The sequence below is a fragment of the Mustela erminea genome, chromosome 15 (assembly GCF_009829155.1).
Source record: "Mustela erminea isolate mMusErm1 chromosome 15, mMusErm1.Pri, whole genome shotgun sequence".
Classification (NCBI taxonomy): Eukaryota; Metazoa; Chordata; class Mammalia; order Carnivora; family Mustelidae; genus Mustela; species Mustela erminea.
In genome coordinates, this window is record NC_045628.1 from 65,918,926 (window position 1) to 65,991,014 (window position 72,089).

The 72,089-nt window shown below is 41.5% G+C and overlaps 1 long non-coding RNA gene across 2 annotated transcripts; it reads left to right on the forward strand.

Moving 5' to 3' along the window:
- The first annotated feature begins 14,850 nt into the window (after positions 1-14,850).
- Positions 14,851-56,734, forward strand: LOC116574264. Of its 2 annotated transcripts, none has more exons than XR_004279177.1 (3): positions 14,851-14,937; positions 18,050-18,180; positions 56,600-56,734. It is a non-coding gene; the product is annotated as an uncharacterized LOC116574264 (long non-coding RNA). The 2 variants fall into 2 exon arrangements; XR_004279178.1 differs by lacking the exon at positions 56,600-56,734 and adding an exon at positions 20,391-20,447.
- The last annotated feature ends 15,355 nt before the right edge of the window (positions 56,735-72,089 follow it).

Genomic DNA, 72,089 nt, shown 5'->3' on the forward strand with positions numbered 1-72,089 from the left:
CTTGAGGGAGGAGGACATATCTATCTTTATCTCTGTCTCTATCTCTATTTCTCTACCTACCTATTAATCTATCCATCTAACTATCTACAGAGAGAAAGCTTATATGATCATCCTCTTCGGTGTTGGAGAAGGAAACCTCTGAGAAAGACCACGTGAGCTGGCTGGAGAAGCACGATCTAGAAGCTGTCCCAGGAGGTTTCCTCCGACCAGTGTAGGCTGCCCTTGATGTGGATTCCAGTCATTCAAAAATGCAGAGCACCTACCATGTGCTGACATGGAGATGACATCAGAAAACAAAGCAGGTGTGGCATGTATCCCAGGGAGCTTTCAATCTAGTCAAAGAAAATCCACCCTGTTCACAATGAACAAAGCCCCCCCCCAGCCCCCCACCCCCATGCCAGGAGGCTTGCAACAAAGAGGTCGATCCTCCCAAGCAGTACAGATGGGAGGGAAGCATTTCCTAATAGCATTAGAGTCAAGAGGGGTGTGGCTGTGACCCCACACCCCAGGGGGTCTCAGGGTCCCTGGACCACACCCTTGAGAATGTGAAGGTTTGTGAGTTGCGGTCAGGATTCCTCTTTCAACTGAATCAGAAAAAGGTCTCCCCTGGAAGGCTATTTTGCAAGTCATCTGGGGAGCAAAGCACAAAGCTTTCTTTGCTGCAGCAAGGTTTGTGTGGGCTGAAGGAAATACCTGTTTTACTAGCGCGGTGCTAGTCTTGGCACACAGGAGACCCGATAGGCACCGCCATTTCCCCTCAATTGTATCCATACTTATTAAAAATTTTTTATTACTATTTACAGTCATTTAGGCAGGATGTAGGTGACAACACATAAACACATAACAGTACAAGACTCCTCTGAGGCTGCTAAAACGAGGAAGTAGTGAGAAAATCCAACAATGCCCTCATTGATATTTCGGAGAAGGAAAGTTTAGAGGGACAATGGGCACCCCTCCATTTAGAACATTGTTGAAGATCTTTTCACAAGCGACCGTGACTTTGGAAGGAATACAAGAAAAACAACAGATCTGAGAAACCCTAATCTGAGGAGAGGAATTCTAGCTTCTGTGGGCAAAACCATCTTAATGACGATGCTGGAAAATGCAGATGGCCTGATTCTGGGTTCTGGGCCAAGGAGCAGATCCCAGGACCTCAGACTTTAAGATAACACACTCTGCGATGAGACCTGGAGAGGATAAGATCTAACGTTGACTGCCCCTTACCCTAGGCTTTTTTGCCAACGCGGATGATGAGTGTGATCACAAAATCCCTGCAGAAGGAGTCCAGGTAGAGCCCTGTCAGACCCAGGGTGCAAGGCCGGTCGCCTGCCCTATCAAGTAGCTCCCGAGAAGTTCTGTCAGCAACCTCTAGCCCTCAGTAGAGATGCCTTCTATGTGTTACTCAGACAATGTGAGGAAAAACATAAGATGAATGTCTGGAGTTTTTTGTTTGTTTTTTTTTTTCTTTTTCTTTTTGGTTGTTGTTTGTTTGTTTTTAATAAAACTAGAAAGTAATCATATCTCAGACTGTGTAGTCACCAGACTATCGGCATCTGTCAACGCAGTACAGCCTCTGCGGGTCGTCTCTGGGAGTCTTGGGATTCTGGGTTTGGGCTGTGTATCTCCATTTTTGGCAGAATTCTTTCCTCTTCTCTAGCATCAGGGTTTCCTTTTTTCCTGCAGAGAACATCTCCCTGTTTTGAGAGCCTTTTCATGCCTAAGCTCTGGACTGGGAGGAGACTGGGTTGGTAGCATCCCCCCGACACACCCCCACTCCCCCTCCCCCGCCCCATCCTCTAGAGCATCCCTCTTCCCTTCACTTCTCTGGCGCCTGGTGGCAGTGGGATGGCTTTCCAGGGCTCTGGCTGCAGAAGGTGAGGCCATCCGGGACTTTTCTCCTGTCTCCTGTGCTTCACGTTTGACCTGCACACATGGATGGTTAGCAAAATTATGCTCTGTGCAGGAAAAGCTGAAGATGATTACACCCCCCCATCCCCCTCCACCCCGGCTTTTGTGTCTTTTCCTTCTTGCCTTCAGAGACTGAAGCTGTGGGAGACTTTAGAGCTGCCTTACCATTGCCTGCTGGCTGCTGAGGAGGGATGTGCCCCTCTGTCTGGGCCTTGCCTCTCCCACAGAGGGTGGCTACTGTGTTCTAGCTACCTAGTGGGCTGTTCTTGTACTTTAGGTAACGGCTGCCCAATCTTCCTCTCTTGTTCCCAAGACAACCTGTGACTGCAGGCGGCCCTGAGAGTTTTAAATACAGACATCACTAAGGTTACCTCCTAGTAGAAAAGACAGATTTTCCTGGATGGGAAAGCTGCCTTGGACTTGGGCTCCTACGGTGAGTTCAGAAGGAACCATTGACTGATGATTGCTTCCAACAGAACATTCCCTGGTCTCTAAGGCTATGTGTCTTCATATTCTGAGTTCTGCTCTGCGTGGCCCTCAGTCTTGGCTTTCCCTGGTTTTGTCTTCCAACCTGCCATCCCGAGGAATCCTCCTGTGTCTGTTCTATCCCAAGCCCCACCCCCACACCACCCGCCTCCCTACCCATCCCCCACCATGATCAGTCCACTCCCTGATGTTATCGTCAGCAGGAAATCAAAACACCATGTGTGTGAACATAAAATTCTGTCATTTATTTATGCTACAGACTTCAGGAAGGAAAAAAAAAAAATTACAGCTCTCTTTTTATTAAAAAAAAAAAAATTGGCACAACGTTTAAGCATTGGTGGCCTTAAATCAGCCTGTTATTAACAGCCAGGAAATGCCTGACCCAAAGGTCCTCACTGCTATTATAAACTGTGAAAATTATAAAAATGGAAATAAAAAATAAGGTAATTACCTCTTCATGTGTTAAAAAGTTAAGTTGAATGGCCCGTTGCCATGGAGATGACTTCCTGTTTACTGTGCTGGTCTTCCCTAGCAGTTAAAGACCATTCACCAGCCAATGGGAAAACAGCATTTAGCCTCCCATATTCCATTAACATTTGTCATAGTAACTCAATGTAGTCTATAATTACCAGTGAGTAAAATTCGGTAAATTGTATTTTCAGATGTATTAGTGGTTTTTAGTGTTTATTCATCGTATGAAATTACTACCATGGCCAAGAGCACTACTGTATATTTTGAGGCAGCGGGATGACCCTGTATTTCAAATATCCTAGTTCTTCCTTCTAAAAACATGATACTGTCTTTCTGCTGCTCCAGAAGGACCTGCAGAGTGAAAAAACCTCATCTCTTCATTGCTTTTCAGGGCACCTCTATTGCTACAGGTAGTAATATACTGATAATAAATATTCACCTTAACAATAGCAAGAACCAAAGCAACCATTCCTGTTAACTGTGTATCAGTTCTCTGGGTTTTTATTTGAAAGATCCCAGGATTCTAGAATAAACGACTTGGCGCGTGATAACAAATAAAATTATTTGAAAACCAAGGAATTCTTGGCCTAAATGTAAAACTAAAATCTAACACAAAGCTATTGAATGTCTCTCAGGAGATAGAACGCATTTGAGAGCCTTTTGAAGAGAGGAGATGTGTTGAGTTGTTAAAAGTTTCAGGCACCATAAGACTCTAAACTGTGCTGATAAACAGGATAGGGAATCCTATGCTTTCTCTTGCTCACTGGGCTGATAGGAGAGCAGTGTGAAGCAGTTCAACCAAAAGCTGCATGGTGTTCCTGTTACATTGTTGGCCTCATACCACAGCTCTGGGAGCACCACCCTTCACACTGGAGCTTTCTGTCTCCTTCTTCCTGGCCCTGCCTCTGCCTCTGACAAAGCCCGAGGCTTCCGTCTTACCCACTCTGGTTTCCCACCATTCCCCTCCCTGCCTCAGACTCCCGCTGGCTCCCACTCCAGCCCTCTCGACCTCTCCTTCCTGCCCCTCCCCTGCCACCCACCTGGGCTTCACAGCTGGCGCTCTACAACACCTGTAGCTTCCAGGCGTGCCCCGCCCTGCAGGCACAAAATATTGGCGACAAAACGAAACAGAGACAGCTCATGGCAGGACATGCAGTGCGCATGTCCCAACTTTATCGCAAATGATTACAGCATTTCTCGCCTTTAAAAAGAGTTTTAATTAGCAATTGATATGGGTTCGACATTAATTATGCAGTGGGATTCTAAAGTTCTGTAGATTTGTGTCCACCCTGGGCACCTGCACCTTGGGTCGTTCCCATAGTTCGTTGTGTAATTGTTTAGTTCCTTTTTTTGCACTACCTGCATCTTGAGGCAGCGATTCTTCTTCATGGACCCTTGTATCTCTCGTAGTTTCTCATAGTTTCTACTTTAGGGTCGTGGACAGAATAGAAGCTAGAACTGATTGATGAAAGAAATACTCGGGATCTAAACAAGATCAAGAAGCATATCTTACACACTAGGCTTCTTACCCTCTTTGTATTAACCCCCCTTAACCCTTTGTGTTTGTCAACAAGCTTGCACTATTCGTTTTTGGGGAGTTGAACTGGGTTTGAAATGTGGGTACAAAAGTAAGTGAGCTATCACTTCAGTAGTTCTGAAAAAATGTCTGAAAAACCTCCAACAGAAGACAAAATGAGCTTTGCTTTTGTTTTGAAAGGGATGAGATCAAGTTCAGGCAAAAAGGAATGCAATGCTAGTGACCATAGTTAATGGCCCTCTGTCAGAGGTCCTGGAACTTGTCTGATCAACGAGGGATGCCCCCTTTAGAGTTGTAGCATTGGGGGACTGAGTACGTTTGAGGTATGGAGAGTTTTAAAATCATCCCTCGAAAATGCTGCTGAAAGATGCACACGGTTCTGTTGTGTCTGTTCTAACACAAAACCCATTAAATGCCAACCCTACCCTTTCTTAATGTGACACACCTTTTTATTACCATTGCTAACCATAGAATAAAAGGATTTCCCAGTTTTGATTGGCCGATGGAAAAAGCTTGGTTTCTTTACTTTGGGAAGGTTAGAGGGGAGAGGTAGAGGGAAGAAGTGCCCTTTGGGATGGCCTTGGCATTACCTTTAGGGTCGGTTGCGGACGCTCCGTCATGGAGGCTGGGAGCAGGAAGACCAGAGATGTATTCTAGAAGCAAAACCTTGGGTATTGACACTAGCAGCTCCTGCCCCCTTGAGAATCTAAGGGACCCCCACACTGATGCCACAGGAATTAGAATTAAAAGTCACCATGTTATTCATGACTTCACATCGTTGCTTCCATTTTTCTTTGCTCTGATTCTTCACCCTGGCCTTGGCCAAACCTTTTAGGAAACCTCTGTTTTAACAGCTTCTATTATTCATCTGTCTTCAGCAAGTTACATAAAAAGTATTGAAAATAATGAACTTCTGCCTTCTGCAAGCTGGAAGATTTCCATCGTGTTGTTCAGAAAAAGGAGGTGACGCATGACATACTTATCTGTCTGACACATGCCAGGCAGTGATAGGTGATGTTAACAGAAAGGTCAGATGTGTCTGCCTCTGAAGACACAGATCACCCAAGCAGCAATATTTCAGGAAAGTTCGTCTTCCCAGTCTCGAAATGCTAAATGGTCAACCACTTCTATCCTGGCGGGCTGGGGAGTGGTGGAGAATGATAAATGCATGTGTAAGATTCTTTTTTTTTTCCTGTAATGTCTGTTTGACATTAGTCACCTATTCTGATTCACACAGAAACTCTGGGGCAACCGGGGAATGAATGCCTTTCCTATACTGGGTGTTGAGTTTAGCCTGACACACAGAATTTTTTAATGGTGCAATTTTGGACAGGTTCATCAGGCCCGAGACTGTGCGGATGAGGAAAGTGATCTGCAGCGATGTGAAATCAGAAACTATGGTGGTGACACGAGCATCCAGGGGATTTGGCGGCTTTTCATCAGTGCCCACAGGAATGGAGGTGGCTCCTGAGAGAGGCTGGATCTGTCATTAAGGGACAGTCATTGTGGATGTCTTCAAACTCATGCGAAGCTCCTGCCATCGCATCCTCCCACTCCCAGCCAGGAACAGGTGGGAAGGGTCTCGGGAATAGGCTTAAGCTCCGCCCCCTCCCCTCACTGTCTCTGGCCTCCCCCTGCAGTCTTCCACCCCATCAAGTTACTCTTTCTCTTTAGCAAAGGCCTTAGCACAACTCTATCCAACAGAAACATAATGTGAGCCACAAACACATGCAGTTTTAAATGTCTTTGAAATAAATGGTACTGAATAAGTGACACTAATTTTAATAATATATTTTATTTAACCCAATAGATTCTCAAAATATAGTTTCGACATATAATCGGCATAAAACTCTGGAGACATCTGATACTCTTTTCTTTGCTGCTAAGCCTTCGAGCTCCAGTGTGTATCTAGCAGCGCGGGCACCTCTGCATTTGGACGAGTCACATTTCAAGAGCTCAAGGACCACACCTGGCTCGTGGCCTCAGAGTGGCCACTGCAGTCGAGGCTGCTCCGGCTGTCATTCTCCTAGGTGACTAATAGGTGGCCTCTAGGCGCTCCACCAGCTTTTTGGTCCCTGTGGCTGCTCCTCCCCCGTGTGCCCGCTTGCTCTCCCATCACCCCCCCTGCTCCCCCCACCCCCAGCCCCGCCCCGCCCCGCCCCGGGACTCTGAGCTCCAGCACTGCGTAGCACCCCCTTTCTCGGCTCCACCTCTAGAGGGCAGCTCTGAAAGGCGTCCGCGGGAGCCCTCTAGTGTCTGCTGTCAGAATGCACCGGGCTAGGCGAAAACCACTGGAGGAACCCAAATCCCACGAAGGGGCCCTGACAGGAGCAGGGCAAGGGTGGCGTCTCTACACAGTTCTTTGCTGCCATGGCCTGAAACAGGATCCAGCCCCGGAAGCTGCTCCTCGGGGCAAGGCAGCTGTGCTCGGAGGACGTCCCTTCAAAAGTACCGCCATGCGGAGCTCATCCTTCCTTGAGGCCGCCCGCGAAACTCCGCTGTCTGGGAAGCTGCTAAGCTGTGCTCTCTTCCTCATTTTCACCCCCCACCTCCACCCCACCGTGCCCCTTAGGGCATAAGCTGCCCCAAATCCATGTTGCCCCTTTCTTCTGTTAAGGGAAGCCCAGCTTCCGGCCGGTATCCACCTCTCTTCTCAGAGCTCACGCGCCTCAGGACCAGGAGCGGACCCGGTTGGTCTTGGCCTTGCATCCATCCCCATTCCGCTGGGGTGGCTGAGACTACAGGACTAAGCAATCCATACACGGAGTTCCCTGGGGCCAAGGGACGTTGGCCCAACTGGATGCTAAAGGAAGTGTGATAAGATCTCCCCAAAAAGGTTGCTCTCTTAAGACTGAGCCACTAGAAGAGATCCTTGTTTGCGCCCCCTCTGGACACGGCAGCAGGTGGGTGTGAAGTCGGAAACTACTGCAGCGACTTCTGCGACCATCCCCAGCTGTGGGGGTGAAGCCAGCCCACACAGAACACAGAGGCTGGGGAATGGCGGGCTGATGGAGCCACTGGGTGAAATGGACTCCGAAGTCCCCCTTTGTGTATTTCCAGTTACATGGTCCTACATTTCCTATTGTTTAGACAGTCTGTGCAGCTGGGTCATCAGTGGCTTGTGGTGGGAGTGCCCCTTAAGGAAACAGCAGAAACTGGAGTGTAGAAACTTTCTTGCATAATTCATAGCTCCTGGAAGCAGGTGAACAAATGATACTTTTTGGAGTTATTTATGTGTGTGTGTGTGTGTGTGTGTGTGTGTGTGTACATAGAGACAGAGATGAGGAGAGTCAGGCTAGTGTCCTATGCCCCTAAAGTCAGGACTGGTGTGCTATATATTCACCAAACCTAAGGTGAGTGGAGTGGAATATCTGCTTACTTTCCTAGGGTGGGGACACAGATTCAATTCCAGACTTAATTAGTACCATTCAGAAAAAAATAGAGCGATCCCAGTCACTCTACAGACTGAGATTTCTATTGGAAATTTGAAGAAATAGCAACATTGAAGTAATAAGTCTCTGGGAACTTTCCTGCTGGAAGGACTTTCTCTGGTGTAGGCAACATGGAAGGACTTTCCCTGGGTGTAGGCAACATGCTCGGCCTTGTCCAGCAGGTGACCAGCAGGTGACCGCCTTGGTTGAGCCCAGCAGGAAGAGGATGAGACAAACCCACACGTCCCACCTCCCAGCAGGCCAGCCACCCCTCCCTGCTCCAGAGTCACAAGCTCTCCCCTTCCCATCCCCGGCATCTGCTTCAAAACCTCTTGTCTGTGGAGAGGGGATGTGGTAGTGGGTGGCTCAGCATAGACACATCCGAGACTGGAAAAGCAACCCTCAGCCCTGACCTTGTGAGAATGATTGTCTCCCCACCAACTCTGTTGGCAGAGGCAAAGCTGAGTCCATTGCAGTTCCTCTAGTTTCCCGGTGGTTCTTTTTTGGCCTGTCTTGTGAGAATTGTTTCATTTTCCTTCCATGATTTGTGAGATCCCTGTTCCAACCTCCCCATCTCCCTCTGATCAGAACCTTGTCCTCCTACAGCCCTTCAGAACATCTAAAGTGCCTCATGCACGTCTACACAACCTCGGACCTATCACTCTTAATCCAGAAGAAGGCTTGTCTTGTCAATATTGCCTCTTTCTCTTCCTGCAAGTTCAAATTTAACCAAATTCCTAGCCTTTGGAAGAAGCTTGTCTAAGAAAGACTTTATCACAGAGATTATAAGTCTGAGGCTCCAGAGCACACTCCCTGCTTTTTCCTCTTCCCTCTGCCACTTACTAGCTGGGTAGCCTTGAGGAAGTTAACCTAGTTAGTTTCATTTTCTAGCCCATAAGGATGATGTTTCTGGCACATGAGAATCAAAGCAGTTTATGAATGTGATAACATTAACAGATTTAGTGCCTTGAAGGTTAACACATAATCTGTCACATAATGAGCACACAATCAATGTGGTTGTGATAAAGTCGGCATCACACAGAACCTCAATGCTGCTTCTTGTAGCATCGTATTTCAATAACCAATAGCTGTTATTTTATCCCCAGTCTCGTAGTTGTGCCATTCCTCCTGACCACTTTTAACCAAAGGATTGATAAGAGGCTTGGAAAGGGAACAGAATGGATCTGTGATCACCCAGTTGTGGTTTCCAGTATTATCTCCGTCACTTACAAGTGTGTGACCTCCGTCAAGTCATTTACAGACTGTGCTTCTCAGTTTTCTCATTCAGAGAATTGCGTTAAGGGTGTCTAACTAGAAGAGTCTGGGCGATGATCGATAACTAAATTTGGGCACTTGATCGGCGCTCCAAGTTATCACCATCATTATGACCTTCCCGGTGAGCACTTCCGATGAAATGACTCGGTGCTGTGGGGTGTCATATTATTGACTGATGCATAATGTGGATTATCAACTGATATAATTTATGTGCAGCTGTGCTGACTCTATCAACATATTAGCAGAGAGAACTGCATAAATACCAATGTTGTAGAATTTCCAATACCAAGGTACACCTTTTTATATGTAGCTTGCATCTGCAACTGTAGAACCCAAACACCCTTGTCTTTGTAAAAAGAAAAAAGGAGATGTAAATACTTCTAACCATCAGCTGAGGACACCCCGTGCCAAATCAAAAAGGTTACAATGGGCTGAAAACACGGTGTGTCGACAACAAATTGACTCAATTTACTACTTAGTCACATTTTCCCTACTCAGAACTCTTGTTTGGTGATTTGGGTATTATGGTCTGCCTCCCAGCCCCACCCCCCTCCGCCCCCACCAAACACACACTCACATGCACTACACATGACACACAGAAGAGAATCATCTCTCTGCTTGGCAGGCAAGTCATAAACACCCACTGTCCTCACTGGCTACACAAACACCAGACCCTCTTAAACACGTCACCTTAAGAAGACAGGGTGACCCACTGCACTTGACCTCTTGGAAGGAGAGAGCTCAGGAGGAGGTGCAGGGACATTGGGTGAGCCGGGCTCCTGGACTTAAAAGAGATGCAAACGTTTTTATATTGCATTTCAAAGTGCTTTTATTTTCAGAACTTGTTGAGTCTTTGAAAAGCTGTGCATATTTTTACCCAATTTGTGATTACTGTTGAGAGTTTTTCCACAAGGAGCTGCAAATACTCCCCAATAATACCAAGTAAGCAAATGCAAAGACCCAGGGGTGGGAACCAGAAATGGGACCTGAACGTTAGAAGAGAGATACCAGAGCTGCCTTGGACAGAGCGCAGGATCCCCTGTTAGCTGAAAAACCAATTGGGAAGCTTGATAAGTTTTTCTCAAAGATTTTTTTTTTCCCCCAAGAGGTCCTCTTATTTCCAGAGCCTTTTATCACAGAAGACAAGAATAGATGAGCCATGTTCTGCTTTCCTGGAACAGGTTGTAAATTGACAGTGAGGGATAAGCTGACCCAGCGGTATTTGGGGGCCAGACAAATGTTCCAATTGTTATTTTCCAATGTTTGGGTTTTGAGAAACCAAAAACACGTTTTGCCCTAAGCTCTTTCCCCTGGATTTTAACAAGTCATGTGTATTTGAAGGGAAATTCAACCCAGATGTGTCCAATCTATTTACACTTATATCATTCAAGCGTTGTTTTGTAAGATCATTTAGGTGACCAGGAAACCTTTCAAGCATCTTTAGAACTCTGCTTCTTACACCACAGAAGTCCTCGTTCTATGAAGAGCTCACATTTGCCCCCAGGCCCTGGAGCCTGACCTGATTGTACATTCATAAATCAGATTCCTGGGACTCTTCTCATTTGGTGGGTCGATGCCATATGATTTCCCAATTCTAAGAAAGGAAATAAGCTTCTCTGGGTGCTACCAAGAAAACAAATGACTCCAAAGGCCCTCCACTGGCAGCAATGGTATCTTGTCCAAGGTCGGGATGTGATGACAGTGGCTGAATTAGGAATAAAGATATACCCTATAGACACAAAATAGGAGGATGATTGAAAGCTTGAAATAGGTCCAGAATAGTGCTTGGGATTGTCAGAAATGCTGAAGGATGGGAAGCAAAAGCAATCCTAGTCAGTAGCCCATGTAATTAATCATGCATCTGAAGGGCTTGTTCCCACAGGTTCTTGCAAGGATAGCTTTAAAACTCACCATTGTTGTGGGATAGAAACCTAGGCAGGTTATTGCATCACACTTTGCAAAGATGGTATTTTATGCAGGGCTGATGCAGGGATAAATAACAGTCATTAATGCTCAGGTACCCTGCAAAGACTTGCCAGAGCTTCCCATTGGAACCTCTACTGAACATACATAATGGGAATCCATTACCTTGACCATGCCAAGGCAAAGGAAGGTGTCGGGATCAAGCTCATACTTTGAATATCCCAGTAACACTAGTCCTTCCAGCAAGACTAAGTCCAATCACAACCCCACATAACATGTTATAAAAGTTAAAACCAATTCCAATGGTGGGAGACTTTAGACCTGGAGAGTTTTATGAAAGCTCTTGTAAACTACACCCAGTTTAATGACTACAATCATAAAGGAAGTTTTGTCTTGGAAGGGACACCGACAGCTCAGCAAGACGTCCCAGCTTCCTTCTTTCTGAAAACATGCTGTAGATCTAGAGGAGAACTACGCACAGAGCTGCACTGGGGAGGGCTTGGCTCATGGCCAGACTAACTATGAAATATTTGCCAGAGCCTAGAATGATCTCTGGTTTTCATACAGCTGACCTTTGCTGAATATCAGCAAGATGGTCTACGCTAAACTTCTATTTAGAGAGCAGTAGGCAAAGGGGTGCCTGGGTGGCTCGGTGGGTTAAATGTTGGCCTTTGGCTCAGGTCATGATTCAAGGGTCCTGGGATCAAGCCCCCATGTGGGGGGGGGTCCCTGCTCAGTGGGTAGTCTCTTCGTCCTCTCCCTCTGCCCCAACTCTATGCTCCTGCACACACACACACACTCTCTCTCTCTCAAATAAATAAATAAAATCTGAAAAAAAAAAAAAAAAGAAAAGAAAAAAGAGAGCAGCAGGTAAGAGGTTAACACACAGGCTATCATGTCATTTCCTCACCACATCAGAAACCACATTTCAACTCACTGCATCCTGGTACAAAAATGTCAGTGTGTGCGAGGGGGAAACCTTGGCTCTCCTGAACACAGACAAGAGGTAGGGGGCCAGGACCTAAAGGTCTGATGGGTGAGGACCATGGGCTAGGCACGGACTAGCCACTTTGTATACAACTAGCTCTCAAAATAACCCTGTGTGGGAGGGAAAACTAACACATACCAATGTCTTCTCCAGCAGGGAATTGACAGATGAATTAAGTCATTTAATCCACCCCAAAGAGCCTGGAATGATGTTCCGAAGCCTGCCTCTTCTACTTTCTGCAGTGAAATAAATATGTGAAATATTCTACAACATTTTAGTGGTTATATGATATTGCATTGGATAAATATAACATATTTTATTTCACTGGATAAATATACCATATTTTATTTAATAGTCTCTTACTGTTGAACATTTACAAAATTTCAATGTTTTGCTCTTATAGATAATACAACAACCAACTTCCTTTTAAATAGGTTTTGGTTCACCTCTACAATAATTTTGTCAATTACTAGAAACAAATTCCTGGGTCAAAGAGTTGGTATATTTTTGAAGATTGTTTGTTCCTATATCAAATCCTTTTCTGATATATGGAATCATATATATTCCCTGCCTAGTGTACATATATTTCCTTATAAAACTGGGATCTTCTTTGGGTCTGTGATTTTAAATGATTCCTCATGACTATAGATCAATACCCATTATGACCTTATTGCCACGCATCACTACACAAATTTTCTAAATTTGTGCAGTTTTTTTCCCCTTTTAAAACAAATTGCCGGAAGTTTGTCCAATCCATTGGTTGTTATTTGTTTTTTATTCACAAAGATTTGAACTCTTAGATTTATCAATAGGCGGCGGGGGCAGGGGGGCGCCTGGGTGGCTCAGTGGGTTAAAGCCTCTGTCTTTGGCTCAGGTCATCATCCCAGGATCCTGGAATTGAGCCCTGCATCAGGCTCTCTGCTCAGTGGGGAGCCCGTTCCCCCCCCCCCCCGCCCCGCCTGCTATTGTGCCTACTTGTGATCTCTGTCAAATAAATAAATAAAATCTTTAAAAAAAAAAAAGGCGGGGGGCGCCTGGGTGGCTCAGTGGGTTAAGCCTCTGCCTTCAGCTCAGCTCATGATCCTAGGGTCCTGGGATGGAGCCCCGAATCGGGCTCTCTGCTCAGTGGGGAGCCTGTTTCTCCCTCTCTCTGTCTGCCTGCCTCTCTGCCTACTTGTAATCTCTGTCAAATAAATAAATAAATTCTTTAAAAAAAAAGATTTATCAATGGTAATACTTCTCATTTCTTACTTTCACTTGTTTTTACGTTATCCCTAAAATTTTTCTTTAAGTCAATTTTTAAAAGAATTCTAATGAGAGAATGGAATGCTGGTTTTTTAAACAAATTCTCTAATGGAAATAACTGAGATTATGATTGCCCTGTAATGTTTAAATTTTCAAGCAGGCCTGCAGTGCAGTTTGACTACCTCTGTGAATCAACAATGAGTTAGAAGAGTAATTTTAAGGTCCAAATGGCCAGAGGGTTTTGTTTTGTTTTTAACTTTTATTACTAATTTCTGGTATCGCTTCATAGTTTGAGAATTGGGTCTGCCCACCCTATTTCAACTCTCAGGAATTATTAACCTTTAGGGCACCAATTTTCACCCTATTGTTATTACTGAATCAATGCCACACTTAAAAAAAAATAAACCTTAATTGAAACCACAATATATAAAAAGATGAAAAGCAAAGCATATTTTGTTGAAGGGAGAATTGAGAGGCCTACAAACAAACTCATAATTAGGGTCTCTTAGTTTCAACCAAGGCAATCCCAAGGCTGTTTTGAAACCCTATGGCTTTGCAGAGCCCAATCTGTCAGTACATGATCAAGAGTTGTGGTCACAGGTCCTTGAAAAGAAAGGAAATTATCTTTCCCTACAGACTGAGACATTGTTTTTGTTTTTTGTTTTTGTTTTTTAAGATTTTATTTATTTATTTGACAGAGAGAGAGCAAGCGAGCGAGCACAAGCAGGAAGAGAGGCAGGCGGAGGAAGAGGAAGTGGGCTCCCCACAGAGCAGGGAGCCCGATGCGGAACTTGATTCCAGGACCCTGGGTCATGACCTGAGTGGAAGGCAGATGCTTAACCCACTGAGCCACCCAGGAACCCCCAGACTGATACATTATTAATTGAAGGTTATCAATAACGATTCAAGTCACCTACGTACTTACTTAAACGTCAGAATGCTTATAGTAAACATCTGAATCAGGATGTTTTTCCATGTCCTCTATATTTGTTTTATTTTCTGCAATTCTTTTTTGTCTCTTCTCATTTTCCTAGAAACATTACAAGCACTTCTCAAGCTTATCCTCTGGGTTACCAATTAGCTTTCCTGTCCCCAGATCTGATTTCTTACCATTTCCAATGAAGATTTGAATGTTACCATTGCATTTTAGTTTGACATGTGCTAAGCACTGTTGGAATGATTTTAATTTTTGCATTAAGTCAGTGAGACAGGGATTATTTTAATCCCCCCTATACACAAAGGAAACCAAGGCTCAGCAAGGTTGTACAGCTAAGAAGCCAGGTTTTGAAGGGTGTGGATCCAGACCTCTCATGACATACTTTCTCAGACATAGTTTATAAGAACTTTATCATAAATCATTGTCACGTTGCTCTGTTACTTGCATTCTTCAGGAGCTCATTCTCTTGACATTTTTATTGTTCATATTTCTTAATATTTATTTTATCTGATCTCTCTCTCTCTCTCTCTCTCACACACACACACACACACACACACACACACACACACACTCCCCCCTCCATATCTAGCAGTATAGCCAGAACCAGGTTTTGGACTGATGCTTTGATTTCTTTCCATAATCAGACTGAGGAACATCCGAGATCCAGTCCCAGAGCCAGCGGCAGCTGGCCCCATGCCTGGTTATGCAGTTGTCTGGATCCCTCTTTACAGCCCTTGTAAGTAGCCTGCTGCAAGCCAACACTCTCGGCAGCAGTTGTAACTTTTCCCACGTCCTTTGAGAGTTGGGGTGCCCCTCCCCACAAGCCAGTTTTCAAACAGGGGGCTGGTTCTCGACAGTTGACACGTATGGGCACTCTGTGTTTCCAATATCTTAAAAGAATCAACCCCCAGTCGCTTTGATCTGTTCTAGTATGGGGTTTAAGCAGCTCCTGCCTGCTCTCTGATTTCTGGTCCAAAGAGATGTGCATCTCGGGGTGGCAACAACTGCGTCTTCCCCATTTTGTTAAATTTTGTTTTTCTTTCCTGCTATGTTATTGTAACTGTGTGCATAAAACTTGAAACCTTGATACCACCTTTACCAAATGTCCAGTAAATCATTCTGAGATGTTTTGTGAGACTTTTTCCATGCCTCCATTTTATTCTTCTATAGTACTTTTTTCTCATATATTCCTTGTACTATTGTGGTTTTTCCTGTCTACTTATCTGAGAAGAAAACGAGATTGATGGAGTAGTTGTTTTCCAGCTGACACGGCCCGTGACTTGCCCTTCGCCTTGTGTGTGGTTAATTTGGAACTGGAAATGATTTACGACTGGATGGCCAATTGAAGTACATGGTTTCTAGTCTAATTCCCAGGGACGGCCCCACATCCCCCTAAAGCAATTGCCCTGAACTTAGACTTTCTTTTATATCCAATGCCTGGTTCTATGTCCTGAGAAGCTAATCCCAGCTTGTACCAGCTCTCACTTCTAAGTCCCTGCTGCGACTAAGCTCCCGGAGTGCAGCATGCCACAGCCAGGTCGTCCTTTTCCTTCTCTGCTGCTCGTCTTCCATACACACTTTCTGCTACATGTCCTCCTAGAACTTAAAGTCTCCAAAAGCATGAGGAAGAGAAATTGCTGATGGGGTTAGGGGTATGTGAAGGGATCAGCTCTGTGAACAAAGAAGTATCCAGACCACTGCATGGCGGCCACTCTGTTTTCAGCTTCATACAGACTTTAGATCCGCGCGCCAGGGTAGAGCACTGAGACAAATTTTCCTACCTCAGCGGCAACAGCTCAGTTCCATGTCGGCTGGAAAAGCACACCTAGGTCAACAGTTTTGGTTTCTATTTGTCCCTCATGTATCTCATCATTCGTGGAATTCCTTTCAGGATTCTGGCAGTATGTGGGCTGTCAGTTTTCATTTTGTATAAATGTTCTTTTTTTTTTTTTTTTGCTGTCTTTATGGTTATTTGAGTAGGAAGTAAGGAGAGATCATGTCAGGATCTGTTGGCCAAATGACTTTGAACCAGAAATCTGCCACGGATTTTATTTTTTAATACAATTTTGTCTGCAACTATTACCAATTAGTAAGGTCTTATTTCACTGTGTTGCCAGGAAAAGTTTGGTTATTCTCCTCAGAGTAGACATTTTAAAAAATCTCGATCAGCCTACTCAGCGGCCACCTGTTGAAATTCCCCATTTGCCTGGCATTGTGAGACCGCTCAGTCCATTTTTGGAAATCAGTCTGTCCAACTTAAACTAGGAGACTCAGAAATATGTTTGAAACCAGAAGTCTCAGTTCAAATTCCTTATTCAGAACGGGCGTTAGTACACACGACTCCTTTGCATGAATTTGGAAAACGTCAACCCTTCATGAAGAAACTTTACCTCTATCTATTAAACCATTGCTGTATTACACTTATTTTTTCAGAACAAGACAATTTACTCTCATTTGCCAGAAATTTGTCAAAACAAATATAGAAAGGGATAACATTTATGACAGGGATGGTTCCCCTTAAATCTGTGCACTGTGCACCCCACACAACTGTACATGACAAGCCTACTCTTGTTCCTGAGAAAACTTTTAGAGATAACAGGAGAATTTACGGTTAGATATAGAAGGCTCACTCTCTTGAAACCTCACCTGAATGAAAGTGGAGGAAAGAAGTTTAAGGCATTTGCCCACAAGGACAAAGAATAGAGAGAAAGAAATGGAAATAAAATTATGAAAGCTTGAAAGCGAAAGGATGACTGAGAAGTGAAACAGCAGAAATTAAAACGGATACGTATTTCACCCACCTGTCCCTCAGCCTCTGGCAACCACCAGTCTGTTTTCAGTATCTATGAGGTTGACTTTTAATTTTTTTTTTTTTTTAAAGATTCCACCTATAAGCGAGATCATATGGTTTTGGTCTTTCTCTGGCTTATTTTGTTAGCGTGATGCCCTCAGGTTCCATCCATGTTGCTAGAAATTGCAAGATTTAATTATTTTTGATGGCTGAGTAATATTCCCGTGTGTGTGTGTGTGTGTGTGTGTGTGAGTGTGTGCACGCGCGCATGTGCACGCATGTGCTTATAGCTCACATTTTTTATCCTTGCATCTGTGAATGGACACTTAAATTGTTTCCATGTCTTGGCTATTGTAAATAATATACTGTGAACATGGAGGGGCATGTATTATTTTGAGTTAGTATGTTTGTCTTCTGTGCATAGATACCCAGAAGTGAAATGCTGGATCATATGGTAGTTCTATTTTTAATTATTTGAGGAAACTCAATTCATTCTGTTTTCCAGAGTGGCTGCACCCATTTACGTTCCCACCAGGTACACAAGGATTCCCTTTTCTCCCCAGTCTCACCAACAATTATTATTTCATGTCTTTTTGATAATAACTGTCAGTTATACAATGAATAAGTCGTAGGGTGGTAAGGTACAGCATTGTGACAGACAGTTAACAGTACTGTATTACATCTTTAGAAGTTGCTAAGAGAGGAGATCTTTAAAGTTCTCATCACAAGAAAAAAGAATTCTGTAATTATGTGTGGTGACAGATGTTACCTAGACTTACTGTGGTGATCATTTTGCAGGTATCAAATCACTGTGTTGCACACCAAAAAACTAATACACTGTTGTATTGTGTGAACTATTATGTATAGCTCTCTGCAAACAACTTATGTATATGGATTTAATTAAAATTACCTCTGACCATTAAAAAAAGGTGAATATTAAACTGTCAGTGGGAGAATTTAGGAAGAACATGATCTGCACCACAGAGCCCCCCACCCCACTCCTATTTGGCTACTGAACATTGGGACTGTAAATCACGTATTATCACTCCATTTCTAGGCACCAGTAGCCAGGCACACACCCTACAGAGAAAAGAAGTTTCTTGGCTTAGAACCTGACCATCTCAAGAGGAAACATCCAAAGAAATCGACTTCAGAAGATCCCAGATTACACTCTTGGGTGCCCCAAAGGTAGGAGGTACCAACCACGCACAAGGGCTACCTTTTATCCTTTTTAGGTCATTTTAAAAAATATAAACAGACAGCTGAAGTTCCCTAGATATTTGAAGAAAGTCTCCAACATGCATAACAAATACTAACACCAGCAAAGAGGAGAAAGCAACGTGGGGAAAACAGAACCACTGCAGGGTGTTGAAAAAGAAAGCCATTGGTATTCTTACAGAGATCGCAGACGATTTTAGTTCCATAAAACACAATAAAAGGATATTGTTTTTTACAAAGAACATTCGGGGAGTGGGGGGATAAAAGAACTCCTAGGGATTAAAAAAGTGCCGGGAGAAAGGAAAAACTCAACAGAGATACTGGATAGCAAAGATGAAAAATCTCCAAAAAGGAGGAGTGAAAAGAGAAGACAATGAGGGGATTGGTCTAGGATGACCAACACCCCAAAATTAGGAGTTGTAGAACACACAGTGGAAAACTGGATTGGGGGACGAATGGCAATGAAAACATAAAGAACCTAAGAAGCAAAACCAAGGCCATTATTAATTCCAAAGAGAATATAAAGTTGCACGCAAAAAGTTCTGTTTTTCACATGATTTACGTCTAAGCAGCATTTACGGTAGCAATAACTATGTAATCACTGATTGTGTAAGACTTGCGTGGGAATGGGAGCCAGTCTGGCTGAAAGGGAGCAAATCCTCACCTAAAACAGGAGGTCAAAATATGCCCCAAACTGATAAAAGTTTGGAAATGTAGAGATAAATACTTTTAAAGTCAAAAATAGTCAACTCTCAGAAATGGGAAAAGGAAAAGGGGAGGGGGCTCAGGTTTTTTGTTTTTGTTTTTTCCCAATAAGCCTTGGAAACTATTTGATTATTCAAATTACACAATTTTCTGTAAATTGCATAAAATGTAATCTTGATTTTTTTATTTGAGCATAGTCGACATGCAGTGTTGCATTAGTTCTAGGTATACCACCTAGTGATTTGACAAATTTATCCATTATGCTGGGTTCATTCCAAGTGTAGCTGCCATCTGTCCTGGTACATGGTACATCCCTATTACGATATCATTGGCTCTATTCCTTATGCTCTGCTTTTTAATAAAATCTTGATTTTTTAACAGATCTATATAAATAGAAATACAGAAAGAGAAACATAGATAGGTGTAAGGGATAGATAAATTAGAAGGTATTAATGAATGAAAGAAGATTGGATAAGGACAAAATAGAGAAAGGGACCACCCCCACATCCCCCCCCCCCCGAATTGTGCCAGGGAGGAGGGGGTAGTGGAAATGGAGCACTGAAATGTAGGGAAATGCTGCTAAACACCATTGGGAAATCTGGTCTGGGCAGGAGGGAAGCTTCTACTCATACATCATGGGCATTAGTCTTTGTTTTGTTTTGTATAGTTGTGAGTATAGTTGACACACGTTAATTTCAGGTGTACAACATGGTGAATCAACAAGTCTATGTGTTATGCTATTCTTGCCGTGAGTGTAGCTACCATCTATCATCATTCAACCCTATTAAATACCATTGACTGTATGATGTGCCCTATTTTTAATTGATTGAGGAAGGAGTAAGGGCACATGCCATTTAGAGAATTCCTCCTTTGGAAGAGAGAAGACGCAACAGTCCTCCTGTGCCTGCCCAAGTCTATCCTGGCTTCCCACGTCCTTTCCCTCCAGCCCCACCAGCTCCTCACTCCTCTGGCTCCTCTCCCATTCAGAGCTGCTTGTCTGCAGCTACCTTTCACCTGGTACTAAAACCTGGAACTATTCTGGACAGAATGTGGGACAGTCCCCCTTCTCTTAGATTCAATACAATCAAGGTTTGTGTTTTTAAGAATCTATACTGAGAAAACACATTAGAAAGGCCTAAACAAAGTTCCAAAGCCCATATGCCTTCCTCAGCTGTCTGGACACAGGCTGCTGTGGCTCAGTAGACACCCGTTACAAAGCACCAGATTCCCACCCCTCCCCTTTTCCAAGTTTGAGCCCTTTTGCACAGTTTCTGCCCACATCACACATTTACTGCAAGATGACAAAAATGAGGATTGGGACTATACCCCAGGAAGAGAGCTGCTGGAAATCAAATTAAAAGGAAAACAAGAAGGGAAATACAGGAATGTGTTATTACTTAAAGAGCCCTGAATTGTTCAAGGAGAAATATAAAAATAAGTCATCACTTTAAAAAGTCTAAATTATTTTGTCTCAGGCTGTAAGAAGAGTATCTTCCTCATCCACTACTTTCTTGAACTCGGCAGAAGATTGGCTTATGTGGAAAGGCAGACATTTCATAGATCACCACAGAGAAGTGGTCATGGACAGATGTGTACCTTTTCACAGGACCTTGATGGGCAAAAAGGCCATCTCATGAAGTGTTCCTTCCAGTCTCTTCTGATGCAGGCCAGGACTCTTTTCCCACAGCAGAACCTATTGATTCCCATCACAGCAGACATGACTGAGGTATTCATTGCATGAAGGAAAGAATTGAGTAATTTTCAATTAACCATGAAAACATTATCAGTAGTGTGAATTATTCATAAAGACACAAGGCCTACTCCTTCAACTATCTGACAAGACAGACTCTCAAAGATGTGTTCAAGACAAGATGGAGCTGTGTTGAACACAACGAGAAATGCTAGGAGCTTATGATTGTATGTTTTATAGAATGTGAAATTTTGGTTGGATTCTAAACACAATATCAGCATGTTCATCATCTTTATTTGTATTATTTATACTTCTTCCCATCAGCATGAAAAACCTCTTAAATTGGTTCCATTTACTTAAAATTGGTCTGACACAAACAAACAGAGTTTGGGCTACCACTCACACTTCAGTTCTCTTGCCAAATAATATATGGGGTACCAGACTTGTCTCAAGAAGATCCAAAAGGCACAATTAGGAAGGCAAACTATAGTACAGTGGGGTCCCAGACTTCTTTTAAAAAAATTATTAAAAGCATGGACCTTTGTCTCAGAAAAATGCAGACAAGAAGTTGTGCTTAAAATTCCCGGGGCTTATGGACTCCCTACAAATCATTCGTGGTTTCATAAGTGTGGAATGTAAATTCTGTATTTCCAAAATAAAAAGTAGGTGACTCAAAGTTCTTGCTAGGGTAATTTTCAAACTTGTGTCTCACATGAAGAAATTTCTAGCGGTTTCTGCTCATGGATACATTCTGGTCAGGGAGACAACGTAGCATTTGACATGTGGCTTCAATGTTTTCTCACAGCAGCTGTTGGTCAATACTGAGGCTTGATGCATTTACTGAGGGAAATCCTCATGCCTCAGATTATTGCTTCAAAGATTGTTAAACCAGAATAATAGGCAGAGAAAAAGTTGTAAAAAAAAAAAAAAGGAGGATGTCCTTTAAATAGAAGAGTATGGCTGTCACCTCATTTACAATTTATAGCTACGACAACAAACAGGATGTCAGGCTGTGTCCCTCTCAGAGGGTGTATAAATCAAGGGAAGTGTTATTGCCACACGGAACAGCAACCAAGAGAGATCAGCTTGCATCACTGTTCATTGAACAAGACTAAATGGCTATTATCCTTGAAACCTAAAACATGCAAGATGATATTCATCAAGGCCAAGAGGACTCTAATTCTCCATCCAGTGACCAACATGGGCTGGAGTTGATGGGGATCTTAGGTAATGTGCAACACTTGGCCATTTTGCCCAATCTTTTCCCACTTTTTATATGTCCTTTGGTTTATCTCTACATGCAACATAATCTTACTAGAGCATTTATATACTTTTAGAGTTCAAATTATTTGGTTTCTCTTAAAGCTGTCACTCCTTGATTTATGATTCTCTTCATGCTCATCTTAGTTTGGATTCCTGAAGCTTTGTTCTCTGGTGGTGCTCTTGGGTCCAATTTTATAGGCACTTTTAGTCTAGGGGACAAAATGACAGACACAAAAGGCTGATGTTTATGAAGAAAGCCAGGATGCTTACAGTGTCACTACCCTTGCACTGATTTGGAAGAACATACTAAAAAAAGCAAATTGCCTTTTCTACGCCAAGGACATCAGCCGATAATAAGTTTTAAAAAAATGATCAAATGAGTAATTAGCATTAAATGTTTTTGACTTCACACCACAAGGGAATGGTCCCTGAAAAGGGCTTTATACTTGCTTATAAACCTGGTCTTAAAAGAAAGTTATTTTTAAAAATTCTATTAGATGAATTAAACCTTAGTTATTATCCAGCCAGAGGCCATACATTTGAAATTTAAAGTCTCTGGCTCCTCATCACTATGCAGCCAGTAGTTTGTTTTGTGACCTTAGGCAAGTCATTTAACCTCTTTCTGGTTCACTTTTCCTCCTCTGCAAAATATACATATTAGTTGTCAGTCGTCTTGGAAATTCCTGTGAAATACTTGCAAATACTGATGTAAAAAATAATGCTGTCCTTTTACAAGATGTGGTTACTGATTTAAAGTTTGGCATGTAGTAGGCAACTCAATAAAGGTTTATTATTTGTGTTAATGAATGGATGGGTGATCCCAATGTACTTTGCCATATTTTTCATTCAGACAACCCTGGAACTCCTTAGAGCCCCCCCCTCATTATTTCTATATAAATAATAGTATTATATAATAGTATAATATATATATTATATTATTATTATATATAATAGTATTATATATAATAGTATTATTATTATATATATAATAGTGTTTATACTATTTTATTTATATATATATATATATATATAGTATATACTATATATATATATATAGTAGCCTCTGGACTAATCTTCTCTCCCCACTCCTACCCTTCAATTTCCCTTCCCCTCATCTCTTTCATTCCCATGTTCTTCTTCAGGACACCTTTTTCTTTTCAATCTGTTGTTCCCCAAACCAATCCCACGTACCACTCCTCAACTCATTCTAGCGCTAGCCAAACAAGTTCAGGGCTGGCCTGTAATGACAAGATAGATAAAAATAGATGGGCACTTATCCAAAGAATGGGGAAGAGTATCAGCATCAAGCTAATGATACTCCGACTGTCTGCCTATCTTTTAGTAATAACCCAATTACCAACAACTGACTCAGTGAAGAAGAAAGAATATTTCTCAAGCATACAACATTCATGACCTCCAGGGATGCTTCTAGAATAGGCAGTCACATGGACAATATAAAAGAGAAAAGTTCTCCTGGCTCCAGGGGACCTGTAATTTGCTGCCTCATAAAGCTTAACAAATATTCCCCCGGTCTGGCATTTACCGTGCGTGTTAGCCTGTGGCAATGAATGGACTCATCTTCAAATTCTAATAGGCTCTGGAAGGTTTCCTCAAACCTAAAGTTTCCACATCAAAACAATAGGATTATTGTTATCTTAAACCAATTGCATTTTTTTCCTCTTGTTGTGGCTAACTGATGAATTCTTAACTCAAAAGTTCAAATATTCTCTGAGCCTCCTGGATACAGTTATAGATCCCATGGTCCACTGGAGTTTAAATTTCAAATTTGCACACATTTTAAAGAAAGGAGAAAGACAGCAGAACAACCTAGGCTGAACAGAGGGGGCTTTATTGACAGCAAAATGTGACAACGTGGTTTTTTTGTTTGTTTTTTTAAAGATTTTATTTATTTGTTAGAGAGAGAGCGCAAGCACAGGCAGACAGAGTGGCAGGCTAGAGGCAGAGGGAGAAGCAGGCTCCCTGCCGAGCAAGGAGCCCGATGTGGGACTCGATCCCAGGACACTGGGATCATGACCTGAGTCAAAGGCAGCCGCTTAACCAACTGAGCCACCCAGGCGTCCCATGTGACAATGTTTTTTAAGCAGTGCTCGGGCAGAAAAGCCTACAAGCGACAGAAGCCTGTCCATTTTGCTCTTTGGCTCCAGGACAGTCTTGACTGGAGTATCTCCTGGTAAGTGAGAAGCTTATGGTTCCAAGAGTTCCAATAAGGCAACAAGATGATGGAGTCAGAGCTGCAGGGTTGAAAGGAAACTATGACATTTCTGTGATGATGACACCAAGACCTAAAGAAGTGACCAAACCAAATGGTTTGCTCATGAACAACAGAAGCCCACACCTGGAATATAAAGTTTTAATGCTAGGCACTCAGGTAGGGGGGATGTGGCTTAATGTATCATTTAATGGTCTTCACCATTAAGCAGATTTGATTATTTCTTTTAATTCTAAAAGGGCACAAACATTTTAATGCTGAGAATTTTTACCATCTTTCATACTAGTTCAGTCTTCAATTCATTTGCATTAAGATTAATGATCAGCAGTCTACTCCCTTTTCTCCTGATTTTAAATACAAATGCCCTTGAAACCATTGGAGTCTAGCCAACAAAAGAGGGCAAGAGAGGGTAGAGAAGACACATCCCGTTCCTAACTGCTTAGGCTCTAAAGGGACGTACTTCGTTAAACTTGCATAATGTCACATGTCAATTGCACCTCCATAAACCTGGGGGAAATTGCTGCTCATATTAACAGGATGATTTGTATGGAACCTCAAAACGTTTAAAAAACTCAAGTCTATTCATAGCAAATAAACACATAAAGGGACACACTTCATTCCCACGCTCATCCCATTCGCAACCACAAGTCACATGTCCCCACCTAGATGCCAGGGGCTGGGAGAGGTAATCCCACAGACAGCCACTGCCCAGTGACAATTCCACATCACAGAGGAAGTGGGAGCACTCATTTTTAGGGGCATCTAGCCATCTCTGTCACATTCCCTCCAACCATCCTCTATAACATCATATAGATCCCTGTGTGGCTTGTAGCACAACCTAAGGATGGGGTTCATCCCAGGAAAGACTGAGTCACAGGCTCTCCTGGATGCAGGGGCTTAAACAGCTTCAGCAAGATTCTGTGTCTCACTTGCTTGTCTTTGCTTTGCTTTCCCCCCTTTGTAAGGCTTCCTTCTCAGGAAGGCTCTCATTACATGTGGCCATGCTGGTCATTAGGAGCTTAGAGTGTATTGTCTTCAGAACCAGCAGTCTCAGAAGAAAAAGAAAATAACAAAAATCATCCCTCTCTGTTTTGAAATCCATAGCAGTCCCTGAAAATAAATCTGATTGATCTTACTTGAGATACACACGTACCACGGAAGCAATCACCCTATCTAGGGGCAGGGTATCCCAGTTGGCCTCTCCCGTGGGAGAAGAGGTGGGGTCCTGGGATTTATTGCTCAATAGGACTTCAGGAAGGAGCAGCTTCTGAAAGGAAAAGCTGTTGGCATACAAGGAAGTCCCAAGGGTTAAGATGGTTAATGCTATGAATGGGAGGTCAACAGACATGGAACTTGTGAATTTGCTTATTATTATTTCTTCCTGTCTTTGTTAGTTTTCTTTTAGTCTTTAAGAACACATGTCTTCTCATATATTGTTGATATTTGCTTATAAGAAAATTATAGTTCTTCTTTTCTCTTATTGCACTATAGAATGTTCTAGGTTAATGCTCACGTTAATCCTCTAAAAACAGCTCTAAGTAACAAAGGTGGCATTCCATAAAAAATAAATTTTGACAAATGTCTTGATAAAAGGATCCTTAAACTACTAATCAGATTAGATATTATTTATTTTCATTTGGGGTAGTGGTGTTGCTTTGGGGGCTCTTAAAAGCATCTTGCCGGATGTGAGCATTTTGTCTACTAGGGAGGCTGCAAGTTTCTACTTAAGATACTAGGAGGGTCATAACTATGGTGTTCATAGGTGCCAGACCTCTGATGTTTTTCAAATCTGTACCATTTTGATAGTGCTGAGTTTGAAACATTGATTGACCTTTACTTAGTGAGGGAAAGTTATTGTTAGCAATATTGGTTTTTTTTTTAATTTTATTTTAATTCCAGTATAGTTAACATGCCATATTGTATTAGTTTCTGGTATATCATAGATTATTGTTAATATTAAATACTAATACCTATCATATACCCCTGGCATTGGGCTAGGCACTGGGGGTAGAGCTATGACTTTGAATTACATGTACAAAGACCTTTCTTCCAAACAAGGCGATAGTCCCAGTTTCCATGGATTGAGACATGGATGTGTCCTCCTGAGGGCCACATCCAGCCTACAGCAGAGAGCTAGCCTTCCTAAAGTTAGCCGACATTAAAGTTGAGGCCCAGAGGATGAGTCAATGTCTGGGGAGTTGAGGTCAGAGGGTATTCCAGACTGGGAACAGCATGTTCAAAGCCCAGAGGCAAGAGTGTGGTGCAATCAAGGAACTGAAAGAAGCTCCCATTTGGCCCTAGCTCAGAGCACTGGGAAAATGTAATAGGGGAGACAAGGCTGGAGCCAGATCATGTGTAAGCCACATGAAGGAGTTTTAAGTTTATCTTTAGGCAATGGGAAGCCAGTGAATGTTGTACAAAGAGGAGAGATGTAATCAAATAATCACTTCAGGAGGACCTCTGGCAAATGGAAAATGAATTAGGAGAGCCTAGAGCAGGAACAGGAGACCCAGGAGGAGGTTATTACCATGGGCCAGAGAAAGAAAGATAATGTTGGGATAAACATAAAAAGAAATAACTAGACGCAACGTGTATTTGAGGTGCAATGGGAAGAATATTCTGACAGTTTACATGTGGAGAGGAGAGGAGGGAGGTGTCAGGAATAACATCTAAGTTCTTGAAATGTCATTGGTTGAATCATGTACCCCAAAATTTGTATGTTCAGGTCCTCACCTCTAGTATCTCCGAATATGATCTTATTTAGAAATAGGGCTTTCCAGAAGCTATCAAGCTAAAATGAGTTCATTAGGGTGAGCTCTCATCTGATATGACTGGTATCTTTATAATTAGGGAGAATTTGGAGACGGACATCTACCCAAGCTGAACTCTGTGTGAAGATGAAGGCAGAGATCAGGGTGGTGGTCTCTACCCCAAGGAATGGTAAAGGTTGACAGCAAAGCACCAGAAGCTAGGAGAAAAGATGCAACAGATTGTCCCTCACGTACTTCATTTAGGCAACTCAGAAAACTAAATAACCTGAGACATTGGAGGCGCCTCCCACAGAGTTAGAGAGCACTGGACAAAGAGCCAGCTGGTGAAAAATAATGCTCTTAACCTACCAGCAGAAGGAATTTTCCAGCCATATATCAAAGAATTATCCATTTTCATCTGAAACTGAGATAATATGTAACTTAAAACCAGCTTCCAAATCATCAAGGAGCTCACCATTTGTACTAAATAAAAGTTGTTACATTTCTTGATAAACTGAAGGATGGAGAAACAAAGGCGTCAGGCACGCTGACATTCGAAGGTGCTTGGCTCAAAGGCTTAATCCCTGCCCCATCCCCTTATGGTGAATTTCATTGGAAATTACATAAGAAAAATTACAGGAGAAAATTTCTCAAACTGAAGAAGTCAGGTCTACCTTCTGAAAGGGCTCTTCAGATGCTTAGCCAAAACAACTTTGTATTGAAAAAAGGCCTACATAAAGACTCATCAATTAGAAGTGTCAGAGCTCTAAAGATAAAGGAAAAAAAACTGTTTAAAAAAAAAAAAGTCAAACACAAGGAATAGGTATAGAAGCCAAAGGAGAAATGCCTTCATAATCAAAAGAAAAAAAAAAATTTTAATTTAAATTCTAATACCCAGCCAAACAATTCAAGTCAAGTGTAAAGGTGGAATAAAGACATCTCAAATGACTAAACAGCTTTACTTTTTTTAATTCACTAATGGGATTAGCCCAGAAAACAATAGCGTAGCCACATCGTGTTTCCCTCAGGCCTTGCTTTCCTTCCCAGCTCCAGCTCTAGCCACATCCTTCCTAATTCCTGGATGGCGCTATTCTTCCCTTCAACACCCTAGGCCAAATGGCTGCAAGAAAGCAGATTGCTCCAGAGGACCTCCACTGGAGTCCAAAAGCCAGCAGAACACTAAAAGCTGGCAAAAAGAAAAGAAAGGAGATCTTGAAGAGATAGTTTTAATGAAGTGATTCAACACAGCTAGAGACCATTTGCTGACTCAGTTCCCAGAGTGCTGTGGTTTCCAGTTATGGCCTTTAGATAAGTATGGTTTTCCTGTACTTTGGTTAGGAAATTTAAAATAATTAATTATCAAACTTCATGGGAAATGAGGATGATGATAATGGTGATGAGGAGGATGGTGATGATGATTATAGATTTTAAAAAGAAAGAGTGCTAAAGAAAAACACAATGTGAATTGGTAAGTCCAGGTCTTCTGGAACAATTGATAAAAATACCAAGCAACTTGTGATTAGACTATGACTTACACTTCTTTTCTTCTCTATATAACAGTAAGATCTTTAAAAAAAATGGCACAACTCCCTTTGGACACTTTTCTGCTCACAACAAAGACATAAATTAGCAATCCTATGTCATACTCAGAGGGATCAAGTGTATTTCTCTTCACACGAAAGTTACCCCTGCTAGAATATCTAAGCTGCCCCCAGAGACAAAAGTGTGGTGGAAATTTAGCCATAAGGTTGTATTCCTACCACACCAAATGTTGGCAGAGATGTGTGGAGATAGGTACCCATTGCTGGTGGAAATGCAAAATGGTACAGCCACTTTTGGAGACATTTTGGTGGTTTCCTGGTACACCCTATGTACTCCTACCACATGATCCAGCAATTGTGCTCCTTGGTATTTACCCAAAGAAGTTGAAAATTTATGTTTATACAAAAGCCTGCACACAGATGTTTACAGCAGCTTCATTCATAATTGCCAAAACTTGGAAGCAATCAAAATACACTTCAGTTGGCAAATGGATAAATAAACTGGGGTACATCCACACAATGGACTTATACTCATCACTGAAAAGCTATCAGACCATGAAAGACACAGAAGAACCTTAAATGTATATTACTAAGTAACAGACGCCTACCTGAAAAGGCTGCATACTTTATAATGCCAACTATAAGACATTCTGGAGAAGGGGAAACCAGGGACACAGTGTGAAGATCAGGAATTGTCAGGGATTGTGGAGGTTGGGAGTGAACAGGCAGAGCACAAAGAATTTTTAGGTCCATGAAACTACTCTGTATGATAGATGTCATGACAGATACATGTCATCATATGTTTGCCCAAACCCATAGAATGTACAACACCAAGAGTGAACTCTAAGATAAACTATGGATTTGGGGTGTTATACTTGTCACTGTAGGTTCAACCATTGGAACAAATGTGTCTTTTGGTGAAGGGTATTAATCTTGAGGAAGTCTGCATACATAGCAACCAGAGCTATAGGGGGATTTCTGTACCTTCCTCTCAATTGTGCTGTGATTGTAAAAATGCTCTAAAAAATAAAGAAGTCTCAAAAAATTCTTTTAGCTTAAAATGCAATAATTCCAGGAAATGGAAGTGCATTAAACTGTGAGGAGTCACTGAAGGCTTGCAGTAAGTGAGTTTTAAGACTCTTTGGAAAAGCAGGTTTTTACAAGGAAGAGACCATAGACCAGGAATTGAGGGTGAACCAAGGCACAGCAAAGGCAACCGTCTCAGGAGTTTCAACTGGTCTCAGAGCTATCTGGGTGTTGTTTGTTCACTCATTCAACAGATGCTCATTATATGCTTAGAATGTGTCAGGTGGTTTGAGGCTCTCAGGACATAAGTAAATCAAACAGATAAAGTCTCCTGTCCTCCCAGAGGAAGGGACAGAAAATAGATAATAGACACATACAATTAAATCATATATTATTTCAGAAGGTGATTAAGTTGTTCTAGGGAAAAAAAAAAAAAGCAGAGCTGGGTCAGGGGATTAGGAATGCCAAGGTGGTAGGGGCAGGTTCTAATTTTAAATATGGTGGGTTGTTTGCTTTTTCAAAGACGTAATTCAGTTAAAAGTCCACTGAGTATATAATCAGCTCCCAGGCTTGAAAACCATAAAGTGCATCTGTGACAACTGCTAGACACTGAAAATGCACATAACACATGGGGTTGGAGGTAGCAAAGGCATTTATTATCCTCCGTGGATATTTATAGATATTCAAATAACATCGCATTATCTCCTTTATTGTTTCTGAATACAAGGGATGTGTTGAGTTTCACAATCAAAAGCAAAGGCAAATATGTCTATTTGAGTGATGACACACCTCCACCTCCTCTTCATCTGTAGGCTGCCATAGGTACAGATCACACCCAATTTATTGGATGTTTCTTTCATCAACATATGAAAATGTTTAAATATTTGAGTTGAATATACTTCCAAAAGATGACAATGATTATGCGTTGAGAGTGCTGTGATCTGCCTCACCATGAAGGAATCAAAGGCCAGAGATAGGATTGCCTTAGTACACTCTCCTTTTCTAGTAGAAGGGAGGCCCTTAATCACCAGGTTCTGTTCTCTGTGATTACCATTTAGGGGTTCAAAAAGCATTACTTGGGAAATGAAACTCATTGAAAATTGCAAGGGAGAGACGGTCCTGAAAATCACACATAAGAGCAAGACTTCAAGTCAAGATGATTTCATCCTAGGTTGACCCAACTATGCCTTGCAGTTTGCTTGGTGTTGCCTTTAGCCCCTAAATCACTCCTTCAATAACCAGTTCTTAACAAAACCAATGGGTGGGACTGGAAGGGAAGAGAAGGAAGTGATCAAAAATTCAAAAAGTTAACAACCTAACCAAAGTAGTTACTGAATGAAACTGAACAACTATTAAAACAAAGACTTGTGAAGGAAGAATCTGTATCCTGAGTGCCTACAGCATATGTCTGAGGCTTAAGTTACCTGGGTAACAGATGGTATTCTGGTTTGACTGTCTTGAGTCTGAGGTAGATTTGAGATATCTATGGTACACTCTTCTTAGTAGGAGAGGATTTGCTGTCCCATGCCCAGTACCCTTTGCCCTTGGGTCAAAATACCCTTTGTGGGTTGGGTCAGCTAGGTCCTTCCTCTGCCAACTCCCAGGGGCAGGCAGTATGATGTAGGATCAGCCAAAGGGGTGTTCCAACTGGAGACTTTGAATTGTGTGTGGAATGTCAGGACCATGACTGATGGTCAGTTCATTGTACATGGAGCAGTCGCAGTGATGAAGGCAGTACTACCTGTGGTCATGTCTGCAGAGCTAGCCTGCCAGCAAAGCCAAACATTCCCTCTGGTGAGACTTGACTTATCTGTAATTCTAGCTATGTAAACTCCTGGAGGTGCCCTGTTCTAGCCCTAAAGTCTGTCTCTCAGCCTTACTAGCAATTCTAAAGTTGGCAGGTAGCCTATAATAAATTCACTTTCTCTTTAAGCTTCTGTCTCCATACAAGATCCTTGACTGATAAGATCCCTGTGAAACCTGAAAGACTCACTCCTTCATTTCACAAAGAGGATAAGTTGTCTCGAGAGGTTGTGACTTTTTCTGGGTTCTTTCTGTGACTTTTTCAGCAACATGGTGTTCATAAGACCATGGCTTAACTATTGAAAAGATTACTGAAAATAAAGTATGAGGTAGCAGAACTAAGTCAGAGACAGATTTAAAGTTTAAGCCTTGGGAATGAATGAACTCACCGTCTGAGAGCATGTGGTGGCACCAGAGGAAGAGAGTGGGAAAGGAACCACAGGAACATTTTCTTTAAGGAAATGACTAAAACAACAAGATAAAACAAATAAACAAACAAAAAAAAAACTAGAGTCCACACCAAGGCAGACTAAGAAGAGGTTGATAAAATACTAACAGAAGGAATAGGAGTATAGGGTTACAAGAGAAGAAATAGAAGAATAACATCATTGAAACCAAAACATGAGAAATGATTCCAAAAAGAGTTAATTGATCAGCAGTTGATGACATTATCAACCCAGTTCTAACATGCTGGTCACCAATTATGATATACAGAGGTAGGGAGTTTGTGTCTCCACTACCAAGGAACTCTCCGACACTAGCTGGGAGGCCTGCAAGTCGACTCAAACTGGACACTGTCTACCTGGAGATGGCATCAGATCCCATAGGTTAGGGGTTCCATTCTACAAGAGGGACCCCCCACTTCATATCACAAGTCCAGACTGTCACCTGTGCTACTGCCCAACTGGCTATACATCAGAGGTTCCAATGATCCCCTTCTTGTGTTCAATGAATTTACTAGAGCAGCTCACAGAACTCAGAGAAACACTTTTACTTGTTAGACTACTAGTTGATTATGAAAGGATGTAACTCAGAAACAGTCAGATGGAAGAGATATATAGGGCAAGGTGTGGGGAAAGAGTATAGAGCTTCCATTCCTTCTGAGCTCACCCCTCAGCACTTCCATGTGTTCACCAAGATGGAAGATCTGCAGACCCTTTTGGGGGTTTTATGAAACCTTCATTACAGTAGGCATGGTTGATGAAATCATTGACCATTGGTGACCGAACTGAATTCCCAGAACTTACCCCCTCCAGGAGTTTGGAGAGTAGAACTGAGAGTTCCAACCTTCTCATCACAAGGTTGGTTCCACCAGCAACCAGCTCCCCTCGCTGTGGTCCAAAAGTCACCTCCTTAATATAAAAAATAAAAAGACATCTTTATTGCTCTCATCTATTGCTCTGTGCCAGAAACCAGGAAGATCAAATGTATATTTTTTATTTTAAATCAGGATATCACAACTGTGAATCGAGAAGAGACAATTTTGTAATTCTGGATTTATTTACCAATTAAGATATCTTTAAGACAGAAATCTTTAAAAATATCCTAAAGCCAAAGCCAGCTTGCAAAGGGTGCAGAATAAGTGAGGATATAAGTGTGACTTTTTCTTTCAGAAAATTTTGTGTAGAAAGGAAGGAAGAGCATGTATGCTGAACATCAGAGGAGAGATTTTTATAAAGGACAGATGATTTGAATACCAAAGAGAAGGAACTAATTTATTTGCTTATGTATTTATTTTTAAAGATTTTACTATTTATTTGTCAGAGAGAGAGAACACAAGCAGGGAGAGAAGGATCCAGAGGGAGAAGCAGGCTCCCTGCTGAGCAAAGAGCCAGATGTGGGACTCTATGCGGGATTGATGCCAGGACCCTGGGATCATGACCTGAGCCAAAGGCTGACACTTAACCCACGGAGCCACCCAAGCATCCCAGAGAAGGAACTAATTTAAAAGGGTGTAAAAGATAGAGCCACTGTTTCTCTTGACTGTCACCCCACCTTGTGTGCAGCCAGGAGAATTATTGAATGCATTAAGTTCATGAATGGTTAACTTTGCAAATATCTGAATATTTGTATTTATACCTGCTTTCTCTTTAGACCATTGACGGCTGGCTAAACATTATTCTTGTTTGGCTTCACGTAGCCATAGCCTGTTGGGGGGCTAATCATATTTTCTACATTTGACTCAATTCTTATAATTTGTATGGTGCGTTACCACATGGAAAGAACTAGATGTCACTCATTCCTCAGACACAGATCGATTTATCAACGGCGGGACTTTGCTATCCTTTGAAGACGCCTGCCTGGATAAGTCAAGCCAGAGAAGGTTAGAGGCTAGAGATACCTGGCTGCCACACACCTCTATGTAGTTTGGATGCACTTTGAGTGAGCGACATGATTGATTTCACACTGTGTATTTCACGCTGGCCTCACGCGGTGAAAACCTAAGCAGCCTCACCTGTCATCCCCAGGTAACCTCTCCAGAGAAACTATGATGACACTGAGTATCTGGAAGGAAATACCTTCTTGAAAAGTTTGCAGACTTCAGAAAAGTTGTTCCTCCCACTGGTGCACTTGGATGGACACAGCATCACATTCTGAGTCACTCTGGCAGAAGTGGGTATAGGTATCGATCAAACTTTCCTGCCTGCCTTCTGGCTGCATCTTGGGTATAATAATCAGGCTCAATCAGCTTGGATTCTCAACCAGTCTCCAAAATATTGGCTCAAATTATTAGCGTCAAAAAATACCTTTGTGATCTTGGGCAAGTTTCTTAAACTTCTTAGAGACTCAGTCACCCCTGTGTAAAATAATCGTATAGGCCCCCACGGCTATTGGGATGATAAAATAAGAACTTCTGGCTGTGATTTTTTTTTCACAAATTATGATTACAGAACATTTGTGTACAGTCTAGCTAGTGACTTTTCTGTTGATTCATAACTCTGAGCATTTTCATACTAAAACATTATGTGATCTTGTTAATATTAAATATGAAAGGTTTTATTGGGAATAAACATTTAAGGGCACCTGGGTGGCTCAGTCAGTTAAGCATCTGGCTCTTTTTCTTTTCTTTTTTTTTTTTAGATTTTATTTATTTATTTATTTATTTATTTATTTATTTTTAAAGATTTTATTTATTTATTTGACAGAGAGAGATCACAAGTAGATGGAGAGGCAGGCAGAGAGAGAGAGAGGAGGAAGCAGGCTCCCCGCTGAGCAGAGAGCCCGATGCGGGACTCGATCCCAGGACCCTGAGATCATGACCTGAGCCGAAGGCAGCGGCTTAACCCACTGAGCCACCCAGGTGCCCCAAGATTTTATTTATTTATTTGACAGAGAGAGACAGCGAGAGAGGAAACACAAGTAGGGGGAGTGGGAGAGGGAGAAGCTGGCTTCCCACTGAGCAGGGAGCCTGATGTGGGGCTGATTCTAGGACCCTGGGACCATGACCAGAGCCAATGGCAGATGCTTAATGACTGAGCCACCCAGGCACTCCACGTCTGACTCTTGATTTTGGCTTAGGTCATGATCTCAAGGTTGTGAGATGGAGCCCTGCTTCAGACTCCGTGCTCAGTGCAGAATCTGCTTGAGATTTTTTCCTTCTCCCTCTGCCCCTTCCCCTGTTCATGCACATGCTCTCTCGCTCTCTCTCTCAAATAAATGAATAAAAATCTTTAAAAAAAAAGAAAAAAGAAAAGAAAATTTAGATATTAGCGCTAATAAATTTGCTCAAAAATAGGCCAAACTCACATCAGATTCCTGATCATTCAATATTAGGTTATAAATGATTAAGCTTTGTCATATTTGCCCACAGCATCATCTCTTGCTTTTTGTGAGGTCTCATAAAGCCTCAGTTCCTCCACCCCATAAAATATGTGAGCCTTTGGGGAGACACATCAATGCAAAGTCTTTTATCTCTACTCGCATCTTCCATGCAAATGTAGTATGTCTTTGAAATGTGCAGAAATACATCCATTTAGAAACTTGCATTAGATGATTTTTATTTCCAAACAGCCTGTAAAGAACACTTTGACTATTGTAATGGAAAAAAATCTTGGAGTCATCTTTGACTCATCTTTTTCTCCCCCATAACCAGCAACCTATCTGCCAGAAAATCTTGTGGGCTTTTCCTTCCAAAGATTTTTAAGATCCAATGGTAAGGATCTCCTTCACAGGTCTTCCCAATTGCCTTTGTCTCTCTCTATCTCTTTTGTTTTTTTCCTAATGATTTCATTTATTTATTTATTTGACAGAGAGAGAGATCACAAATAGAGAGGCAGGCAGAGAGAAGGGGGAAGCAGGCTCCCCGCTGAGCAGAGAGCCTGATGCGGGTCTTGATCCCAGGACCCTGAGATCATGACCTGAGCTGAAGGCAGAGGTTTTAACCCACTGAGCCACCCATGCGCCCTACCCTTGTCTCTTTATAGCCTATTTTCTTCACAGCAGTCAGAGTAATCTGAAAAACCTAAGACATCTTTCTTTTCAAAAACCTGAAGTGATTCTACTTCTGAGTATATACCCAAAAGAATTGAAAGGAAGGACTTATAAAAATAATTAATGAAAAAAAAAAAGGAAGGAAGGACTTGAATAGATATTTATACACTAATAGTCACAGTAGCATTATCCATAATAGCCAAGTATTCACCAGTGGATGAATGGATATACAGAATATGACATATACATACAATGGGATATTCAGTGGTAAAGAAGAAAGACATTTTGAAATATGGTACAACATAAATGAGCCTGGAAGACTCGAAGAGATGAAGACATTATGCTAAATGAAATAAGTCAGTCACAAAATGATAAATATGGTTGCATTTAGCTGAGGTACCTGGACGAGGGAAACTGCTAGAGACGGAAAGTAGAATCATGGTTGCCAGGGGCTGGGAGTCAGAGGAATAGGGAATTGTTTAATGGGTATAGAGTTTCAGCTGGGCAACATGAGAAGGTTCTGGAGACAGATGATGATAATGTAATGCACAGTAAATGCACTCAATGCCACTGAACTGTACACTGAAAAATGGCTGCAATGATAAATATCATGTTATGCCTATTTTACTGCAATTAAAAGAAAAGAAAAGGTGAAAGGCCACCGATCTCAGAATAAAAGACTAAATTCTTATTTTGACCTAAAGGCTCTGTGCAATTTGATTGCACATTACCCTTCTGACTCAAGTTCCTTTGCTCTCACCCTTGCTCATTCCACTCCAACCATGCAACCTCCTTGTTATCCTCAAGACCGCAGGGCATGGCATCTCCCTGGGTGTTGCTGTTTTCTCTGTGTAGGTTGCTGGTCCTCCAGATCCCCCCAGGCCTCACCACTTCCTTCTTCCATCACATCTGTGCTCAAATGCTCAGGGAGGCTTTTCTGGCCATGCTGTGGAATATACCTTCCTCCCAACATCCTTCACCCCCTTTCCTTCTTTGCTTTTCTCCATACAATTTATTAGCATCTGATATGCTATATAACTTACATATTTATTTGTTCCCCCTACTCTAGCCTAAATTCCATGAAGGTATGATTTTCTCCTGTATTGTCCACTTCTGCTTCCCCAGAGCTTCGAAAAGTCCCTCACACCTGGGGTGAACTGGTAGTCATCCCATAAATACTTGTTGACAAAAAGCCAAAAGGCGCAGTGGTGCCTGAGTGGCTCAGTCAGTTAAGCATCTGACTGTTGATTTCAGCTCAGGTCATGGTATCAGGTTCTTGAGATCCGGCCCTGGGTAGGCCCCTGCTCTGTGCTCAGCTGGGAGTCTGCTTCTGTCTCTCTCTCTCCCTCTCCCTCTGCTCCTCCGCTCCACTGTCTCTCTAAAATAAATAAATCTTAAAAAAAGAAAGAAGCCAAAATGTACAAATTCATAAAATGATCTAAAAGGCATAAAAATACATTCAAAAGATCACTTTAAAATCTCAAGCCTTTACATTGATTATTAAATATTTCTCAGAAAACCCCTGTAAATGAATCGATTGGGAATCAAATCACTTAAGCTTTACTCTAATTTTTCCTGAATAATAGTTGACATTTGTATTTTCGATATTTAATATTTCGTGGTATGTTTTATGTCCAAAGTACCTTGCATCACCTACAATCAGATTTAATTTAACGGACAATTACTGAAGCCCTTCTCTGTACCAGGCATCATTTACCCAACCTGATGTGGCATCATTACTATCACAGCTCTGTAATCAGCCAGTAAAATTTTTTGGTTTTTAAAAGATATACTCTTGGGGCACCTGGGTGGCTCAGATGGTGAAGCCTCTGCCTTCAGCTCAGGTCATGATCTCAGGGTCCAGGGATCAAGCCCTGCATTGGGCTCCTTCCTCAAAGGGGAAATGCTTCCCCCCCCCCCCCCCCGCCGGTGGCTCTACCAACTTGTGATATCTCTCTCTCTCTCTCTCTGTCAAATAAATAAATAAATAAATAAATCTTTAAAAAGTAAGTAAGTAAGTAAATACATAAATAAATAAAAGATGTACTCTTTCATATTTGAATAGAAGCAAATTTTTATTGTCTGGCAATACAAAGTAGAGATTCAGATTACTTTTCTCCCATAACCGTGATGTCTTCTCTTTAAGCCCTTAGACTTCAGTTGCTCAAAACTGGTTGCATGGCCCCAGGGACAATTGTAGGTTCCTAACATCACAGAGATACTTGTGCCATGACAATCCTTCTGGCCCATCTTTCTGCTCCCAACCATAAATGACTTTCCACTGTTATGCTAAGACCTTATTTGGGGATTGTTCCTCCAGGGATGTATACTTCTACTATAATATTATAAGAACGAATCTTGTATTATAACATAATTCTCATTTTATAGATAAAGAAATTAAGGTAGACATTTTAACCGAGTTCCTAAACCGTCAAAACAACTTTATGCTAGAGCGTGGATTAAACTTCCTTCAAAGCTCAAATGATCCACTTCTGAGTAACTTGGTCAAGCTCACTGATTTTTATGAGTACACAATTTCTTTTCTAAAATAAATAACATTATTTCCCACAAGCCAATATCTTATAAAAGTAAAATTATATACCTTTGATTCTAGAAATGACTCCATCGGAACCCTTCTCCCAAAACTGGTTTTTTATTTATAAATGCAATAGTACATTTTTCAGAGACACACTTAAAGATCCCATTGTGATTAACTGTATAGGATGTGCTAATTAATTACCGGGAGTAGAATTTTGCTATAGTGAATATTCAGTTTAGGCATCAAATTCCTAGGCAGCAAGAAGAATAGAAGAGAACACAAGGCTGGTATGAAATAGTAGCCATTAGGTCATTAATAATAGTCACCAGTTCCTGAATATCTCAAATGTGCCAGACCCTGCACTAAACACTTACCACTTGTTTATTCTTACCATTTTTCCTTCATGGTCCCGCAACTTTGACTTCTTGGAAATTCCTGCTTTGGGTTACTTGGAGTAAATAAGAAGGGGATTCAACTGCTTTGGTTGCTATATTGCTTTCAGTTGGTGATGAGAGTAATAAGTGGGAAAGGGCAGGAAAAGAAAAGTTCCAGTTTCTACCTACCACCTGAAAATTGAGTAAAAGTTCTATTTTGTCACGTGGTTCCGAGATAGCTCTAAACACATCCATCTCAGTTTTAGGAAATCAGGATCCTATCTTCAGGGAGGAGCACAGAGTCTAACTTGGCAGGACCAGTCTTTACAGGAGTGCGGCAGTCAGCTCGCTCTCCAGGGTTGGCTTCTTCCTGGGTTACGTTGTTTGTATGGAAAGGAATAACACAAAGAAGGAGAATAACCTGAGCTGAGAACAAATCTTCCCAAATCTTACTCTATGCAAAGGAAATGCTCATTAAATTTACATGTGAGATTTTATGGAACAACACAATTCGTTTTTGTTGCCGTATTTGAACCACGGGCCCGCTTACATTTATTTTATAATCAATAATTATGTAGCTCTGCAAAGAGATTTTTCAAAACTCACTAGTCCGCAAAGAAAATCATGCCCCTGTCCCATCAAAAGCAGTTTTGGTAGCTTTTAAATCTATAAGGCTGAGATCATGATTCAAAGGTTTCAACACCTTGCATCACAACCTGGAAGAATAATCGCACCGATTGTTAATTAAATCTAAGGGAGTGATAAGGAGAAAATGGTCACATTAATCATGTATTAAGAGACTAAAAATAGCTACCCAAATAGGCTGCTGAAATTCACATCACAGCATTCCATGGTGAGCATTTTAAAGCTCTGACTACCCACTACCCAACAAAGGCTGAAAATCAGCTGAACGCGAGGAAAATTCCCTTATCTGGCAGAGAATGATAATGAAAAACTCGAGCTGTTATGCCACCAGTACCAAGGTCATTGTAAGTCAATTATTTTATAGGATCTTGCCAGTAGTATGTGTTTATAACAGTTAAGTACAAATTCAGCTATGTCAAGGTTAGGATATTTAGTTGAAGAGAATGTTTCAAGCACCAAAAAACTAAATATTTTTAACCCCAGGATCAAAAGGAGATGCTATTTGTTCCTTACAGTGTACAGGTCAGGACCTAAAATATTTGGGGCAGAAGAACCTGACAGAGGATAAAATTCCTTTTTAATGCACAACACTGCTCTCTAGGCCAAGGGGAGAGTTATAGAATTCAGAATAGGAAGGGACTTTGAAGTTGATCTGACTCAACCTCCTCATGCCAAAGGGAGGAAACTTTAGTCTCGGGTGGTCAGGAATGGTCACAGGGTTATAATCAGACTAGAATCCAGGCTTTCTGACTTCCTGCTGCTCCTTTCTGCTGCCAAGATGTCCTCCCTTGTGGAAAGGGCAAGGCCATCCTACGGCCTGGCCCAAGACTAGCCCAACACCCCACCACATGCAAATCATGTCAACCACCCTTGTCAATATGCCGTGTCATCCTTGCCTGGACACTACAAACTCTGGAGCCCGCTAAGAAATGCTACACCCAGAAGAGTTGAATGAAGCCCAGAACATTCAGGGCAAGTTTCTTTCAGCATCTATGTAGCCAGTAACTCAAGTATTTCCTTCTCCACATTAAACAGTTTCTCTTCCCAGTGCCCTTCCTACTAAAGGTTTAATCCAACTGTAAATATCTATTGAGGCCTTCCTATTCAAGCACAAGACTTTTTTCTTTCCATCAAGTAGCTTCTTATCATTCTCCTAGAATGATTGACACGTGTCTGTCTTATGTCAATCTTGTCATGGTTGTACAATGTGTGGGAAACCTCCCCAAGGTTCTGTCTATGATTACTTTAGTTTTATTTTAAAAAGCACACAAAAGAGGTAGGAGCTTAGTTATTTAGTCTTAAAATATCCAAAATATTCCTTTCAAATTTCATTTGACACTTCATTTTGGAGCACCACCGTTTTCTATTATGATTTCTCATTACCCAGACCACTATATCTGATTTTTGTCCTCCAATCTAGGCTCAGTAGTAAGCTTACTTGGTAGGCTGATAACTGGTACAAAACTAAATGTAATGCTCTTTATAAATAAATTTCAAGACTATATATCTACTTGTTGATGAAATTTGCTCTGGCCCTCCAGTTCACTCAGTTTCAATAAAAAAAAATATGAAAATACAACTTCTCTTTCTTTCTTCTTCCTTCTCTCTTCTTTTCCTTCCTTCCTTCTTTTCTTTCCTATTTCCATGGAATACCTGTTTTGTCACTTGCTATTCACTAAGTACTCCACCAGTTGTTGGAGAAACAAAGAATAATAACTCATGGTTTCTGACCTCAAAGAGCCCAGTATCCAATGAGGGAGAAAAACGTATTAAACCTTTCTTTACAAGTATCCTTTTCACACTTTGGTTGTTGCTGTGAAGATGAGGGAAAAAAAATCACATACCAAAAAGACATTCGAGTCAAAGAATACTTATAGAAACATCTGAACACTTACACTTGAGAGTTGGTGTTTTAATCTACAACTTGCCAATTTTCTTTCTTAAGCCATGTGCTCAGTTTCTTTTCCCCTGGAGTACCAATCCCTATGCATTCTTGATAGACATGAATTTCAGGACAACTGCCCAGTAAGTGGGTTTCTATAACAATCCAAAAAGCTGAGGCTCCAAGCATAAAGATTCTAGAGCCACAAAGACAGAAGGAAAAATTCCCCCCAAAAGGGATGCAAGAAACCTTGCTTAACTGTGAACCTTGCTTGACTTCCTTACCTGTCCCTCTGTCAAAATGACACACTGATTAACTGCCCCGAAAGAGAAGCATCCTAGAGAAAACCAGGTCTAATTAGACTGAGCACTTTACTCAATGTGTTAGTTTCTTAATGTGCTATACAAAATTACCATAAGGTAAATGGCTTTAAACAACACAAGTCTATTTCCATATGTTGAGGAGACCAGAAGTCAGAAATCAGTTGCACTTGGCTAATGTCCAGATGTCCTTGGGGCTGGTTCCTTCTGGAGGGTCTAGAGAAGGATCCTTCTCCTTGTCTGTTCCAGCTTCTAGAGTCTGCTGTGTTCCCTGGCTTGTGAACCATTCCTCATATCGCTCTTGCTTCTTGCTTCTGTTGGCATCATCTCTCCTTCATGCTTCCCTCTTATAAGGACAGTTGTGACTACATTGGGCTCCCTGGATCTTCCTGTATCAAAGCCCGCGTCAATCATATCTGCAAAGCCCCCTTTGTCATATAAGGGAAGAGTGACAGGTTCCAAGGACGAGGACATAAATGTTTTTGTGGGGCCCTTATTTAGCCTACCACACTCAGCCAGAAGTCAACTCAACCAAGGGAAAAATTCTGATTCACTCACAGACTGTGGACTGGAAAAAGGGCTGAAAAACGGACATTACCAAGATCCATTGCTCATTCTGCTAGACTGTTTTTTCATTGCTCAATATGAGAAGGTTTTGGTTTTGTTTTTTTTTTTTTTCCCCTCTAGGGAAACGAAGACATAGACTCTGGCTATTTGTTTTGCCATCTCCCGCTAAATCATGTTCCCAAGCCTGACATAGTTTGGCTTACATTCTTACTTCCAACACTGCCTTTGGCACTTGGCGCTGACCAATGTCCTCCCACCTATCCTGTAGGTAATTGATTCCCAGTGGTACTGACATTGAACTTGGGACATGTTTCTTATTTCCTCCCCTTCCTCTTTTTAAAACTTTCTAGGGTTTTCGCAAAATGCTGTCATTTAGTGCCATCTAGAAATGTCATTTTTGTGAAATTCCTTGAATATTCTTTGAATATTGTAATGAACTCATCTAAGGAGATGACATCTAATTTTGATCTCCATCAGATAATTCTTATGGAATAAATAAATAGCCTTCAGTTTATAATCTATGCAGTTTTCAGTCAACATATTAGTTTTTATTTCAACATCTTCAACATTCTTTATCAGGAGAGTCAAAGTCATGCTTTATTTAAGATAACATATGTTCATACCACAATCATATTATCATTTGTACAGAGACAACATTGAGTGATAAAAAAAAGTATTCACATTTATTAGCATTTTCTCCCCATCTAGATTATTCATTTTTGATAGAAACAAACTTTTACTTCTTTTGCATCCTTGATGATAACTAGTGTTGGGTTGGCCGCCTAATTAACAATCAAATTATTTTTGGTTGATTGACCAGTCTTTCCCTGAAAGTCACATTAGGCTATATGACTTCATTCCTTTCTACAAATTTGGATATGTCTCATTTTAAATAAATTGTATTTATGGAAACTTAGAAAAATAAGAGAGCGATGATTTAATTTCAAATGGGATGTAAGATTCTTATGAATTAGAACCACCCACCATAAAATTTAAATTTGAAAATTTAAAATTAAAATTTAAAATTAAAACTCAAAAATTTAAATTTTAAATTTAAAATAAATTATTAAATTTATAAAATTGCACAGAAATATATCCCTGGCAAAAGTAAAATGTGGGGCACCTGGTTGGCTCGGTGGGTTAAGCCTCTGCCTTCAGCTCAGGTCATGATCTCAGGGTCCTGGGATTGAGGCCCACATAGGGCTGTCTGCTCATCAGGGGGTCTGCTTCCCCCCCCCCCCCCTGCCTGCCTCTCTGCCTCCTTGTGATTTCTCTTTCTGTTAAATAAAGAAATTAAAAAAAAAATCTCAAAAAAAAAAGTAAAATGTGGTTGCACCTGATTGATTGATTTTTTTTCATCTTCAGCTCACTACTGATCTTTAAAAATATCTATGTGCTGCCTTATGACTTCATTAGTTTACCACCCCACCTTTGATTCTGGTTTATATATCACCATAGTTCTCAGATTTACCTTATTTAAAACTTCCATCTTATTTCATTTTTATTTTACTTCTTAGTCCCTTGTTACACATACATAAAAGCACATGGGTCACAGTAAACAGCCAACCAGATTTTCATGAAGAACACCCCCTCTGTAATCTGGCACAGGTGCAGAAAAAGGACATCACCGGCATCCCCGATGCCCCACCCCTCCTCTTCAGGGTTTTCCCCCTCTCCACTTCCCACACCACAAGGTAGTTTTGCTTGCTGTTGAACTCATTTTATTTTAAAATTTGCTTGCTTACTAGTGGCCAATTTAACAAAGATTCCGATTCTACCTATCTCACTCCCACCAAATATATATGTATTCATATCCTTGGAATATATTTTCTTTCCTCCTTTTAAAAGATGAATTTAATGATAGAGTTCATTATCTCAAGAATGTCATGTTCATCATTAAATCCATCTTTCTGTGACTTGCTAATAGGCCTCCCATGTTTCTTTTCTCTCCAGTCCTTTCATAAAAGCCTTAAAAGTTCCTATAACCCTTCTGCTCACACATTCCTTCCAGGGACTACTGTCCTTTCCTGTACCTTACAGTTCCCAGGCTTGCTCCAGTCTGAATCCACCTTCTTTCATATTCTCAGAGAGAGATCATTTTATAGCTTTCAAGATGAAACCCTCTGTCTTCCTTTGTGAGTCCGCAGTACAGCTGTACTTTTTCTTTCTTAAAAAAAAAAAAAAAATCCCATATGTATTAATTACAGAGTGTTGCTTAAATTTCTAAAGATTCCTGGGGCCTTTTACAAGCCTTTATTAATTCTTGTTTCACTTGCCTGATTAGTTTTATTTTTAAAATTTTAAATCTGGAAATTAGGCTTTATGCTGCTTTGGGCTATGTCCTCACCATTTCTTACTATGCCAAATTCGAGTGGTCATGGGGGCCTTCTTTTATGCAGGTCTCATCCTCATTCACGTGCCTCCCCTTTGCTGAGAGGCAGATCAAGACTTTGGCTGGGGCTCTATTCTCTGCTTCTAACATCAATGTTTCTCTCTCTGACTAAAGAACCATGTGGATGATGGATATACCATGTGCTTGTTTCCCAGAAGAAGACTAGAATAACTCTCCCCAGGGAAATATTTTGAGCACTTTAAAGAATTTGAAGAATTGAAAACACTAAGTACATCTCACAGTCTTTATACATTTGAACTCCAGGGACTCAGAATGTTATAGAGGATAAAGCTCTTGACTAGAAGACAGGAAACCTGTTCTTATCTTGGGGAGGCAGCTAACCATCTATAGGGAGGCTATCTCGTGGCATTGTCTTTCTCTGCAGCATCGTGCTACAGGGATCCTTGGTGGATAGTAGAAGGCAAGTTACCTAGTCCCTCCTGGGACACAAAAGAATCTATAAGGGTGCATATCTTCATGATCCCAAATGCAAGAGAAATTACTCGAAACCTTGTGTTATAGAGATACATAGAGGCTTTACTGAAAAAGCATTGTCTAAGAACCTGGGTTTAAAAATGGTGTAAGCACTGAGCAAGAATATCTTCAGATTATGAAGAATCTGGAATTTATGAAGAAGATCTTTAGGTTCCTTTCATTTCTGGAATTTTTGATTGCCTCAGTCATCCCCTTTTCCTGTCCCCTGCCCTCCACAGAATTCTCTATAAATTATGCAATCCCCACCCAGGGTTTCTGGGCTTTCTACTCAGTTAGATTTCCTAATGAAAATAAATAATTCTTCTTATTCAGTAAGAAAAGTAATAAAAAAAAAACAGAGGACAAAGTCCTCTGAGCAGAAAGTTTTCCCACTGACCCTCTGCTGATGCTCCCTGCAGCTTGGCTTTACTAGAACTTGGATGCTGGAAAGAGAACTGACTTAAAGCTCAGAGCTGAGTCTTTTCAGTCCTGTGGTTTGCACTAATTGTGTGGATGGTGGACACGCCATTTCATCTCACAGGCTTCCATCCCTGAACAAAGAGTTACTGTCTTGCTTCTTATACACGTAGTGCCAGCCTAGAATCAGCTTTGGGGTGAGCTCTTGTTATTGCAGACCAGGAGACTCTGAGGGCTCTTGGTTGGCCCAAAGAACCTTCCAACCAGAGCAGCATTTTTCCTAGGAGGAGATCAGACTGGGGTGAGGGGCAGGGGCTCACAAGGAAAACACTCAAGGAAGAACCAGACAGAAAGAATAGCACTCTTGGACGAGGGGACTGGAACCAGGTGAGTCAGCTGCACTCTCTTCCCATTCCCATCTCAGACACAGGGGGACATCAAAAGGGATGGAGGGATGACAGAATGTCCCAACAATACCCTGGCAATGGTGGTGGCACCTGGAAAACCACTATGGGATCTTATTATTATCAGCATGGGGGTGATCATGGAGAAAGGGAAGCAGGAAAAAAGGAGAGTAGGTCAGAAGACTACTGGGAAGAAGTTTGAAGATGATCATGAATGAAAATTTGTGAATTTTGTGTAAAACCAATTAAATGATGCCACATCATTTATCTATCTTTGCCATTTGGCCTCGTGAGAAGTTGATCTAAGAATGAAAATCCAAGGAATGAAACTCAGCAGGCAGCCTCCCCGTGAGCTTTTCCTGTCTCAGAGTCCTGGATGCAAGGTTTTGGAGCCCTGCTGAAAAGGGACTGTGGATGGAGGTCAGCTGCAAGCAGGTAAAAGGCCTTTTCCAATACCTAAAAGTGCTTGCATTGTCATGGAAAAGGGAAATTTACAATTACAACTGCAAGGAATTAACTTGCATAAATAATGAGTGATTGGAGTGCACGGAGCCAAAAGAAGGTTAAGCTTTCTTACTGGCACGCACTCCTGCGTGATGGGGAAGAAAACACCTGAGAAGTGGTCAATATCTCCCTCACGGCTGTTGGGGGCTGACCATGGACTCCTTCCACCAAATGGCAGGATGAGCGGTGAGGTTCTTCCTCGGGCTTGGAAGCATTTTGGTCAAAGGAATGGAAGGGCTGAGCCTGTTTCGCTGACTCCCACAGGAAGTGGTGGGCTGAGAGCACAGCTACAGGCTTTCCTGTGCAGCATAAATTGGCCCAATTTGCGCAAAACATTCTTATCTGATGAAGAACTGGAAGTGTGACTGTGTGCTAACATGTTGGAAATCAGACTGGGTCTCTGCTTCCCTGTTCCCTCATTTTTCTTTCTCCACTGTCCCTTCTTTGTCTTTGGCAATCACACGGGGCTCTTAGTTCTTTTCTAGCTTCTCACATGGTTTTGATTAGGAAGGACAAATATAACAGAGAACAGAAATGCTCCTAGTTTTTCTCATCTTCTTTCAGATGAACGTGCTTAGTTGTTGATCTTGTAGGTCTGGACACACACACACACACACACACACACACACACATACACACACACATTTCCACCTAAAAGTGTCCCTTTTTATCCTATCCTCTTCGAAGAGCTGTCTTGAAAAGAGAAGCACTAATAGGAAACAACCACGCTACTCTTGGCTAAAAACTATTCATAAACTGAACTGGCAATCAGACATTTTGATTTTCAGTCCTGGCTCAGCATCTAGCTAGCTGGGTGGCCTCGGAGAACTGACCTGAAGGTCCTGGTGTGAATTTTCTCCTCTCTAAAGATGACAAAGTTGGATTCAATACTCTCCCAGGTACCTCCCAGGAGATTTTATCATTGTCTGTGTAAAGGTGCATTTGTACCAACTTCATGGGATGAGCCAAAATGGGACTTTTTACCTGTACAAGAAAATGAAGGGGGGAAAAAATCCAAGTCTTTTATTGATTTCCTTAATGAAATTTAAAAATAACCAGAAAATAAAGTTTATTACAATTCATCAACACTATTTTATTAATGGCTCACACATCGCAGGAGCCCAGATTATGAGCTATGTACAGTCCCAGACGCCTAGAAAGCATAAAATAAATGTTCCCCAGAGGCCATGCTGCTCTAGGTATGGACAGGGTGGCCTAAAGGGACAAGGGCCCAGAATTTATAAAACTGAGACTCAAGTCTCTGCCCCACCACTTGCTGTTCTATGATTTAGAACTAGCTGTGAACTTTTCTGAGCCTCAACTTCCCTAACTGCAAAATGGGACCAGTATGGGTACTTCAAATTGTGGGGAGAGAAACAAATGACATCAGATATGTGAAAATGATTAACAATGTATGGAAAGCTTGTAAATACACTTGTGCATAATCCAAGTTAGGTTACATAGGCCTTAGCCAGTAAATTAAGGAAGTCAGTCTCTACGATCTATAAAGAGCCTTTCAGCTTGGAGCAACTCTTAGCCTGTGACATCACGTCTGCCCCCAGGGTGCTGTTGTGCCTGGCCCCAGGCAACTTGCAGCAGTACCTGCTGTGTATGGAAATTTGGAGAAAGAGGCTGGAAGCTTCCTGTAACTTCATTGCTGGCCCCACAGTGCACAACACCGCCCTTCTTCAAAGACATTGCTGGGCCTATCGACTCATCTTGCTAACCTTTAACTGCTCCTAAGACATTCCACCCCAAAACTCCTTGTGCTATTACCATCAAAAACACTCTAGTCCCTAAAGGCAAGCATTTGCCCTTTTATCAATGTTGATGCTCGTAATCTACAGGAGAAGGAGAAAAACACAGGTAGTAAGTAGGGAAAGAAGTCAAGTTCTGTCCTTTTTCCCTGAAATTGTGTATTTCTTGCTTTGGTGTTAGCTTTTATTGAAAATGAGCAAATTGCTGGTCAGAGTATCCTAAATCCGCAGTGGAGAAATGATGGCTTGAAGAGTCACCTGAAAATCTGCATTACACATTGTGAAAGTGGGTTTAGTGTCGTGAGGTGGAGGGGAAGCGTCTTTACCAGAAGGATGCGGGCTCGCAGCCCTCCCACCTTCGGGACACCGGCTGCACCTGTCCTGGGATCCCACCCCCAGGAGCCCCGCTGTGGGTTGCGGTCGGAGAGCACCAGGGAGCGAGGGTTCCCACTCGCTCTTGAAGAGCAGGTGTGGATGGAGGCAGCTCTTCAGACTTTAAGAAATAAAGAATAAAAGAGCAGAGGAATTGATCAAGGAACAAAAACCTCAGTTTACGATGAAAACATCTTTCGAGGTTTGTGATAGTCATTTTTATATTTTGGGATCAGTTTTTACTCATTGTTCTCTCTTGCTTATCCCCAGATGACTGTCATGCTGATTACTCATCAGCCATGCGTCTGTGTATCACCGACCAGTACAGTAAGGGGTGTCTCCGCTGTTTGTAGACGCGATGATTATACAATGAAAGGGCACATTCCTCTTCCATTCTGCAGAATGCCAGCTACCCCGGGGAATGGAGACCGCTCTGAAGCGGCATTTTACTTTTGGCTCTACAAAGGCTTTCTTTGACAGGAGAGTGTGCAGTGGGTTGAGGAAGGGAAAACGGAGAATAAAGGAAGAATATTTCCAGAGTTGAACTTGAACAGAAGTTAACGCTGACAGCAGAGTTAGCTACTGGTCAGAACTCAGAAATGCAGCCGGACATGGCATGACTGGAGGCTAGTGGCCAGTCCTCTCTGCGGGCAAGGACGATGTCTCCTCCAACCCACAAGGGTGGGATGGATTTTGAAAAATTCCAGAGGGCAGAACTGATCTTTGGATTTGCTAGTCTTCTGTTTAAAGGCTTGGGAAGAGTTTTGGTAGGGAAGAGATGGGGTTCTAAATAGCACGAGAGGGGGCTTTTTACTGCTCTCCTTCTTGCTAGTGCTCGGAGATACCTGGCCTCCAGAGACACCTGCTAACTTGCCCCCTCCCCCTTGCTTCGACCCCGAAGGTTAGCTTAAGAAGCCAAACCTCCTCAATCTGGAGGTGCGACTGAAACGAGGCCACCAGTGCCTTTGCCTGTGACCTACTTGTACCCTCTATCTTCAGAGATGAGAAGCTGATAAGCCGCCCACAGCCAGTGGCCGAGGATTCACCAGTCTGTCATTTTGGCTGGGAGGCAGGACAGCTTCTGGCAAACCTAATAAGCAGATTTCCTTGGTGATAGGAAAATTTTTGCTTAATGCATGCAGCTCTATTTCCGTGGTTAAAACGTGCAACCTAGAGAAGATAGCAGAAGTCACTTGACCTGGTGTGTACTATAAACGAAAATTGTTTTCTTCTTCTTTTTTTTTTTCTTAACCTTCCCTTTTTTTAAACTTCCATTTTCTTAAAGGAGATGGGGGAGGTGGGCTTTATCTTTTTTTTTCTTTTTTTAAAGATTTTATTTATTTATTTGACAGACAGAGATCACAAGTAGGCAGAGAAGCAGCAGAAAGCAAGGATGAAGCAGGCTCCCCACTGAGCAGGGACCCTGATGTGGGGCTCAATCCCAGGACCCTGGGATCATGACCTGAGCCCGAAGGCAGAGGCTTTAACCCACTGAGCCACCCAGGCGCCTGGCCTTTATCTTTAATAAACCAGGTTCCTGTAAGAGAACTTGGGTTGGAATTATGAAACTGGCATAATATGAAACCTACTTGGTAGAGCAGCCACCATTAACATCACGCATAGCATTTGGGTCTGTTTTAATCGCTTGATTTACACTGAAGGCTTCTCCTGTTACAGTCAGTCCAGTGACCTCTATGCATGTGGCCAGTAACAGAGCAAGGATGTTGTAAGACTATCAGAAAATAAATCATACCTAAGCAAAATGTGGAGTTACTTCTGTGCATAACTCCCAACAACAACTAGTTCGCATTCCAGCGTCTCCTCCCCAGAAATCCCAAATCTCTAAGTCAGAGAAAAACCCAAGTGTCACGCTAAGCTCCACACAGATTGACTCCCCATCTGCTCTTCCCCTTCCCAGGTACAAAGCAGGGGTTCCCAGCCTAACAGGTATGCGGTCTCCCCAGCTACGGTGGGACTCACGCAAAGGAATACGTTCAGAAGGGATCGTAAAAGTTTAAGATGTACCATGTCAGAAGTCTTCAGGAGCATATTTTTGAGGTTTACAACAAAAAGGATATAATCTCAAAAGATCTCTTTTCTTGTAATAGTCCAAGTAAACAAATGTCGCAGGCATTTTTACAATTTAGCAGATCTGCATTTCATCAGTTTGTTGGGAAATTAAACAATATACCTATTAAAACTCGTTAAAAATTGGAAACTCTTAATTCGGGCTTTTATTTATAACCCAAGTTCAGGGAGCTGGCACCAATCTTTTAGAGAGACAGAGCATGACTCTGAGTCAAAACCAAATTGATTCCAGCTTTCTCAATTTGTGAACTTCCTTTGTGTTTTCTTTTGCTTCTGCAGCTGCGTGCCGTGGTCCTGCTCCATTATTGGGCAGCTGGGTCCATGCAAACCCTTCTAGCCCTGGATGGAGCTGGGGGGTGGGGGGTGGAGTGGGGGGAACGGCATCCAGCAGTCCAAAGTCAGAATGGGAGTGACTTGGGTCAGACCCTCAATTCAGCAACAAAAGTTAACATGCAACCAGAATAGTAGCACATTGTTACCAGTGGGGATGGGGACAGGGATGAAGACACCAAAGGCCATTTTATTAAACCCATCAGCTTAATGATGACTTTTTGCAGTGGGCTTTTGCTGACTGACTTTTGCAAATCAGCTCCTGGAAACTTCACTTTGATTCTCTTTAGATAAAGGAGCAAAAACCACAAAACACATGAGAAATGCTTTAGACTTTATAATACGAAAATCTAGAACATACCTACTGACTCTACTCCTTACTGTGTAGATATGATTTTGACAAATGACTTCAATTTTTGAAGACCAAACATCTGCTTCTTCATATGTAAGAGGGATGCAATATCCTATTACATATTTTAGGGTGTTGGCTTGAGGATTCAAAACATTATTAAATGCCTCATGTAGAGCTTGATACATAGCATATCCCAAATAAAGAGATCTCACAGTTGTTATTTTGTCAAATGCATTTTCAGTATCAAGTGAGATGATCTCATGGGAGTTTATCCTTCATTCTGCTAATGTGATGTATTTACATTGATTAACTTCTGTACATTGAATCATCCTTGCATTCCAGGAGTAAATCCCACTTGGCCATGGCATATAATCTTTTTAATATACTACCATTGAATTCAGTTTTCTAGTATTTTGTTGAGTATTTCTGCATTAATATTCATAAGCGATGTGGTTTGTAGTTTTATTTTCTTGTAGCATCTTAGATGGGTTTTCTATTAGGGTAGTTCTGGCTATATAGAGTAAGTTAGGATGTTCTCGGCTTTAATTTTTTGGAAGAGATGAAAATTCGTGTTAACTTTAAGTGTTGGCAGAATTCTTCAGTGAAAGCACCTAGTCCATGACATTTTTTTGTTGGAACTTTGAACAAAAGTGGTCTCCTTACTAGCTGTAAGTCTATTCATATTTTATATTTAGCCATGATTCAGTTTTATACATTTCTAGGAATTTGCCCATTTTGTTTAGATTATCCAATCTAAACATACAGATGTTCTTAACATTCTCTTTGTTTTATAATGTAGTTATTGGAGTCTTCTCTCTTTTTTGTGGTCTAGCTACAGGGTTGTCAATTGTATTGGTTGTTACAAAGAACCAACTCTAGGCGCACCTGGGTGGCTCAGTTGGTTGGGCATCTGGCTCTTGATTTGGCTCAGGTAGTGATCTCAGGGTTATGGGATCTTGAGCCCCAGGACACGCTCTGTGCTCCTGCATGGAATCTGCTGGTTTCTCTCCCTCCCCCAGTTTGTGCATATGCTCGCTCTTTCTCTCCAAATAAACAAATAAATAAAATCTTGGAAACAACAACAACAAAAAAACAATTTTGGTTTTGTCATTTTTCCTATATTGTTTTTCTCATCTCTGTTTTGTTCTGTTCTGATTTTTCTTATTTCCTTCCTTTTGTTAGCTTGGGGTTTAGTTTGCTTTTCTTTTTCTAGTTCCTCAAAGAGTGAGTTTAGGTTATTGATCTGAGATCTTTTTCTTTTCTTTTTTTTTTTTTAACATAAGCATATAAGCTACAAATTTCCTCCTTAGCACTGCTTTTCTGCATCCCATCAGTTTCTGTATCTTGTGTTCTGTTTTCCTTCTCATTTGTCTCAAGGTATTTTCTTTTTCTTTATTTTCCATTTTATTTTATTTATTTTCAGTGCTCCAAAATTCACTGTTTATGCACCACACCCAGTGCTTCATGCAATATGTGCCATCCTTAATATCTACCACCAGGCTCACCCCCTACCTCTCTCCCCTCCAAAACCCTCAGTTTTTTTCTCAGAGTCCACAGTCTCTCATGGTTTGTCTCCCCCTCCAATTTCCCCCAACTCACTTCTAAATCTCCTGTGATTTATCTTCTTTGATTCATTTGCTACTCAAGAGTACATTGTTTAATTTTCATATATTTGTGGGTTTTCTAGTTTTCCTTCTGTTGTTGATTTCTGGCTTCATTCCATTATGATCTGAAAAGAAACCTCATATGATTTTAATCTATTAAAATGTATTAAGATTTATCCTGTGGTCTTACACAGAGTCTATTCTGGAGAATGTTTCATGTGCAATTGAGAAAACTGTGTGTTCCACTGTTATTGGGTAGAATGTTCTAGTGTTCTATGTATGTATTGTAATTCCAGTTGGTTTGTAGTACTGTTCAAGTCCACTGTTTTCTTATTGATCTTCTGCCTGGTTGTTGTAGGCATTTTTGAAAGTCTCCTACTGTTATCTTAAGCTACTTCTTCCCTTAAATTCTATGAATGTTGCTTGATACATATTGGAGCTCTGATATTTTGTGTATCACATATGTTCATAATTTTTATATCTTCTTGGTGAATTAACTCTTCTATCAATATGTATTCTTGTTTCTTGTGCTTATTTTTTTACCCAAAGTCTATTTGGTTTACTCTTAGCCATTCCAGCACTCTTCTGGTTACTAATTGCATGAAATATCTTTTTCATCATTTAACTCCCAACCTAATTCTGACTTCAGAGCTAAAGTAAGTCTCATGTTGAGAGCCTATAGTTCAGTTTTTAAAAATCTATTCTGCCAACCAATGTCTTTTGATTGGAGAGTTTAGTCCATTTACACATGAAATAATTACTGAGAAGTTAGGACTTACTTTGCCATTTTTTGTTGTTTTCTATACCTCTTATATCATTTTCTGTCCCTTATTTCCTCCATTACTGTCTCTTCTTATGTTTCATTTTTGTAGAGAAATATTTTGGTTCCCTTTTTATTTCCTTTTTTGTATATTCTATATATATTTTCTTTGTTGTTATTATGATGATTACATATAACACTCTTAAAGTTATAACAATCTAATTCAAACTGATTCCAACTTAAATTCAATCACATAAAACCCTACTCCTATAACAATTCCACCCCCTTATGCTATTAATGTCACAAATTACATCTGTATACACTATATACCCAGTTACATAGATTTATAATTACACTGTATGCTTTTGTCCCATAAATCTTGAAGTGAAGTTAAATTAAAAGTGGAGTTAAAGGTGAGGGAAGCAAGGGCTAAAATGAACTATTGGGATTTTATCAAGATCAAAAGCTTTTGCACAGCAAAGGAAACAGTTAACAAAACCAAAAGACAACTGACAGAATGGGAGAAGATATTTGTAAACAACATATCAGATAAAAGGGCTAGTGTCCAAAATCTATAAAGAACTTAGCAAACTCAACACCCAAAGAACAAATAATCCAATCAAGAAATGGGCAGAGGACATGAACAGACATTTCTGCAAAGAAGACATCCAGATGGCCAACAGACACATGAAAAAGTGCTCCATATCACTCGGCATCAGGGAAATACAAATCAAAACCACAATGAGATATCACCTCACACCAGTCAGAATGGCTAAAATCAACAAGTCAGGAAATGACAGATGCTGGCGAGGATGCGGAGAAAGGGGAACCCTCCTACACTGTTGGTGGGAATGCAAACTGGTGCAGCCACTCTGGAAAACAGCATGGAGGTTCCTCAAAATGTTGAAAATAGAACTGCCCTATGACCCAGCAATTGCACTACTGGGTATTTACCCTAAAGATACAAACGTAGTGATCCTAAGGGGCATGTGCACCCGAATGGCTATTGTGGACTTTGCTGCTATAAACAAACTATGGAAAGAACCTAGATGTCCATCCACAGATGAATGGATCAAGAAGATGTGGTATATATACACAATGGAATACTATGCAGCCATCAAAAGAAATGAAATCTTGCCATTTGCGACAACATGGATGGAACTAGAGTGTATCATGCTTAGCGAAATAAGTCAAGCGGAGAAAGACAACTATCATATGATCTCCCTGATATGGGGAAGTGGTGATGCAACATGGGGGCTTAAGTGGGTAGGAGAAGAATAAATGAAACAAGATGGGATTGGGAGGGAGACAAACCATAAGTGACTCTTAATCTCACAAAACAAACTGAGGGTTGCTGGGGGGAGGGGAGTTGGGATAAGGGGGGTGGGATTATGGACATTGGGGAGGGTATGTGCTTTGGTGAGTGCTGTGAAGTGTGTAAACCTGGCGATTCACAGACCTGTACCCCTGGGGATAAAAATATATTATATGTTTATAAAAAATTTTTTAAAAAGTGGAGTTAAATCTAAAATTATAATAACACTGGCTTTTATATTTTCTTATGTATATATTCTTTAACCAGAGGTCATTGTATGTTCATCTGTGTTTGAGTTATCTTACTCTCAAGATTCTTTCATTTCTATTTGAAGGTAAGATGTTATGATTTATAATAAGAAATACATATTTGGTTTTCACTCATTCCTGGCACAAAGCTCCCCAAACCAATGGAATTTCTTAAGGATAAAGGTGTCTTTCGTTGTGTTAATGTGATGGTTTTTGGAAAGTCCTTATATAACCCAAGTATGGGGACTGGTAGCCAGGAAAACCAATCATGTGATTAAAGGATCTGAATTTTCAGGCTCATCCTTTGACCTTATGAGAGGGAAAGGGCCTGAAAGTTGAATAAATGGCCAGTGATTTCATCAATCATGCCTATGTAATGAAGCATCCATAAAAGCCTCAAGGATGAATTCAGAGAATTTCTGGGTTGGTGACCATGGGAAGGTACTCAGAGAGGATGGAAGCTTTGTGCCCCTAACCATGTCCTATGCATATCTTCTATCCGCATATTCTTGAGTTTTATCCTTTTATAATAAACCAGTAGTCTAGAAAGTAAAATGTGTCCCTAGGTTTTGTGAGCTATGCCAGTAACTTAATGAAACCCAAGCAGGGATCATGGGAACATCTGATCAGTCAGAAGCATAGGTGACAAACTGGACTTGGGATTGATATCTAAGTGGGAAAGTCGGGGGTAGTCTTATAGGATGGAGCACTTAACCTCTTGTACCTGACACGATCTTCAGGTAGATAGTGTCAGAACTAAGTTAGTTATGTGGTGGTATTGGAAAAACCCTCATCTGAGAAAGCCTTCCTTTAACATTCGTTATAGACAAGTTTAGTAGTAATGAACTCTCTCAGCTTTTGCTTTTTTCTGGAAATGTCTTAATTTCTCTATCAGAATTCTGTTTTCTTTTTCCTTCAACACTTACAAAATATATCATCCCACTGTCTTCTGTTTTCCAAGAGTGCTGCTGAGAAATTAGGGAATCATATTATCAAGGATCACCTGTACATGATGATCTGTTTCACTGTTGTTGATTTCAAGGTTCCTTCTGATGTTGGCTTTTGATGGTTTGATTATGTGTCCCAACCTATATCTCTTTTTGGTTATCCTATATCTCTTTTTGGTTATCCTATATCTCTTTTTGGTTATCCTACTTGAAGTTCATTGAGCTTCTTGGATTTGTATATTCATGTATTTCATGAAATCCAGGGGTTTTCAGCTATTATTTCTTCAGATAAACTCTTTACCACTTTCTTTCTTCTTCTGGGATGCCCATAACTTACATACAAGTTTCTTTCTTTCTTTTTTTTTTTTTTTCCCTTGTTTATTGCACTTCACTTTATTTTGCTTCACAGACACTGCAATTTTTACAAATTGAAGGTTTGTGACACCATTTTTCCAAAAGCATTTGGTCACTTCATGTCTCTGTCACATTTTAATAATTATCACGCTTTTGGTAATTCAAACTTTTGCATTATTACTGTATTTGTTATGGTGATCTGTGATCAGTGATGTTACTATTTGTGAGTTTTCAGGAGCCACAAAACCATACTTTCATAAGTTAGAAAACTTAACTGATGAATACTGTATTTATTCTTACTACAGATTTGGAGGAAATAGCAAGAAAACTGGAATTAGGAGTGGACCCTCAAGACATGACTGAATTGCTGGAATCTCATGGTAAAATGTTAACAGATGAAGAGTTGATTCTTATGGATGAGCAAAAAAAAAAAAAAAAATGGTTATTGATATAGAAACTTCTCCTGGTGAAGATGCTGTGAAGATTATTGAAACAACAACAAAGGACTTTACATAAAATTAATTGGTAAAAACAGTGGCAGGTTTTGAGTGGATTGACTACAAGTGCAAAAGAGGTTCTTTTCTTTCTTTCTTTCTTCTTCTTCTTCTTTTTTTTTTTTTTTAGATTTTATTTACTCTTTTGTCAGAGAGAGCACACAAGCAGGGAGCAGCAGGCAGAGGGAGAAGCAGGCTCCCCGCTGAACAAGGAACCTGATGGGGGGCTCGATCCCAGGACCCTAGGATCATGACCTAAGCCAAAGGCAGATGTTTAACTGACTGAGCCACCCAGGAACCCTGAAAGAAGTTCTAATGTGAGTAAAATGCTAGTCAATTGATGTGGCATACTTCAGTGCTGTCTTATTTTAAGAGGTTTCCACAGTTAGCCTGACTTCACCACCCTGATCAGTCAGCAACCATTAATATCAAAGTAAGATTACTACTTACTACAACTCAGATGATGGTTAGCATTTAATAATAAAATATTTTTTAACTCAGGAATATATATTGTTTTTCTAGACATAATGTTATTGCACATTTAACAGGCTACAGTGTAGTATACACGTAACTTTCATATACAGTGGGAAAACAAAACATTCATTTGGCTCACTTTATTGAGATATTCACTTTCTTGCAGCAGTCTGAGGCTGAACCTACACTGCCAGTATTGGTTCTTTTGATGGTATCCTTTAAGTTTCTTAGATTCAATTCACTTTCTTTATCCTTTGTCTTCTGCTCCCAGACTTGAGAATTTCAGATATCCTATCTTCCAATTCTCTGATTTTTTCTTTTGCCTGCTCATTTCTGCTGTTGCTGCCCACTAAGTAAAATTTCCATTTCAGTTATTACATTTCTTCACTCAGAATTTGTTTATTTCCCTTTTACAATTCTTATCTCTATGTTGATGTTCTCATTTTTTAAATACATTATGTTCCTGATTTCCATGCTTTCCTTTGGCACTTAAAGCATATTCAAAAGAGTTGTTGGGGCACCTGGGTGGCTTAGTCAGTTAAACGTTTGACTCTTGAGCTCAACTCAGGTCTCTATCTCAGGGTTGTAAGTTCAAGTTCCATGTTGGAACTCCACACTGGGTGTGGAGACTACATAAAAAAAGAAAAATAATTGATTTACTCTTTGCCTAGTAAGTCCATTGTCAGCCTTCTTGGGGACAGTTTCTGCCCATTTATTTTGTCCCTTCAATAAGCCATATTTTCCTGGGTTTGTTGTTGCTGTCGCCATCATCAAAAATTGGGCATTATATTATTATAATATGGTAATTCTGGAAATTAGATTTATCCCTTTTCCCAGGGCTTGCTTTTTTTGATTTTTGGAGATTGTGATAGTCCATTCGTTTTGAGACTTTTCCAGACTATTTTTGCAAAGTCTATTCTTTGCCGCATGTGCTCACTGAAGCCTCTGTTACTTGAGCTTGTGTTGAGCTAACACAATTTGATAGAGATTTTCTTATGCCAGGAGCTGAAACATACAAATGAAAACACCGAGATAGAGATAGTTATATATGTATGTGTGTGTGTGTGTGTGTGTGTGTGTGTGTATATATATAGAGAGAGAGAGAGCGCAAATGCCCATAACCTGGGCGGATGGGCTCTGTGCTGGGTTACTTCTCCCTTAGTTAGGCTTGCTCTCAGTCTAGGGATCAGCCCTAGGTGAAAGGTTAAAATCTTCCCAGATTTTTTTGTGAGCATATGTCTTCCCTGGGTATGCATATGGCTTTCGAGATTCCCTTATATAAACACTTTTGAATCTCCTGATTTCTCAGAGTCTTACCCCACTTTCTCCTCCAGCCCTTCGATGGTCTGTTGTATGCCTCCAGTGAGAATCTGTTGCCCAGGGTGTCTATGAGCGTGTATTCTCTGGCTGCTTTTAAGAGTAAAGCCTGCAGCTTTTCCTACTTGTGTTCTGAATGATGTGAGAATGAGAGAGCAAGTCAGTTCTTCAGGCATCCCCAGCCAGGTTAGAACAGATGTACATAATAATCTGCAAGTTAGGTCTGCTCTCTCCCACTGGTTTGAAGAGTAGAACTGGGAACTGAGTTGCCACCCCTTGAGTCCAAGATGGTTGCCATTTGTACAAAGGTTTTTTGAGGTTTTTTACCCCATGATTATATGGAGGAGCATGAACTTGGAGCTTCCTAGTCCAACATTTTTCAGATGTCCCATCACTGTTATTTTCTGTGGATTTACTGCATACCAAAACTGCACCCAGCTGGTTATTTTCCCTTTGCCCTCCAGATATACTCTCCACCCTTCTCTGTCCTAGTCTGTGTCCGGCAGGCTGATCTGCACAAACCACATCAATGGGTTCTCAGCCCCAGTGGGAGGAGAGGGACGCTGTGAATTTTAATTCCCTTCCTGCCGTGGACACAATTTGGCCACATCTTTCCATCAAATGTCACACTCTCCTCCAGTGACCCTCTCTCCCTATGGCTACCCACCCTGAGATCTGGAACTGGCACAGGCCCCTTCAGACCGGGGGGCGGGGGGAGGACGAGCTTACCAATCACTATCACCTTCTGCTGTCTTAGCCCCAAGGTCCTTCACCATCCTTTGTACATATCCCCAGATCTTTCCACAACTTTGTAACTCACTTTTTTATTAACATCCCTCACTTACTCAGTTGGAGAGTGCCATCTGTTTCCTGCTGGAAATCTGAGGGACACACAGCGCTACTGTTGCTATTTCTCTCTCAGAGAAATGCTTCTGATGTTGGAATAATGTGCTCAGATACCAGCAGATTCTGGAGGGTACTTTGGGTCAAAAGATAAGAATTCACTTTCCTGAACAACTTAGTAATATTTATAAGACTGAGTCTCTGCTTGGGGTTCAGAAAATAGGTCTTATTAAACACACAGCCTCAGCCTTCTAATCGCAGACACATCTACGGTTCAATTCCTGCAAGAGAAGTGAATGAAAAGAAGACCGCCCTCCCTCTGTAGGCAGGCAAAGCAGAGCCGCACTGTGGCATCACAGGAAACCTGTCCCGGGAGTGGCATCGTCCTGCCTTCCCGTAAACTGAGAAGACAGGCGCCCAAGGGAAACTGCAAAGGGCGCTATCTATTGTCTTCTGTGTCTAGAAAAGAGCTACCCGTGAGGTGAGATCAAATACATGAACTGCCCCTTCTTCAAGGCTTTCTCCTCACCATCGAAAGGCCTTTCTGGGGCTCAGACAGGATGAGGAGGCCATTTTCTCTGCCAGGAACCTCTAGGAACTCTTTGACCACAGGACAAATAATGACAAATACTCAGCAGGTAGGCGGCCACTCCCACTGCTGTCTCCCAGGGCACACTTGTCCAATAAAGCTGCTTTCAGCCTGGAAAACTTTCCATCGTGGCTCTCCAGGTAGCCAATACTTAATGTTGCTTTTCATTTCAGGTCAACGTATTTCCCAACCTTGTCCTTTAAGATAAAATATATTCTGAATTCAGAAGCACAGCATCGCCCCGATCTTCCATTCCAGCATCTGAGTATTTTCCTCATACTCTTTTGTGCCAAACTGTTAGCCTTATTTGCACCGTTCATAGTATATATTGGGCGTTTGAAATAGCTGTTGGACTAATATTGATACAGTCCAATGAAGTTTGCTTTAAACACACGCACATACGCACAAAATTTGCGTCTGAACCAAATATGTTTAGAATATTGCAATAGCCCCAAATAATATTTGTGTATTAGTTTGGATCATTTGCCGATACACTTTTTTTTTTTTTTTTATATTTAAAGGGTACAAAAGGCTTATTAGATGAAAAGCTGGGAAATATATTCCTTATGGAGCGAAAGCAACATGTTCAAGCCCAGTGTGTTTTTAAATGACGCTTTCAAGCAGGTGGCTTCATGACCTTGGCCTCCTCCTGGTAGAGTGATCAATGCATTCCCGCGTGAGGTCGAATCTTTTCTTCGTTGTCCAGACCGTAGCTCATTGTTTCTGAGACAAGCCCCAAAGCAAATAACAAATTCCTGCTGTTCTCCCAAGTTGTCTGGATTATACCTCTCCCCGGAAAAGCCGATGACATCATTTATCTGCTGACTTATTTTAGGTGTGAACTTATTTAACGCTAATTTACTGAATTCACATTAGAATTTCAGCTTCAGTTTCTTAAGTAGAAGAGGAAAACAAAAACAGGATCTTTACAATTAGAGTTAAATTTTTAAAAATGTGTTTAGAGAAAATAATTCCTTTCTAAATATAGACAACTATACACGACTGCTTGTCAATGCATTGAAGATCATGGCAGGCTGAGACTCAGATGATTTTCATTCTACCAAGATTCACAAAGAGACTGCTGCGTGTCAGGACCAGTCTGAACACTGGGGAAGGGTGAAGGTCTGCGGAGCCACTGCCCACCACTCCAGAGCATGCAGGCTTGTGGGGACAGAAGACGTGGCCACAAATTGTTGTCACCTAATTAATTTTAAGCTTCACTCTTCAGATGTTATTTTCAAGCTACCCTTTAGTGAGCACTTACTGTGTGGTGGGTAATCAGTATTTCACCTATATGAAGTCTTTTAATTCTCACAGCAATTTCTATACAGTAGGTATTATTATTTCTACTTTAGAGATGAGAAACTCAAAACTCATAAATTATGGGTAATGCAAAGTTCAATTAGCTAGTAAGCCCATGCTCACAAGGAGCCAGAAATTAATTGTTGCAGCTATATTTTTGGACAAACTTTGAAAACATCGAAACGTAGTAACAAAGCCAAGGTTGCAAATAATCCTAAAACAGAATTGTGAGTTCCTGGATAATTCAAGATATTCCAAATATGTGGTAGTTGGTAGCTGACAACCCAAAAGATATTTTTTTGTTCAGAGTTAATTTCTTTACCAAAATCCTCTTTAAACAAATAAACCCGCTGGAAAATATTTTCAAAATCTTTTTTTTTTCAAGGCAGCAAAAATAAATTTAGACAAAGCAAAAAATAATTGTCAAGTTTGATCTCAGCAGAAGATTTATCTTCATAAATAACCCAGGGTGGTATGTGGATGTGTGGCTCCAAGTGATAAGATTATAAAATATCAGCTAGAAACAGTCACAATAGTGGAGTCTGGGAGTGCAGGTTTTTTAGATTTGGCATATTTGGAATAGCTCTATTATTATTATTGTTTTAGCACATTTTGAAAGTGGAAACACTGGGCTAGGACAGGATAATACTGTTGCTACGAGGGGCATCGGTTTCTCTGTAACTCCCACTATAGGAAGAAACTCTGCAATCCAATTACTTGTGTTAAGAAATTAGAGTTTGAAGGGGCGCCTGGGTGGCTGCCTTCAGCTCAGGTCATGGTCCCAGGGTCCTGGGATCCAGCCCCGCATCAGGCTCTCTGCTCAGTGGGGAGCCTGTTTCCCTGCCTCTCCTTCTGCCTGCCTTTCTGCCTACTTGTGATCTCTGTCTGTCAAATAAATAAATAAATAAATAAATAAATAAATAATCTTTTAAAAATTTAAAAAAAAAAGAAATTAGAGTTTGAAGAAATATGCTTTTCTTTTCATGAACCTTCTCTCAGTGCCACAGAATGGGTGTTGTCGAGATACTGAGAGCAGCCTTCATCTTGAGGGACGGGGGTTAGCTATGCGGAGACACCAGGCTTGAGCCTTACATGCAGCCTTGTTTGCCCAGAGCCCAGAAAAGAGAAGTAGAGTCCAGAGAAACTGGCGAACAAAACCTGTCCTTCCTTCCAGCCCCTCCCTGCAAAAATGTCCTACACAAACGCAAAAAAGCAGAGTGGAGTCCAGGGGGAAGACAGCTCGAGAATTCCATGATCAGAATTTCCTTGCTCCGGAAAACGGTTCTTGAGTTGGAAGCCGTAGGCCAGAAGGCCCTGCAGAATCTTCGGGGACAAACAGAAAATGGAGGACCGTGGCTTGCCCATATTAAGTCAGTTGGCCGCCGCTAGAGATTTTAGTCCAGGATTCCAGACCCACTGGAAAGGGCAAATCTCTCTGAGTACTGTAGTGTCCGTGGCGTGGGGCCTGGCGGATGGATCTGGAAAGTGGGGACAGGGGTCTCATCACTTTGTCACATGGCGAAATGCAGTATGTAAGCAAACCTGCCCCAGAGCAAGTCACTGCAGATACAAGCCCCAAACACTCTTCAGTCTGGAGGAGGAAAAAAAGCAATTACTGGTTTTCATCTTGAAACAAGATTTACTTAATAGGATTTACCCAGGTAGTGTATGTATATGTGTGGTCCCAAGTACAAAGAGAAGAGAACAGTAACTAGAAACATATAAAAAAATTCGAGTTCTGCCATCTACCAGCTGCGTGGCCTCGAGCATTTTGCTTCACTTCTGTCAGCCTCAGTTTTCCCTTCTGTAAAACAGAGATAGTATAAGAATCTAGTTAATAGGCTTCTTGTAAGGACTGAGAGAAGAGGTTCACATTGCCTGGCACTTAGTATTTCATCTTATTAAATATTATAATTATCATCAAAGATATACTTTGTATATTTAGACAATACAACCTGCCTTTAAATACACAGGGTTTGCCTGTGTATCCTCATCGTCTGTCTGTCTTTGTCTCCATTCCCTCCCTAGCTATTTCCTAGCCTTGAAGGATTTCCCTGGAAAGTCAAGAAAGTCTCATTTCCTGCAGCTGAAGTATGTCCCTTAGTAGGTTCCCCTCCCACATTCTCAGAAGAGCTGCTCTTGAAACCCCACCAGAGCTTCTCCAAGGAGGACCTAAACACACCTGGTCAGTTGGTACCCCGGTTTCCAAGCAGAGGAAACAACTGTACGATATTCTACAGTAGTTTCTAGAGGGCTGGCAATCTCTTTCTGTGAGTCTCTTTTGCAGCTCTTAAAACTCAGCTCTTGGGGTAAGTGTGGGTGTTGTTGAAGATGGCTGGCAGCCACGGGGGTGGGGGGAGGGGTGAGAACATTCTTCACCAGTGTGGGCAGAGACTGGCTCCACGACAGACAGCAAACTCTTCCTGATGTTTCTAACGCAGGCCAGGCAGGCAAAAAGGAAGTAGAAGACACCATCATACCTAGACTCCAGAAGGCTTTAATCCCATTTGGATGAGCTTGAGAGGATGCCCCACTCAAACGGGGTTGACAGAGGATCCCGGGAAGGACCATGGAGATCTGAGCCGTGGATCGTGGCAGGAGTTTTGGTGCATCTTCCTCCCTGGAGCTGGGCTGGCACTCTTCACACCATTCTCCTGGCAAGTCAGCCCAGTTCATAGTTGATCCGACCTGTCAGCTCTATCCTTCCTTCCAGGCCATTTCAGACATCTTGCTTCCACGACACTGCCTCATGGGCGATGGCTTCTGACCTCAGCTGTCTCGGGGTCCAGGCTTCAATCAGGATGCTCACCAGGTGTTTCCAAACCCCAGGAGGATTACACGCTGTGCTCTAGGCGGATTCCTCCCGCCTTCCCTTCTCTCCTCTCTCTTTTCCCCTTTTCCTCCTTTCTCCCCTCTTTCCTTCCTTCCTGCCAATCTATTTATTGCTGGACGCCTGGCACTGAGACGTTGTTCATGACCTGGGGTTAGGCTGAGCTCTTACATTTAAAGATTCCAGTGAACAGTATGAAAGATGGTGAAATGGTTTGGACTTGAAGTGGACCGGGGTGACCGAGGGGCAAACAGCAAAGCACCAGGACAGTAGGTGCACAAAGAGCGAGAGGGTCAAGCTCAAGCAGCAAGGCATACCCAAGATGATGGAGAGCCCCTCCTCCCGTTCCTCCTGCCCTGTGCCAGCCACAAGGGGAGCAGAGAGGAAACTGAGAAAGACTGTCTGGGGAAGCACCCGGAAGGAGCTGCCATTCTGGAGCCTCCGACCCAGACACTACGCATGGATTCCCTGGGGATTTCCAGGCGGGGTGGGGGGTGTGTGGGGGGGGAGCCTGGGAAACAGGCACAGAGGGTTAGTGGTTTCCCAGGAAAGAATATAGTTCCTGCAATGAGTCACCCTGTGTCAAGGAGGATATTTGTGACATCAGCTTCCAAGCATATCACCGAGACTTTACACTCAAGAGGGCCCTGGAGCATACCAACGCCGGAGCCCACACTTGATGTTTTCTTTCTCGTATTTTCCAAGGGGACATTTGGACCAAGAGTGGCCTGTGGCCCCTGGAAACTCTGAGTAGTGGCTTGGCTTCTTAGGAATCTGTCTGTTGTGCTTTGTGGAAGATTCTGGAAAGGTCTAATTTTGTCTGGAAAACAAAACTCATGGTTGTTACTGTCAAAGTGTAACCTTGCTTACTCCCTTCTAATAAACGCCACAAATTCGAAATAATATGAATTCGATCTCTTAGATATCTAGATATATCACTTAAAATCAATTTGCTTCTATCGGTTTAATTACATTAACTTTGGATTTTGGAGACACAGTTGCAATGCTTTGCAAGTCCTTTCAAATCCTCAATATATTCCTTTTTTATTCCCACTTTTTTTTCCAGTGAAGCCTAATATCTTCCAGCCCCAGGCTTGTGGGTCCATGTTCATCTCTGTGACTGACCCCATAATATTTACTTATAATGTTCATAAAAATAGCCTGCATGCCAAAAGCTGCTAGCTGCAGGAAAATGATAAAATATAAAAATATTTTATCAGCCAGTGGGAATTCCCTTATGCGTTAAATCAAAGGGTCTCTCAGAGGGTTCACTGTGACCTTGGACAGCCAGCAGATTCAAGTTGCCCTAAAGGGCCCCAGCAGGAGGGAATGCCTGCAAAGAACCCTCTTCCGGGCTGGGCCTCTTCATGTCCTCTAGAAAACACATCCCGAAGGAGGTTTTGGCTTTGTCAAGGAGCTCAGGGGCAGGTGTGTGGGGGCACGGAGGGGTTTTTCCACCGGGGTGTTCATAGTCTGCTGTGTCTCCCCCAGGGCCGTCATACCTTGTGTTCTCCCAGTCTGTTTCTCTGAAAGGGGCACCGGGAAGGGTTTCTTTTTCCTTTTTATTTTTTTTTTTTAATTTTTTCCCCAGCTTTACTGAGATATAATTGGCATATAACACTATGTAAATATCAGTCGTGCAATGTGATGATTTTCTACGTATACATATTGTGAAATGTTTACCACCATAAGGTTAGTGAACACATCCTTCACCTCAGGTGTGTGGAGGGCTTCTAACAAAGGGTTGCTAGAGAGATAATAGGAGTGATGTGGTGGGGAAAACACTCCAGGAGAAGCAGGTCTGCACCCAGCCCTGACTGCTACCACCTACCTTGGACAACTCATTGCACATTTCTGGGAATCAGATGTAGGGGCGCTTTTCAGCTCTCGTGTTCTACGAAGTACCCTTAGGTTAGAGAGAGGGTGACATGAAGCTGTTGGGTTTCTAGGCCCCTTTCGCATTCCCATGTCAATCAGCTCTGCCTTATCAATTTTATATTTGGGATTATACATATTTAATTCACAAAAAGCATCTTACGATTAAGAAGGGAATTTTAAAAACCAGTGGACCACCAAAAGATTCCTGTTGAATATTAATATAATTTGGAGCTCAGTAATATCTCAGACTTCAATTTCCCTCTCCTCAGCATTCTCTACTTAAAGCTGGTCAAAACAGGTTAGTTACGTCTGGTGTCCACGAACGAGCTGTTGAGGTATAAGCAAAAGGACAGGGTCCATCTGAGCGGTGACCATGGGTGGCAGGATTCAAGGATGGTGTGGTTTCACAAGCTGCAAGCTGACCCACATGGCAGGAGGCCTTTCTCCCCTTCTGGGTTACTTTCCACAGGAATGGTAACAAAGCAGTATACCATGTTTTGACTGCCTGCCAAAGTTTTTGTTTGTTTGTTTGTTTGTTTTTTTAACTTTAAACTAGTCAAACTGTTCAGAAGCTCAAGAAAATCAGAAATGTTAAGGCCCCTCATTCTCTTGTAATTAAAAAGAAAATAGATTTTTACTTATTTCACCAATTATAATGCGATAGTTCAGAGCATGCAAACTTGATAATGATTTACTGAGTCCAAAATGCCACTGTTGGTTATTAAGGAGCAAGTTTCCTTTACTCAGTGGTCTCTTCTCTGATCTTTTTTTTTTTTTTTAAAGATTTTATTTATTTGTGAGAGAGAGAGAGAGCACAGGCAGACAGAATGGCAGGAAGAGGCAGAGGGAGAAGCAGGCCCCCTGCCAAGCAAGAAGCCCGATGTGGGACTCGAACCCAGTATGCTGGGATCATGACCTGAGCCGGAGGCAGCTGCTTAACCAACTGAGCCACCCAGGTGTCCCTCTTCTCTGATCTTTATGTTATTTTTGCTTCATGCCTGCAGAAGCTCCATCGTCCAGGCTCCTCACTCTACCCGTGAGTCTTCTTTCAAAGTAAGCCACAGGGCTACGACTTCATCCCTCACCAACCATCCTGGTTCCGCAGTTCCTTCAAACTGCTGTGGAAGTCCTGCTTTTCTCCATAAGGCTCTAATAATGGGTCACGTAGGTGAGGACCCAAAGACATTCTTGTCATTCTTCATGTCCTTCTGTAATATTTACCCTGGCAAATTCCACCCAATTTCAATCACCTCCAACATGCATAGAATCTAAAGGCCTTTTAAAAATACACTTTATTTTTAGATGTTTTAGATTAGCAGCAAAGTTGAGAAGATCGTGCAGAGAATTCCCATTCAGGATTTGTTTTTGAGGTGAGAATTTCTACAATCCTTTTAAGCCAGTATGGCTTTTACTTTGGGAGATATCAGTATGCTCTTCACTCGTGCAGACATTTCAGGGTGACTTCCTTTTAAAACATTAGCTCCAAAAAAAAAGATGAAATTCTCTTTTAATGTGCCATGCTTTTTTTTTATTAAGATACAGAGTTCTTGGGGGCGCCTGAGTGGCTCAGTGGGTTAAAGCCCCTGCCTTCGGCTCCGGTCATGATCCCAGGACCCTGGGATCGAGCCCTGCATCGGGCTCTCTGCTCAGGAGGGAGCCTGCCTCCCCACCCCTCTGCCTGCCTCTTTGTCTACTTGTGATCTCTGTCTGTCAAATAAATAAATTAAGATACAGAGTTCTTAGTGGTTTTCAATGCTGCTGCTGCTGCCGCTGTCACTGAAGACCATATTTCTGCTTTTGAAGATACTCTTAAGGTAATGATGCAACAAGTCCAATTACCATTCATTGGAAGAATTCTCTCTTTCCCACAGTTCTCTTCCTCCTTCATTACCAAGACATTCATTTGGCCCTACTTGGTCAGTTTCTTTTTCTATTTATCTATTTTTGGATGCTGTATTTTAAAAGATCCTGGTGCTAATGCTGAATATGTATTATTAATTTCTATAGTGGGCTAATAATTTTTTTAAGTAAATCTCTTTTCTTAACACACATTGGCATTTTACTTGAACGAATGATTTATGAATATCGGTGCAGATCCACTTATTTGTATGTCTACTATGATGCCTGAATGTGCCCCCAAGTTTGAAAGCAATTCAGAAACAATTTGCCTATTTGGGTGGCCAAATTGTTTATTCCCAGAGGCATAATTTGAAAATTCTAAGATGTATGTTAAATTTCATTTTCCACCAGAAGGCATCAATTTCCTTATTTTGTTAGGTGCTTCCCTGGATTTTTATTTTCAGTTCAAGATCACATTTGAAACAGAAGTGCCCAGGAGTTATCATACCCTTTTTCCAGTCTCACAGTTTGATGCGTTTAGTTATAAAATGAATGTTTTTCAGAGTGGCCAAAAAATTACAAAGCATGCTAAACAAGTAACTCTCTGTCTCTCTGATGAATTTTTGTTTGTTATTGTTATTGTAAAAGTGTGATTGAAAGGAAAAAAAAAAAAAAGAAAACCAGCTCAATTAGCACTGTGAATGTACATGTAACTGAAGCATTTGAGAAGAATACTACCTTCCAGAATGAAATGTGACCTAAAGGATCAAAGGTCATCAAAGAACCCATGAAAGGGAGTGAATAATGGCAGTTAGGCAGCATTTGATTCGTCATTGCAATCAAGAATTTCCCATTAGTCTTATGCTGCAAAGATGCAAGGATTGGAGGGACTCCTCCAACAGGAAATAGTAATTTAGTGCGCCCAAAAATGGATTGGCTCACTTGGAAATATGAGATTACAAGGAATCAATTGCTGGGCACTTGATGAATTAATTTAATATGGCCAGGTTCCAGAGAACAGGAGCAACTGTCTTCAAAGCTGTGTATGGCTAGACACTAACTGAATCATAAGTAAAGGAGCCCAGCATCCCCTGATAGATTCAATTCCCAAGACATTAAAACTACATGAACTGAAATATCAAGTTCAAATCTGCTTATGCACTGCCATCTCCTCATTCATTCATTTAATGAACTAATGCTCATTGAGCACCTACTTCATGCCAGGAAACTTCTAGGCACTGGAGTATAGCAGTGAACCAGACAGCAAAAGTTGATTATATAATGATGAATATTCAAACAGGAAATACTTACTTTAAGGAAACCAAACAAGGTGGAACCAAAGACTAGAGGCAAAAACTTTGAAAGCCAGAGAATTCCGTAACAGATGGAGGACATATCTGGGTTGGTCATCCATGAAGAAAATTCTCTGAGCTAGATGGGAAGTATAGTCTTACTCTAGGAGGCCAGGAACTGTCTATTTCCTGAGTGTATTTATGTATGTGAAATAACTGTGTGTGTGCATTCCCTATGCCACCCCTCCCCCCCCCACCAAAGATACCTAAATTCTAATCCTCATAACAATGAATTTAACCTGATACAGCAAAAATGGACTTGGCATATGTGACTTAAATTACCAGTTTTGAGATGGGAGATTAACCTGGATTATCCAGGTGGGCCCTAAATGCAATCACAGACCTTCTTGTAGGAGAGAGGCAGAAGAAGATTAGACCACATAGGGACTGACCACAGGCTATGTAATGCTAGTCATCAGATGCTGGAAGAAGCAAGTTAAAGATTCTCCCCCAGAGCTTCTAGAGGCAGCATGGTAGCTTGATTTCAGCTTAGTGAAATTGATTTGGGAATTCTGGTTTCCAGAACTATGTGAGAATAGATATTTTAAGCCACCATCGAAAACCACTAAAGAACTCTGTAATGTGTTGTAATGTGTTACAAGTTTATATTAATTCTGTGTCTGCTGTAACAAATTTCCACAAATGTGTGTGTTTAATGTATCCATTTATCCACTAGACATCTCTAATATAAATACCTAATGACTTGATTATCATTGATCAAGTCTCTATCCCAGTCTTTTTCATCTTTGGAAATGGCACAATTATTTACTACTTCTTCAGGTAGAAAACTGGAGATCATCTTGGGTTTCCCTTTTTCCTTTATTCCTACCCCACTCCCAGTTCCAAGAAATTATCAATATCTTTTAGCTTTACTTCCAAAATATGTCCAGAACGAGGCCACTTTCTTGTCACCATTACGGGTCATCTTAGCCTTTAGCCACGATCATCTCTTGCTTGAGCACCAAAGTAGCCTCTGAATTGATCTCACAGTTCCTCCCTTGTCCCTGCAGTCTGTTCCCCCATAGAGTAGTTAGATGAAACCTTTAGGAATATAAATCAGATTGAATTACTCCCTGATTAAGCCACCACTTGTTTCCCATGGCACTCTTTGTTAAGTCATAAGCTTTTCCAAGGTCACAAAGCCCATGTGATTGCCCTGTTTAGCTCGTTGGCCCCTCTCTCACTACATCCAGTCCTACTGGCTTGCTTCCTATTCCCTCAACAAGCCCAGCTCCTTCTCGCTACAAAACCCTTGCAGTGCGCTTCTCTCTTCCTGGATGAGATAAATGCCCAGAGGCAGTACTAGTCTCATCTGTGCTCTTAATTTGGAAGGAAGGAAGGAAGGAAAGAAGGAAGGGAAAAGGAGAAGTAGGAGGAGATAAAGGATAGGAAGAAGGAGGAGGAGGCAGAAAAAAAGGAAGGAGAGGGGAAAAGACATACTTTTTTTCTATACTATTAGTTTTCTGTATCATTTCTTTTGAAAAATTCCAATCTTGCCTCTAAGCCAAATGGTGAGAAGGAGGATGTTCAACACAATGGATGATAAGTATGGAAAGCAGCAGGTAACCCAGCGGTCCTTTTTTTGGTGGCAGTGAGATTGAAAGGACAGGTGATCAGAAAAGAATAGAGAATCTGTTGTTGACTCTCCCAATTAAACATAGATAAGGACATTCAAATGTACTCCCCTGAAAAATTCCACACTATGCCAGTTTTCATGTTGAAGTTACACGTAACAGAAAATGCCAACTCAATGAGATTAAACAATAAGGCAAACTTAGGTCCTCATAACAGGAAGTTATGTAGAGCAGCTCCTGGGTTTGTTATTTCAAAGGCTGATATTATCAGGGACTCATTCTCTTCTCATCATCCTAATTAACCCCCCGCAGTATAGGGCTTGTCTTCAGGCAAACCCTGGCTCTGTGCCACTGGTGGGCTGCAGGAGCTCCTGACATCCCATCCAACATTCCCACCCTAGAATCCATTGGCAGAAGAGTAACCACCCCTTCCTCTATATGTCTTTTTGTCAAGGAAACCTGTCTCAGAATCCATCTATCCTATTTCTCCTCACGTCTTTTGTCCAGAAACAACTTCTCCTCGACCAACGATTACCGTGGGTGCTGCTTCATTGCTTAAGATTATATAGGACTTATCCTTGAGCTAGGGTGGGAAAACTTTGCTGAAATACGGATACCTGGGCAAAATCAGAATACTGTTAGCAAGGAACAGTTAATAGAATGGATTTTGAGTAGACTACTAATAGGGTCTGCTACCTATACTTCCTGTTATTTTTCAATTCTTGCCTTCCTTCATTTTCACCTAACAAAAGTTAAGAGTTGTTAGTCCATTCCTTGAGTGGGCATTTAATGAATGAGTCCAGCTCAGGAGAGCAGTAGGAGTTGGAGGTATAAATCCAGTATAAATAAATAAATTTATACCTCCTGGAGATATAAATCCAGGAGCCCCTGTGCATGAGTATGGCATTTAAAGCAATAAGACTTGATGAAATGAGTGTGAAAGAAGTGTGGAAGAAGGAAGAGAAACATTCCAATTTTTAGAGGCCAGAGATACCCTGTGAAACAGCCAACAGGACTGAAAAGGACTAACCAGAGAGATAAACAGAAAACTAGAGAATGATAATGTGGAAGTCAACTGTAGAGATAATTTCAAGGAGGAAGGAGTGATTGACAATGTCGTTTATAGTTTAAATAATATGATTAGGTTTTGATGATTGGATTTAGTAATATAGAGGTCATTAGTGCCCTTGACAAAAGCAGTGTAGGTAGAATTGAGAAAAGAAGTATAACTGGGGTAGATTTGAGAGAGAATGGAAGGGAAGGATTTGGGGACATTGAGTAGAGGCAACTCAATTAAGGAGTT